The following is a 72,089-nucleotide window of genomic DNA, read 5'->3' on the forward strand; positions in this document are numbered from 1 at the left end:
GGAAATGTTACAGCCGGCCGTAGGTCTATGGTATTTTGGAACACAGATTCTACTGCCAATTTTTACCAGGGCAAACACGAATTTCCTGGTAAACTTATGAATATTTTCTTTTCTATTTTTCAGAAGATTTCGCTCGCAATTTCACCTAAAGTTCCTGAAAATTTCAAAGAAAAATATTCATAACTTTCCTCAAAAATGAACATTTTATCGAAGGAAATGTGGCAACTCTTGAATATTCATACGGCCTTCTTCCTTAGCACGGCAGAATTGGACCGCGCTTAGCAGAAAGGCGCCAAGCCACGTCAGGTATTTCCAAATTTAACCGGGCAATTAAACTTTTTACAAGAGAAAGTTTGCGCGGATTTCTTTGAAAATTTCAAGAATTTTGCTTCGGACTAAGCGGAAAATTGACTGAAATTTGCACAAAAATCCGTACAACCGTTTTCATGTTAAAAAATCAAACTGCCCAATGAAATTTGGCTATGGTTGATTTAGCTTGGTTCTTTTCTGCTAAACGCGGTCCAATTCAACCTGCTTTCAATGATAATTAGTGAGGACTAATGTTTTCAATGATCCTATTGAATTCATTTCTGCGCTAAGTGAAGAAACAGAACATTTACATCCTATTTAGTGTCCTTCCATTGACTTTAAAACTTTTTATCGACCATAATAATTCTTAAATCCAGGTTTTAGACACATATGTGTCGCTTTATAGCACTCCCTGGCGCTCTTCGACCCCTTACCGCCACTGGAGAAGTATCACGCGAAACTGAAGGCGTTTTCGACTGGTGACAGCTGGGTCGTTGCTCATGGCAACGTGTTTCGCGTAAACGGATCAAATAAACCCGCTCTGGTCATGTTTTCGAAAACTTAAGTCAGCATCTGACACAATATACAAAACCAAACATTTGCAAATGAAGTCAGAAGTTTCTATTAATATTATTCCGGCTGGCAAGATTCCAGTTGAGAGGTTATTAAAAGTCAATTGGCATCGGTTGAGATTTTTTTAAAAAAAAATTGATTTGATTAGATCGTGATCTTGTAAGATTTCTCAAATTATATCTCGTCACCATTGAATTATAATTAAATTATTTGGAAAAGGAAGAAATGAATGAATAGAACTGGAGTATGGTCGAGTTTGCCTTGAATGTTGGGTCGAACGTTAAATTGACTCGTTCTCATTATCGATATGGTATTACTGAGTATTCTAATTTTTATGTGTGCATTATTTTATGTCCACTCAGTAGTTTATGTGTGCATTATTTTAAGTGTATGATTTGTTTCCAATTTTTCCCCATCAATGAGGAACGAGTGGCCCATTTAACCCTGGTAAAAATTGGCTGCCGGAGCTGTGTTTCAAAATACTATACGAATTTTTGTAACCGGCTATAGAAAGCGATAGAAAATCATATGACTGGCTATAGAAAGTGAAGAAAATCATACAGCCGGGCTATGCAAAGCGATAAAAAAATATATAGCCGGGCTATACAGTTTATATATCGCCTGACCATACCTTTATCGCCACCGGTTACAGAAGGCTTTAAGAAATTCTTTAGCCGGCCATATGTAGAAGCCATAAGAAATCTTATGGTCGGCTATAGGTCTATGGTATTTTTGAACACAGATCCTATGGCCAATTTTTACCAGGGTCACCGAGTCATCGTCCACACATCATGACTAAATTTTGTCAAGCATTCGTCACTTTTTGCTCTTAATCCAATTGGATTAAGGTCTAAAGGATTAAGAATATTATAATCTTGATCCGTATCACTCCTAAAATTCTGAAAATTCGAGCAATGAATTCTACAATCCAGACGCAAACATCGTGCTTTCCGTAATCGCAGGACGTTTCATCCAAATGGGCTGTGGGAGGTATCCCCGCATCCATCGATGAGCGGGTCGGCTCCACGCAGGGTCGCAGGGCGCGAGGGGTGACAATCGACGCGGTTACATTAATAAATATAGAGGACATGAGACGCGAGACCACACCCAAAGGGCTCAGCTCGCTCCTCCCCTCACCCCGGTCGCCACCCAAAAACCCCGACGCTCCGAGGTGGGGCTTGCTATCGCACCCTTTGTCTCCCTTCGACAGGGACCTATGCGCACAACGGACCTCGCTCCGAAGAGAAATTAAGTACATGTCTACACTCTTGATTCCGATTAAATCGGTTTCTGGTATTGAAGTAAGTCCATGAAACCACATTTTTCACTGTTTGCAAGTTACACTGAAAAAAAAAAAAAAAAAAAAAAAAAAAAAAAAAAAAAAAAAAACACATCGGATCTAGAGTCCAGACTCTTAAAAACATTGAAAAGAAAAAACACTCTTGATTCAATCAGATTTAAGCTGAAATTAAGAACCAAGCCTCTTAATTTGAGCGGTTTTCCTTTCGATTTAAGCTTAAATCTGATTAATCAAGAGTCCTTTTTCTTGTCAATGTTTTCTAGAGTCTGGACTCTAGATCCAATGTGGTTTTTTTTTCAGTGAATGAAATATTTTTTCCGGTAGGAACATTTTTGATACCCATTTAGGCTAAAATATATTTTTGGAGCTGCACCTTTTTCATGAAAGTGATGGGAAATTAAGATCTTTTTTCATAGTTGTAAAATTGGGTAAACATGAGTTTTAAAGGTTTTATCTCGCTTTTTCGTTATTTAAGTTGAGCAAAGAGATACGATTCTTAGAAATAGACAACAATTTAGACGTTTCGATCTGCTACATGTTTATGTACCTTTCAGAAGGCCAGTAAAACGTCCTGATTGTCTAAAGAATGAGTTTAAACAGCTTAATATGATTTTGTGCCAATGGAAGTCACCCAGTCACTTCACCAACTGGCAAATCCATGCCTTCAACACGACGATTCCTTAAAACAGATTGTTTTACAAAATAATTTTCTGAGGGTGGATCTTTTAAATATGCAGTTAAAAAGCTTTCTAAATAAAACGAATCTAAAGCAGAGCTCTATAATTAGCATGACCATGGTAAATTTTGTGTGTAAAAGTCTTGATTTTATAAAGTCGGAGCCTCCTGCTTCCACTAAAATGAAGTAAATAAATAATGCAAACAACAAAGTTCGTATGCTCCATATAAATCAATGAATTTATTATTATTTTTCCTTTTTTCACCAACAGAGAGAATAGTGGCTTAATGTATTTATTTACGCAAGAATCTTTCTTGGATTAACAAGTGTTGACATCTTTGCCCAGTACAAACAATGGAAAAAATTCAGCTTAAAGCAGGAAACAAAATACACTTTTACAAATTATGTAACGTTACAAGAAAACTAAATACAGCGGTAAATTATCACTGAATTATTCACTATGCAAGACAACTTAATCGAAGAATTCGTTCTAATAATTGCACCTCCACGTAATTACAAGGTTACCTTATATTACACGGTATTTATTTATTTACACTTTTTTCTTAATTATATACTTACATTATTTTGTACATTTTAAATTGGCAAATGAAGAGTCAAACATTTATTCGAGATAAAAAATTTTCAATGTGCAAATTAATTTTGCAATATTCCAAAGATTTACCCATGAATCCTCACCATATTTTTTTGCGAACTGAAAAAAGTTCAAGTTTGATGAATCGTCACTCATATTGTATGTGCTTTACAAAGGCCTTAAAAAGGTTCCGCGCAACATCCTACAGGTTCGATGCACATAAAGGAAGGTAAACAACTACAGCATGATTGGAATTGATTGTAATAAACATTTTCATCGGTTTTATCTTTACCATAGATAATATGTAAGAGAGGATGGGAACGGTGATAATAGATTTAGGCAGTTTTCGGAGCAAATGAATCAACCAAATGCAACCCATTCAAATGAATGTTAAAATAGGCTAATTGTAAGTTCAGTAAAAAAAAATTTCTGGATTTAATAATTAGTGATCTCGTTAAAGGGTGAGGTTGAGGAAAAGTCCACTTTTTGGACTTTTCCGTCAAACAAGCACAAACACGTAAAAAACGAGAGTAAGAAAAACGATATTCTGAGTCAAATGACCGAATTATGAGTGGAATTAACATGGGCGTACCTAGGTCATTTTGCTAGGGGGGTATGGAATACCCCCCCCCCCCCGGCCCAGTGGGGCTCCGGGGAGAATGTTTTGAAATTTTTACTCCATTTGGACGCATTTTGAGGCTTCCGTGATGAAAATTTTATAGAAAATACTAACTGAATGAACACGGTGTATTCATTCTAAGACTCCACGATTCTACATAAAAAGAGATGATCATCCTCGACAAAGGTTTTTTTCCTGCAACGTCCAAAATTTGGAGGGGGGGGGGCAGCTGATACTATTTTCAATTCTAGAAGAGGGCAATCCCTCCCTGGACCCCCCTTCGCTCGCCCATGGGAATTTATGTTGTTAATACCGCATCGCGTGATATTAAATCAGTGACTGCTTCCAACTCTGGCAACGCTACTTGAAAAGGTGCTGGTGGGGTCAAAGGCTCACATTTACATGAGTTTTGTCTCGCGGTGATTGCATTAGGCAGCATTGCAACGGTTTCCTCTTCATCGTGGTGATTGGCTTTTTGCAATGCTGCCAAATACAATAAATAAAAAATCCCCTACAATCATATTTAGAAAGAACGTGGAATAATTAACCGCAAATTGATGTAAACCAGTTAGTTAAATTTGTACTTTTTGTGCTTACTACCACTGTTAATAAGTTATACGCGTTATTTTCCCTAGAAAATCTTCAATCGCAGATACCACAGGTCATCGGGTAAATCTCTGTAGTGATGACCTAAAATTTTGCAATGTTGCTCAGATCGTATAACTTGGTGTATCATTTGAGACTGAACAATTTGGAGGCCATATGAATTTTCATCTTCCAAAATGGCCTTTTTATGTCGCTTTTCTATAAAAACAATTTACGTTTATGTTCCTAAAAGTTGTCAAAATTATATTTGAACCTCCACAGTCTTAAAGTTACACCAAGCTTATGTAGCGTTTTTCGAAAGAATGGTTCAATTAGCATTTCTGACGCCGAAAACAGTACACCTATGCAAATTAACTTACGCGCACCATCAAGTTGAACATAATAAATGCCAACATAAAATAGCGGATTGAATTTAACATTAATAATAGTATTTATGTAAGTATAGAGCTTATCAAAATGAATGAGATACTATAAAAAGTTAATTGCGTATTTACAGTTTTACAGCAGTTATATCTACCTATGAGGCTCACTTTCTATATTTACAGTTTGGAGTAGGAAGAAGTGACTAGAATGATGAAAAAATACAAGTGTCAGCACAAGATGGGCGCCTATTTTTATGCTAGACGCCATAACAAATGAGTTTGGAGACTTTATTTAGAGAGGACACAAGCTCAAGAAATAAGTCGAGTCATAAATGCACATTTTTAGGTATTGCAACGAATGAAGCGGTTACACCCACGTTATACGATATTAGTGATCATTCCGCAGTTTGATCCGAATCATTCTTATTGAATTTGCGGTAAAATAGGGGAAAAGAAAAAGAAAAATTTGGTTCGAATAACGTCCTCCTAAAACAGATCTCCACCGGATGAACAAAGTTTCGAGTCGCTAAGTACCACCACAAAGGCAGGAGGTCGGATTGTGGATCATCGGCAAGTAAGGTGAGTAGCATCAAGCAAAAGGTATCAAGGTTTGGTAAATCGAGAAACTAGGAGTTCGTTCGTTAAAGACAATAGGCAGAATACATAGACTCTCAAAATTATTATCAGTCCAAAATTTGAATTTTACCGAATATTGCGGCACCAAACCTTTGAATCTATAGGAGGGATGGTTAATTATTAAATGGACTTCTTTCTGTCAAACGGAACTAAGCGCCAATCTGAGTTCCTTTTGAGGAATTTAGAGTGCTGGATAGCGCGTTCTGTCAAACGGAACTAAGCGCCATGGAAAAGCATTGGAGTATAGGACGGAACGAGCCCGACGCCCGATTCCGCCGCCAATCCAAGCCCCCAGCTACCTTCCTCCTCCGATGACGCTTAGTTCCGTTTCACAGAAATACGTTCAAATTGAGTTTCCACTAATTTTAAACATTCCATGACCCTTAAAGCCTATCAGATAGGTTTCCAAAATGCCATCATATGAAATTTTGCATCTCATGACCTATGCTACCAGAATGACCCAAAGAGAGACCTGACGAAGCCAAGCCTCGGGGCGATTAAACAAGACTGGGGAGTGGAGGTCGCGAGGCAACCGGGCTCATCGTGGATTGTATGGCGTGGAGAGTCGGGTGATGGTGGTGGAAGTAGAGGGACGAGTAGGTGGAGGTGGGCGGCGAGGTGCTGAGGTGGAGAGCGCCGGGACCGCTGGAGGTCGTGATGGGCTGCATGATGGAGTGCGCGCTGGAGGTGACCGGCTGTATGATGGAGTGGAGCTGCGTGGAGGCGGCGAGTCCGGTGCCGGGGCTGGTGGCGCTCGGCGCAGACTCGTGGTAGAGGATCGGGACGCGGACAAGTCGCTGGGCGGCGTGCGCCATGTTGGCCGCCTCCAGCTCCGCGGCCAGCTGCCGCTTCCACTTGTTCCGCCGGTTCTGGAACCAGATCTTCACCTGCGTCTCCGTCAGATGCAAGGAGGCGGCCAGCCCGGCTCTCTCCGAGCTCGACAGGTAGCGTTTCATGTCGAATGTCGACTCCAGCTGGAACACCTGCGGACAGAGCATTATGACTTAGTTTTGGTAGACAATCTCCAGTGAGCATGACTTTTAAGCAAAGTATGACGATATCGAGGTGGTCTTCGACATTGCCTGCTTAAGAAGACTGGTTTCACCATTTTAAAGGAGTTAAAGGGCAATATCTAGGGAGGATCTCTACCATGACAGATTCCTGTGGCGAGTGGGCGTCGCAGAGCGTCCTAGCGCGCCGTAAAAGCGGCTTATGGCCCTCGGCGCGGCGGTCGGCATGTAACACATATTAGCGCCTACAAGAATGCATGAATACTTCACGCATAGCGTCAAACACAGTAAGGTCAGCAGCGGTCGCCGCGTAACGCATAGCGCCTACAAGACTGCATGAATACCTCACGCATTGCGTCAAATACAGTGCGTTCGGCAGCGGTCGGCGTGAAAGGCATAGCGCCTACAAGATTGTAGGGATACTTCACGCATTGCGCCAAACAAAGTGCGATCAGCACGGCGCGGCGGTGGAAGTTAAAATTATTGAACCACATTTATGATTGTTCTTTCATAATTTTTTCGTTCATTTCTCATTAACAGGAGGCATTGTCCACACAGAGACAGGTTTACGGAACTTGACTTTCCCGCCAAGTTCCGTGAATTTTCGCTAGTAGTGTTGACAGGGCTTCCGTAAAAAATGTATCCAACACGAGTAAACGCGTCTCATGCATCCCTCTCCCTCCGGCACGTTCACTTGACGGTTTTTATTGATGTTTCAAAACGAATGAGATGGGGGCGGCAAAATACAGGCGTACAAGTAGGTAAATCTGGCCCTGTCACCCCCCCCCCCCCCTCTATACTAATTTTTAGATGAATGTGCCTACCTGACTCCGCGAGAAGACGGTTCGGGTTTTCTTCTTCCTCTTGCTGCTGTTGAGGTTGTTGTTTTTGCTATCATCACCCTCCTCCTCGTCGCAATCATCAGCATCTTCGTCGGCCATGCCGCTGTCTTCCAGTGCCCGCTTGCTGAAGACCATCCGCCTCTGCTGCGGACTGAACCCGCTTAAGCTCCGCGCTAGGAAGTTGCTCGAGTTCTGGCTGAGGTACGGCGTCCCGCCTCCTCCTCCGCCTCCGCCGCCTCCGCTCTCGGAGTGCTTGAGCGGGGAGCCCGGTCGGAAGAGGGCGGCTCCCGACGGGGACTTGGAGCCCTCGCGCGCCTCCTTCGTGTCGGTGCCCTTCTCGCTGGAGGCGTCTTTCGCGGCCGCCGCGTCGGCTGCGCTCAGACTCTGCGGCGAGCACGGCCTGCTCGCGTCCTCGTTCGTCGTTACCGAGCCACCTGCGAACAAACGACAGGAAGATATTTCAGAATACAGTTGGAGTGGAGTAGGTGTGGATAACAACCATGCAGGCCGATTATTGAAATTGACAGACAAAGCGATGGACAAAGAGGAGAAATAGAAACCAAAAACAAGGGGGGGGGGGGACGGGAAACAAGGATAAAATACACAGTTAAAAGAGCCAAGACGTTTCGAGTCAAAACTAAGTCATTTTCAGCCGGAAATGTTACGATAAAAGTTTTAAAAAAACGATGAAAAACCTGAGCCTTACATGGTGGTGGCCGGGATCTGAGAAAAATAATCATCAAAGAAGAGAAAAAGGATACGGTTGGATTCTATTGGGTAGACCAAAGATGCTATAAATTGTGTGTAGCATTCAAACCCTTACGTATTCAATCCAATATCGGGTAAAACATGAGCAAAAACTCTGACTCTAAATCTGAGAGAGCATAATTATTATTCAGGTCTGATTATATTGATCATCGACATTCGACATAAGCAAAAAGAGCTTCATGACAAAGACGGATCGTAATGAAATATTTCAGGATCAGACCGGGAGATTCCACTGAGCTTGTGTGACGGTAGAGGAGATGGGATTCTTACGCCTTCAATCAGGAGTGATACCAACCCACGTCATCAAGTAAAAAGGGTCGGATCATGTATCATCACGGGTGCGTACAACGCCCACTGCCAAGGCTGCCTAAGTTAGGATTTTCAAGATATTTTCAGGCATGCATGATAAACCAGTATCAACTTATAGATAACTTATAGCTCAATGGTTGAATGGTTGGATTATTGAAATTTATCAACAAAGCGATAGACAAAGAAGTCAAGTTGAAAATACAGCGATCCTATTGGTTGCTAAGGACAAAGGAGATAAGTAGGTAATAGACAAACTAACGGCAACCTCATGAGACCATATTTAGTCCATCATTTTCTCCCTTAGTCTATAGGAGCCACCTATTTCAACCAATCGAATCGCTTCATATACTCCTTCTTTGTCTAAAGCTTTGTCTATCAATTTCAATAATCAGCCCGCAGGTCTAATTTGACATTTTCGGGGCTGTCCAACGAAAAAATTTCCTTGAAACATTTTTCTACGCTCACAGTATCATCAATAACTCAATTTTGAGATCTAGTTAACTTCAGTCCTTTTTCTAAGCGCAGTCATGTACTTAAAGAAAGATGCTTCCTCGGTTGAATTGAGCATTGACGGTTTCCTTCCGCCGAGACGGTGTGGCGTCTTCAAAAGAAATCGTGTACAGGACCATTCTAAGCTCTATTCGAGGTGTGGAACCATCATGCGAAGTTGTGTCGACAGGGAAGCTCGCGGCTTCGAGGCTTCTGAACTCGACGTTTGGGGAGGGAAAGGCGGTTGGATTACGCGAGAGAGGCAAGTTAAGCGTTAACGATTTTATCGATTTGGCCCAACTTGAGGGAAGCGTTAAATCTTGCGCTCTAATCTCTGCCGTGCGTTGCCACGCGTTTATAGTGAAAAACTGTGGATGTTGACTTAGAAAATAGGAATAAACAATTTTCATCGTTGTCATTTAAAATGGAACGATGGAAGGAGAGACTTTCAGGACTATGTCAGAAATATCAACCCTCCCCCCTTTTCTAGCCATGTTTTTGGAGAACTTTCTGAAAATTGTATCAAAATTAGGCTATATTTAAAGCTTTTTGATACCTAATTCAAGTGTTTGGTAAAAGTTTCACTTCGGGTTAAAACATGCATATTTTGATAATATAGAAATGCAATTATTTGACTGTCCAGCGAGAACGTATGCCCAAATATGCGCTAAAAAGGACCCTACAACAAAACGGCCAAATCGGCCTAAACACGGAATCGTACGATTTTCTCAGGGATGATAGAGGGTCTTCCCAGACACTCAAAACTGGTCATATTTTTTGCCTAACCCCCAGGGAAAAGGGGGGAGAGGGGGTCAAAGTCAAAACCTTTAAATTAGCATAACTTCTCAACGGTTTGTCGTAGAAAGATGATCTTGGTGTCAAAATTTCCAGAAAAATGAGAGCTTTCAGAATATATGTATGAAATTAATTAAATTTTAAAATTTGACCCACTTTTGGGGCATTTTACAAGGTCCCCCTTTCGTAAATTTTCGTTTTTTGAGATTTTCGGTTGTTCGGTTCGCACGGATTAAGACAAAAACAATTTCAAATGAAAGTAGAGCGTTTAAGCTTTAAAACAAGCCCAAGATGATCTTGGGGAAACGATTAGAAGCGGAGTTATGAGTCTTCAAAGTTGACGCGGCGCGCGGGAACCTTGTATGTTCCGAGTCTCAAGGTCACCTGCGCGTCCCGGATTGCCTGCAGGTTGCAAGTTTTTGTGTTTTTATGCTTCTGTAGGTCATTTTTAATGTAAATCATTCAATGAAGATAGAATAATCGAAATTTTTTAATTTTACGGGAGGAGCGAGAGGGGGCTTAGAGTATCAACCATTATGTCCATCATACCTCATTAAACATTTGCTGACGATGACGATTCTGCTCTTATAATTTAGAGGAAACCATGGACCCTCAGTTCAAATGTACATATGCTCCATACAGAACTGAACCATTTAGAAATTATAACCCATTGATGCCAAATTTTGGGGTACCCCTAATTTTAAATTTTTTTAATTGAGCTAATAAGCTACAGCGCTTGACGGAACTCACATGGTAAAGCCACATAGTTTCTCGTAGAAGCAGACGAGCTTTGAGCTTCAAAACAAGTCTTAGTTATTCTTGAGGGGGCTACTTGAAACGCAGTTAAAATTTTTTGACGTTAATGAGGTGTACCTCGCCCGAGGCCCATTGTGTAAAATTAAAAAAATTCTGATTATTCTATCTTCATTGAATGATTTACATTAAAAATGACCTACAGAAGCATAAAAACACAAAAACTTGCAACCTGCAGGCAATCCGGGGCGCGCAGGTGACCTTGAGACTCGGAACATACAAGGTTCCCGCGCACCGCGTCAACTTTGAAGACTCATAACTCCGCTTCTAATCGTTTTCCCAAGATCATCTTGGGCTTGTTTTAAAGCTTAAACGCTCTACTTTCATTTGAAATTGTTTTTGTCTTAATCCGTGCGAACCGAACAACCGAAAATCTCAAAAAACGAAAATTTACGAAAGGGGGACCTTGTAAAATGCCCCAAAAGTGGGTCAAATTTTAAAATTTAATTAATTTCATACATATATTCTGAAAGCTCTCATTTTTCTGGAAATTTTGACACCAAGATCATCTTTCTACGACAAACCGTTGAGAAGTTATGCTAATTTAAAGGTTTTGACTTTGACCCCCTCTCCCCCCTTTTCCCTGGGGGTTAGGCAAAAAATATGACCAGTTTTGAGTGTCTGGGAAGACCCTCTATCATCCCTGAGAAAATCGTACGATTCCGTGTTTAGGCCGATTTGGCCGTTTTGTTGTAGGGTCCTTTAAAGCACTGCACAGCAGATTATCTTTCAAGTCGATGTAATAATCATGATAGAGGTTACTCTCATTATAATGTTTCAATTTAACCGCATCTAAATCAATGCTTCAAGGTCTTGTTAAATGAACAATTTTTTTGGAAGCTCTTGAAGGGAAGCTCTCACAATGTAAGGGATGAGGGGAGAAAATAATTCATGATTGCGCAATTAAATTGGGGGTGCTTCAAAAGTATTCAATGAGCTTACTGCATTGTATGTGTCAGCAATCGAAGCGTTGGGTGCAGAAAGGGAATTTCTCGGTTGTGGTGTTTCAGGATCTCTACTGTTAATCTATATTCCAGAGAGGAAAGTATTGGATGAGTTTTCTGAAATTTTTATTTTTCAGCATTGTAAAATCACAAAGAAAATCCAGTAAAAGTTTTAACGAATTCCATGCACTTGATTTATTTATAGTGGATGCAACGTTAACGGAGATCCTGAGACATACCGCGACCAAGAAATGTCCTTTCTGAACCCAGCACTTCAATTTCCTCTATTCTACATTATCAGAAGCATACATGCTTTATTCCACCGAGAAAAACAATTCCTATCATGAACATGAGGCCAAAATTAAGAAGCGATATTCCAGAGGAAAGTCCATAGAGCAAAGCCGTTTAGTTTCCCCTACAGTGAGGAGTGGTATGCAAAATCTCAGCAACACCTGATGGCGCTAACCAGGTTTCCGATGTCCACTCTTCGAATGCTGATTAATCTGTACAAACAGAGCAATGTGGCAACAGAGCACGCGAGATAGCTGTGGAGGTCTCAAATCGTTGTTTTGATGGATGTCGGGTTTTTGGTGAGTTGGCGAGTTGGGTGGTGAGCTTGGAGCCGGCAACAGTAAACGATATAAAATAAGGAAGCGGTTGCTTGGACTTTTGAAAGGCTTCGAAAGTTGCACCAATTCAAGCTACTTTGTCTACTTTATACGGCTGCACCCCTCCTCAGATGTCAGATTGCTAGCAATTAATGTACTCAGCCCTGTGTTTTGGTATCATGAATTCACCATTTTCCTCGCAACAGATAATTCTCAATAGAGCTAGAGTCCCTTTATACCCAGAGTTAAGACAACTCGATTATCAGCTGACTGGCAGCCGGCCTTTGCTGGCCATGGAGGCCGAAACGAGTGCACCCAAACGAACGATATTGAGGGATAAGGATCAGGAATCCTGCGAGGTCTGTCACACAAAAACAACAACATCAACAAATTGATCAATTAAAAAGAAAATGAGATTGGTTTGTGAATAATTTCTTAATCTATTTTCATTTTGGACCTATGGAAATAACAATTTACTCTTGATAAACCACAATTAGGTAATATTTTCATTATTCTTGTTCACATTCGAGGTACCGCCATCTTGGTGCACTCGTTTCGGCCTCCATGAGCGAGAACCAATCAGAATTGGATTTTTTTTTTTAGGCCACTTTCAGCCCAACCAAAAGTGAGTTGTCTTAACTCTGGGTATAAAGGGACTCTAAATAGAGCAAACTCGTGCGACTGTGGTTTCAAGAAACTGATAAACCAATGACGCAAATTTGAAATGCTCGTATAAAATTAGTGAAAAAAACCAGAAGACATACTACTTCTAGATATTCTATTAAGTGCAATCGAAGAATAAGCTATTAGGAACAGTTTGCGCCGTTCTGAAGAAACGGATTTTCAAGATATTTTCAGGCATGCATGATAAACCAGTATCAACTTATAGATAACTTATAGCTCAATGGTTGAATGGTTGGATTATTGAAATTTATCAATAAAGCGATAGACAAAGAAGTCAAGTTGAAAATACAGCGATCCTATTGGTTGCTAAGGACAAAGGAGATAAGTAGGTAATAGACAAACTAACGGCAACCTCATGAGACCATATTTAGTCCATCATTTTCTCCCTTAGTCTATAGGAGCCACCTATTTCAACCAATCGAATCGCTTCATATACTCCTTCTTTGTCTAAAGCTTTGTCTATCAATTTCAATAATCAGCCCGCAGGTCTAATTTGACATTTTCGGGGCTGTCCAACGAAAAAATTTCCTTGAAACATTTTTCTACGCTCACAGTATCATCAATAACTCAATTTTGAGATCTAGTTAACTTCAGTCCTTTTTCTAAGCGCAGTCATGTACTTAAAGAAAGATGCTTCCTCGGTTGAATTGAGCATTGACGGTTTCCTTCCGCCGAGACGGTGTGGCGTCTTCAAAAGAAATCGTGCACAGGACCATTCTAAGCTCTATTCGAGGTGTGGAACCATCATGCGAAGTTGTGTCGACAGGGAAGCTCGCGGCTTCGAGGCTTCTGAACTCGACGTTTGGGGAGGGAAAGGCGGTTGGATTACGCGAGAGAGGCAAGTTAAGCGTTAACGATTTTATCGATTTGGCCCAACTTGAGGGAAGCGTTAAATCTTGCGCTCTAATCTCTGCCGTGCGTTGCCACGCGTTTATAGTGAAAAACTGTGGATGTTGACTTAGAAAATAGGAATAAACAATTTTCATCGTTGTCATTTAAAATGGAACGATGGAAGGAGAGACTTTCAGGACTATGTCAGAAATATCAACCCTCCCCCCTTTTCTAGCCATGTTTTTGGAGAACTTTCTGAAAATTGTATCAAAATTAGGCTATATTTAAAGCTTTTTGATACCTAATTCAAGTGTTTGGTAAAAGTTTCACTTCGGGTTAAAACATGCATATTTTGATAATATAGAAATGCAATTATTTGACTGTCCAGCGAGAACGTATGCCCAAATATGCGCTAAAAAGGACCCTACAACAAAACGGCCAAATCGGCCTAAACACGGAATCGTACGATTTTCTCAGGGATGATAGAGGGTCTTCCCAGACACTCAAAACTGGTCATATTTTTTGCCTAACCCCCAGGGAAAAGGGGGGAGAGGGGGTCAAAGTCAAAACCTTTAAATTAGCATAACTTCTCAACGGTTTGTCGTAGAAAGATGATCTTGGTGTCAAAATTTCCAGAAAAATGAGAGCTTTCAGAATATATGTATGAAATTAATTAAATTTTAAAATTTGACCCACTTTTGGGGCATTTTACAAGGTCCCCCTTTCGTAAATTTTCGTTTTTTGAGATTTTCGGTTGTTCGGTTCGCACGGATTAAGACAAAAACAATTTCAAATGAAAGTAGAGCGTTTAAGCTTTAAAACAAGCCCAAGATGATCTTGGGGAAACGATTAGAAGCGGAGTTATGAGTCTTCAAAGTTGACGCGGCGCGCGGGAACCTTGTATGTTCCGAGTCTCAAGGTCACCTGCGCGTCCCGGATTGCCTGCAGGTTGCAAGTTTTTTGTGTTTTTATGCTTCTGTAGGTCATTTTTAATGTAAATCATTCAATGAAGATAGAATAATCGAAATTTTTTAATTTTATGGGAGGAGCGAGAGGGGGCTTAGAGTATCAACCATTATGTCCATCATACCTCATTAAACATTTGCTGACGATGACGATTCTGCTCTTATAATTTAGAGGAAACCATGGACCCTCAGTTCAAATGTACATATGCTCCATACAGAACTGAACCATTTAGAAATTATAACCCATTGATGCCAAATTTTGGGGTACCCCTAATTTTAAATTTTTTTAATTGAGCTAATAAGCTACAGCGCTTGACGGAACTCACATGGTAAAGCCACATAGTTTCTCGTAGAAGCAGACGAGCTTTGAGCTTCAAAACAAGTCTTAGTTATTCTTGAGGGGGCTACTTGAAACGCAGTTAAAATTTTTTGACGTTAATGAGGTGTACCTCGCCCGAGGCCCATTGTGTAAAATTAAAAAAATTCTGATTATTCTATCTTCATTGAATGATTTACATTAAAAATGACCTACAGAAGCATAAAAACACAAAAACTTGCAACCTGCAGGCAATCCGGGGCGCGCAGGTGACCTTGAGACTCGGAACATACAAGGTTCCCGCGCACCGCGTCAACTTTGAAGACTCATAACTCCGCTTCTAATCGTTTTCCTCAAGATCATCTTGGGCTTGTTTTAAAGCTTAAACGCTCTACTTTCATTTGAAATTGTTTTTGTCTTAATCCGTGCGAACCGAACAACCGAAAATCTCAAAAAACGAAAATTTACGAAAGGGGGACCTTGTAAAATGCCCCAAAAGTGGGTCAAATTTTAAAATTTAATTAATTTCATACATATATTCTGAAAGCTCTCATTTTTCTGGAAATTTTGACACCAAGATCATCTTTCTACGACAAACCGTTGAGAAGTTATGCTAATTTAAAGGTTTTGACTTTGACCCCCTCTCCCCCCTTTTCCCTGGGGGTTAGGCAAAAAATATGACCAGTTTTGAGTGTCTGGGAAGACCCTCTATCATCCCTGAGAAAATCGTACGATTCCGTGTTTAGGCCGATTTGGCCGTTTTGTTGTAGGGTCCTTTAAAGCACTGCACAGCAGATTATCTTTCAAGTCGATGTAATAATCATGATAGAGGTTACTCTCATTATAAGGTTTCAATTTAACCGCATCTAAATCAATGCTTCAAGGTCTTGTTAAATGAACAATTTTTTTGGAAGCTCTTGAAGGGAAGCTCTCACAATGTAAGGGATGAGGGGAGAAAATAATTCATGATTGCGCAATTAAATTGGGGGTGCTTCAAAAGTATTCAATGAGCTTACTGCATTGTATGTGTCAGCAATCGAAGCGTTGGGTGCAGAAAGGGAATTTCTCGGTTGTGGTGTTTCAGGATCTCTACTGTTAATCTATATTCCAGAGAGGAAAGTATTGGATGAGTTTTCTGAAATTTTTATTTTTCAGCATTGTAAAATCACAAAGAAAATCCAGTAAAAGTTTTAACGAATTCCATGCACTTGATTTATTTATAGTGGATGCAACGTTAACGGAGATCCTGAGACATACCGCGACCAAGAAATGTCCTTTCTGAACCCAGCACTTCAATTTCCTCTATTCTACATTATCAGAAGCATACATGCTTTATTCCACCGAGAAAAACAATTCCTATCATGAACATGAGGCCAAAATTAAGAAGCGATATTCCAGAGGAAAGTCCATAGAGCAAAGCCGTTTAGTTTCCCCTACAGTGAGGAGTGGTATGCAAAATCTCAGCAACACCTGATGGCGCTAACCAGGTTTCCGATGTCCACTCTTCGAATGCTGATTAATCTGTACAAACAGAGCAATGTGGCAACAGAGCACGCGAGATAGCTGTGGAGGTCTCAAATCGTTGTTTTGATGGATGTCGGGTTTTTGGTGAGTTGGCGAGTTGGGTGGTGAGCTTGGAGCCGGCAACAGTAAACGATATAAAATAAGGAAGCGGTTGCTTGGACTTTTGAAAGGCTTCGAAAGTTGCACCAATTCAAGCTACTTTGTCTACTTTATACGGCTGCACCCCTCCTCAGATGTCAGATTGCTAGCAATTAATGTACTCAGCCCTGTGTTTTGGTATCATGAATTCACCATTTTCCTCGCAACAGATAATTCTCAATAGAGCAAACTCGTGCGACTGTGGTTTCAAGAAACTGATAAACCAATGACGCAAATTTGAAATGCTCGTATAAAATTAGTGAAAAAAACCAGAAGACATACTACTTCTAGATATTCTATTAAGTGCAATCGAAGAATAAGCTATTAGGAACAGTTTGCGCCGTTCTGAAGAAACGCAGTCGAAGCAAACTGCATGTACCTCTTTCTTCCGGCAACTCTAATACCTTTTTGCATGATGAAAACCAACTATGATGGTTAGTTTCACCAAAAATTACACTTCACTGTTGTTATCATTTATTTGTCCCTGAAAAAACAAAACCCTTCAGGTCGGGTTTGTCGCGGAGTACATAGAGTCGTAATGTGAATGGGAGAACTGGCGCCATGTTCTGGTCGACGAGTTCCGAGCCTGGTGTGCGCCGAGCTTCGGTCACTTTTTCGCTACACTCCCGATCAAAAATGGCGATGTAGGATTCGTCGTAATTCCTATCCTCTTTGTTTACATCAGATAGCCGGGTCCTCGCGTATCGAAAACAATCGAATATGTATCGAAAAAATGACCCGACGTGACACAGGAGTCTCGGAATCCGGGACCTGGAAAATGCTTGAAAGTGGCGCCAGCTCTCCCATTTACATTACGACTCTACTCTACGTGGTTGGTTTAAACAGGTTGTCAGAAATAATAAGTTGACCCTCTTTTCAATTAATTTTTAATCAAATTGAGATGCAAAATTGGACTCTTAAAGATACTTCTAAGTATTAAAAGAGAAATACTTTGGGGTCCTGAAGTACAACCAACTCGGACTCAACTTGATCGAAAGTTAGCGAGAAAGTCAGGCACTTTCCAGACACCCTCACTGAAAAAAAGTTACGACCTATAATGAAGAACGCCGAAGCACGCACGGCGCGGCGCGCATAGTGGCGCCTCAGAAGGCCGCAGGATACTTCATGCGTTGCGCGTACCGCACGGTGCACGCAACGCATATGGTGGCGCCCTACAAGTCTGCAGGATATTTCATGCATTGCGCGTATACTACAGACTACACTACTACACGGAGAACAAAACTTCGTGCGTGGGACCCGAAGTTTAGGTCATATGGATCTCTGAAGTTTTCGGATTGAGCATCTGAACACTTTAGGTCCAGCTGCTGATGTTTGGATCACACATCTGAAACTTCAGTTCTTACATCTGAAATACTTCGGTTTTCACATCCGAAAAACTTCGGTTCTCACATCTGAAGTACTTCAAATGTAAGAACTGGAGTTTCAAATGTGTGATCCGAACCTCGACAGCTAGACCTAAAGTGTTCAGATGCTCAATCCGAAAACTTCAGAGATCCATATGACCTAAACTTCGGGTTCCATGCACGAAGTTTTTTTCTCCATGTATGTTTATAAAGCCCGTAAGTACGGCTTCCACGGTCGGAGTTTCTTTTTCAGTGCGGTATTGGGCCCCAAGAGCCCCATAATTATACCCAAATCCGAAGAGCCAATGAACCAATCAATGAGCGACACAGAAATGGCAATACTCTTCCTTATTAAGGCGCCTCTGGAGTGGAGAAGTCGAGTGGACGCACGGCATGGGTCGGCACGGCATGGCGGCGTAAATTGGATTAGGGAAGTGTGAAATCGTTTGAACATTTGATTTTTATAAACCGCCGTGGTCTTCCTCGTGCGGAGGATGGGCTCACCGCAGCGCATAGTTGCCAAATCGTTCCGAAAAATCAGTATTTCCCTTATACAACTGAATGTAAACATACGGAATATGGCGACGTGGACGGGTAGCATAGCGATTTGGGGAGCACTCGTAAGGATTCCACCCGCGTTGGCGATCCTGTTAACTTGGCTGAAATAATTAGCATCAGTTGTAACACGGTCCCGGGGCATCGTAATCTGCTCTCTGAGCATTAGGCGTTTCGTGTCAACGCTATCGGGCATTCGGAGCAGGATTTCGATTTCGACTGTCACGTAACGCTACCGTGCTAAGGAAGAACGCCGTATAAGCCTCCAGACATTGCCGAATTTCCTTCGATAACAACCGAACTTCCTGGGAAAATTGTGAATATTTTTCCCCGGAATGTTTAGACAATTTTGTACGCAATTTGATCTAAAATATCTGAGAATTTTAGGGGAAAATATGCATGAATTCCGTCAGAAATACATGTTTTATCAAGGGAAATTTGGCAACTCTCGAATGTTCATACACACTATGGTCTGGGGGCGCCGAATTGTGGCCAAAAATCCGATTTTTGAAAGTACGAAAATCTGGCAATCGAGCATATAATCCTTATCTACATCCTTTAGTAGGTGTGAAATGACCTATCAAATCTTATATAATTGTTTTTACGATCAGATATATGGTGGCGAACTTCACATCCTCCGAGGTAAGTAAAGAAACGTGAGAATTTAAAGTGCACGTCATCGTGTATTGCCTTGTGTCGCTTTGTGATAAGTTGGCGTAGATCCCCGATCAAATATGGAAAAAAAAGGTGAAAGTAAGTACTTTTTGATGGTTTAATCGTTTTTAGTATTAAGATTGATTTTATGGCCACCATGAGACTCCAAAGTTTTGTCCTGATTTAGGCAAAAAATTGCCTTCATCTTAAGTTTTAGTTATCACTAACACGAGCTAACACGTTCTTATCAGTGCAAGAATGTAGCTCATATGTTCCTCTAACAGGATATCATCGGGTTTTTTGCCGCTTTTTGCCGCTTTTTGCCTCTGGGGCCTTTTTTGGTCATTTTGGCGAAGGACTTATACGATTTTCTGCGCAATCTGATTTCATTGCAGAAGGAGATAAGAGAGATGAGACAAGGTCAACGTTTGATATAGGGTGATTCATATGTATTTTTGGCTGCTGAATCCGAAAATGATGTCAGTTTTTTTCCAGCACTTGTCAGATTTCCGGAAAATAAAGTTTTTCTGCAAAAAAAACTCATTTTTAAGCAAAATAATATTTTCTCCGGAAAAACGACAAATGGTGGATAAAACTTAGGTATTTTTTTTATTCTTCAGCCTGTATACATAATACAAATTTATCAACTCGGTCCGCTGTGGTGCGTAGTGGTTGGAGTGCTGGCTTTAAGATCAAGAGGTTCCGAGTTCAATTCCTGGCTAGGCAACCCGAGAATGGTAATCCGCAAGGTTTTAGGGTCTGATCTGGGTCTGGGTCTGAAGGCCCCAGAGGCAGAAAGGTGCAAAAAAATCTATGATATCCTGTTAGAGGAACATATGAGCTACATTCTTGCACTGATAAGAACGTGTTAGCTCGTGTTAGTGATAACTAAAACTTAAGGTGAAGGCAATTTTTTGCCTAAATTAGGACAAAACTTTGGAGTCTCATGGTGGTCATAAAATTAATCTTAATACTAAAAACGATTAAACCATCAAAAAGTACTTACTTTCACCTTTCTTGTCCATATTTGATCGGGGATTTACGCCAACTTATCACAAAACGACACAAGGCAATACACGATAACGTGCACTTTAAATTCTCACGTTTCTTTACTTACCTCGGAGGATGTGAAGTTCGTCACCATATATCTGATCGTAAAAACAATTACATAAGATTTGATAGGTCATTTCACACCTACTAAAGGATGTAGATAAGGATTATATGCTCGATTGCCAGATTTTCGTACTTTCAAAAATCGGATTTTTGGCCACGATTCATTAGGCCTAGAATCTTTATAATAATTCTAACCATGAAAATCAGCGCAGAATGGTTGACAGCCTCCAATGAGTATAAGAATGTCAAAGCTATTTAGGTCTAAGTAGTATTGAGTATATCTAGAAAATTTTGCTAGCAGGGTTTGATGATCAAAGAGAAAATTATTTTTAAAAAATCGCTAGAAATGAAAATTTTTAGGGACAATTTTTGGTTCGGGGAGGGGGCGCCCTAAAGGGCTAATGCCATATGTCTTGCTAACACGAATATCACCATATTGAATGTGCAATTTTTTTAACTTACGCTCCAGTCAGGATCAATAGACCGAAAAACATAGTACTGACTTGATTCAATTTCAATCATTTCTTCTCCTCTTATTTTTCTGGATTAAATACGTATTTTTGGGGCTTCTGCCCTGATAACCTCTTGATCATTGAAAAATAGATTTCATATTATAGTGAGACAACCTTCAAAACATTAAACTGACATTCAATTTGGTATTCTAATCATATTTTGGCTTTTCTTCTAATTTTTTGGTTTCAAGGGCCTGCCGCCATCTTGGATTTAAGAATTTTGTAAAACTAAGGTCAAATTTGAATTCAGCGACCCAAAAAACATAAGTACATCAAATTTCATGATATTCTGATCATTTCCTGATTTAGTTCCGTTCGGAACAAAACTACGTAGTGCGTACGATCCGAAGATTGCGAGATGTGAGTTTACGAATTCCTCTTATCGTACACTTAAAACACACACGAAAGCATATTCTTATCCATTTCTAACTTTTGCAAGTAAAAGCCGTCCGCTTGAATGCCTTGATCCAGCTCGGCTGGACTTCAGAAAGTGCGTATCATTTGTTGTTTTCTCTCAATTGTAGAATTCAAAGTGACAATTGTTTCTCAAGTGACTCATTAATCATACATTTAACTTCGAATATCGACTTAGAAATCAGCTCATAGCTTCTCTCAGTGCCGGAACTCAATTGTTTTTTCTCTTATCGACCTAACCTACAAAATCGTTTCGCTTATCCGCTTATAATCTAGGAAAGGAGCTAAGATCAAATTGTAGAAGACAGGTTTGAAGTTTAATTACTTTACGAGACTTAGGTATGCCAGAGGGAAAGTTCATTGCCCATTAGCATATTTCAAAATGTTTATCCTCAACTTTAAATTTCTGACCAGAGACGGTCATCTCTTCTCTCATCTCATGTACCTTACTTTTGTCCAAAAATGACTCGGTTTTCTCTGTATAGCTTAGTCCTAGTCACCCTCAAGTATGTGGAAAAGTTCACAAAGTTGAATTTGTGTTTCCAATTTACTGAAAGGTTATCATTGACCGTGATTTATTTTATTTTAACTTATTCTTTCGTCTCCTGCAAAACATCAAAGCCTGCATCGTTCATTATTATAGTTTCCAGCTCTTTACTGTAATTAAATTGCGAAACTATAATTTGATCATTAGCAGAATATCCTTCGATGTACACTTTCAACCCATAGAACTCGTAGCGCAGACTACGGAGCTACAGTGATTGGCACGGATGAGAAGTCTGTAAGTAAATTTATGCACTACCTTAACATGGCCCCATTATCAGTTGCAGTGTTAATATTATGTCTAGATTTCATGGAAACGGTTACAGCTTCATGTTTGTCTCCCTGCATGCTTTGTTTTGATTTGGCTATTATTAAGGAGTCAAGAGTAGAGAATTGGAAGTCTGCGGGAGAATTGATCCATTTATTTCCAACATTATCAGTACCTATAGCCAAGTTTTACATTTGTAGAGAATGATGCGGTGTAGGAAAGCTTGAGTCCTCCTTTCCTCTGATTTCTTTCAATTGTAGATATGATTTTAAATTTATTATGTTTGTGTAAGGGAGTGTACATATTTTATTTATTGGTGATAACAAATGGTTCCTTATGCTGGGCACTTTCAATTTAATTATATACTTGGTAGACCTTTCGTACCTAATATTATCTATTTGCTATCTACCTAACTTATGTTCTTGTTTGTACCTTGCTAAGTGCAGTGATTGTTATCATTTAAAAAAATGCCTTGAAATTGAGCATAAGATATTATCTGGTGTGAACTTTGGGAACTGATAACGGTATAATTTGCGTTTATAATTTGAGTATGTATTCTATCCTTGTTCCTTTCCTTGCTATCTGATCTGAGGTTTTTTTTTTTTTTTAATTTTCATCATTTTTTCATGTTCCATAGAGAGAGTAAAATGAATTAAAATAATAGAATAAAATAAAATAACGAACAAATCCATGTAAATTAGATATATCCTGGTTGTCCACAGTTCAATTCGAAGATTAATGCAAGTTTTTCACCCTTCCACCCAAGCGTCCGGCATAGCTCAGTAGGTAGGGTCTTCGATTAGTGTTAGGTAGGTTCTAGGTTCGATCCCCGATGTAGGCAAAAATTTCTACTCATCAAATCGTTGTTCAGGCGTTGTAATACCCTTCTATTTTTTTTATTTTTTTTTTTTAATTTATTTGTGGGGGGTTGGGTAAAAGGCCTCCTCCCCTGGCTAAGAGCAATAAGAGCCCCCCTGAATTTAATGCAACATTGATAAGATCCACTAGGCTTCGATTCATGCATCCAAGAATTTCGGTTAGGTGTACAGAAGCCTTCGGCACGATGAGCCGAAGTTCGGTTCCCCGGACCGAGAACTTCGTGCTGACAACCGAAAAATTTCGGCTCGTTCTACCGAAGAACTGGAGTTCAGTGAACTGCTATAATTGGTGTTCCATATGAACCAATCGTAGCGGCACAGGCAACCGAAGTTCGGTAGCTGACGCCGAACTTTTTTTCTCCGTGTACAGCGTTCTCCCTTAGCAAGGCAGAACGGGCGTGAGTTTTAAAGAGGGTTGACCGTGCCAACAAACGAAAATACGTCCTCGGAATAGTGCAGCTCCGCTGAATTGTTCTTTTGCAAAGACCTGACGTGTCGTCATCTTCCGGCAAAACTATCGCAAGCACCATGCGGCATTTCAAAATTTCCGCCGCCATTTTATTTTTTTACAGAGAAGTTTTTGGTTGAATCTGTAGGAAAGTTCCACTAAATTTTATCGGCAGCACCAAAAAAAAAAAAAAAAAAAAAAAAAAAAAAATTAAATTGTTGACAGCTTCGCTGAACAGTTTCTCTGCACTAAAAGAAAATGGCGGCGGAAATTTTGAAACGTCGCGTGGCGCTTTTAATACTTCGGCCGGAAAATGTGGTTCCCATGGTTTAAGAAAATTTTCTTGAAGGGCTCTCAGGAAAATAAGGCATCAATTTAAACATTTCCTCATCTAAGACAATATCTATCCACCGTGGAAATATCTGAGAGAGGGCACGTGCCAGGTCTCAAATTCCGAATTCATCCAAAGGACCTTTGCTACCGACATCACATTGAATGCATCCATTCATTCTCGACGGATCGCCTTGTTGCAGATGCAAAATCATGAAGGGGCTTTCTTTGCGCTCGACACTGAACGCATCGCGTTGAAGCGCTTGAGAGATATCATGCACTGCTCCAATACGCAGAACTTTATTTTAGAAACAGCATATTTGTGTATTACTTTCCTTTTGCAAATACGTGATTTTAATAATGAGCCAAAAAGGTGGTCCCCTGTCGCAAAATGTAGTTCAATTAGGCAGGTAAGGCACTAGAAGTCTAATTTTGACGCCAGCAGTGATAGTGATAATATGATGCCAGCAGTGTTCCAAATGGAAGTACGAGCGTATTTGAACATTTGCGCGGAAACATATGTTTCAGGTAGTTTTAACAACGGAATCATACGAGAGGCCCACACATTCATCACTGAAAAAAATGATGTTTTAGCATCTAGGATGTCAAAAATGTGTCTAGTGATCCCAAGATGCTGCCTTTACTGCCCCCGCAGTTAACTTTACATCATGTGAGTGCAAAGTAAACTGCGCGTGGGCAATCGAGGCCGCATCTTAGAATCACCAGACACATTTTTGACATCGTAGGTGCTAAAACAGTATACCATTTTCTTCAGTGAGGACTAATCACAGACGCAAAACTTGGTAAATAATTAAGGTAAAAATATTTCATACGTTTGTAAGAATTGGAAAATTACCTGTGGGACTAGAGGGTGGGGCGGAGTGAAGGCGGGACCAGGCGGTGTACCAATGTTTGTCTATCGAGGGTGGGTGACTGGGGTAAACGCTCAGGAAAGGACTCCGACCTGCAGCAGCGGCGGCCAGGGCACCCCAATGCGTCATAATTCCTAGCCTGAAAATCAAAGACAAAATTTCATGAAATAAATTCTCAATAAATGGGAATTAATGTAATAGAGCAAATGAATGATATCTGCATTGGATGTTTGGAATAAAAGACTTTAGAGCAATATAGCTTAAAATAAGTAGCATGGCATGGCAGAGAAAAAAGGCAGAGAGTCACTTTTTCAAAATTTCAGAGGATCTCAAAGATCTCATCACCTGCCGGTCAAAATATCACGAGCGCCATGCGAAGTTTCAAAATTTCCGTCGTCATTTTATTTTTTACAGAGATATGGTTGGTTGAATCTGTTTGAAAATTTCACTGAATTTTATCGGCAGCACGTAGACAATTCGGGGGCATTTTTGGACAAATTTGTTGAACAATGTCTCTAAACAAATAAAATGACGGCGGGAATCTTTAAACGTCACGTGGCACTTTAAATACTTTGGCCGGGAGGCGACGATATGATTTTTTATTGCGCGGGAAGTTTGAATCCATGCCTCGAAAAACAAATGAGTTACTTTGCGCACCTTTCATTGTACAGATCGTGTTCCACGTAAAATTTTGATGAGAACACATAAGTCCCAGTGCTTAAATTCACACCTTGCCTAGTGTTACATTTCCCTTCAATTTTGATTCGGAAAATGTGACAGGTCACAGGAACTAGGGTTACATCTCGCTAAGTCCCGTCCAGTTTTTGTCCACACATTAGTGACAATAACAATTTGCTCGATTCTCTTTTTGGAAAATATATAAAACGCTCCTTGCTTTTTCCCCGAAAAGATCGGTTAGACGGAGCAAAAAGGTAGGAACAAAACTGCCGTGCTAAGGAAGAACGCCGTATGAACATTCGAGGGTTGCCAAATTTCCTTCGATAAAATGTTTATTTTTTAGGAAAGTTATGAATATTTTTCCTTTAAATTTTCAGAATCTTTAGGTGGAATTGCGAACTAAATTATCTGAAAAGTTGGGCGGAAAATATTCATAAATCTCCCAGGAAATTCGCGTTTCATCAAAGGAAATTTGGCAACGCCTGAAGGTTTATACGGTGTTCTTCCTTAGCACGGCGGAAGAGGATGACGCGATCCGCAAAATTCCAAATGCACCCTGTGCGCCCGTTCACTCCATCACCTCGCACCCTTCTTCCCTCTCACTTCGACTTGTCCCCGCTTCGCGAACTTGGATTGTTTTAAACCTCGTAGCTTTTTCCGCGCCAGCCCCCAAGGGAAGGGGGGGAGGGAGGATGGGGTGTCAGAAAATGGATCTTCATTCTCGGCGAATGCTTCTTAGTGAATGGTTCACTTTATGTAGTCCCATCGGGCCTCCCCTTGAGGAAATTCTCGAGGAGGGGCGGCCTCCCCCTCTCCTCCCTCTCCCCCTCTTTGGGAGGAAAACACGATCTAAAGTCCCCGTCATCCGCTTTTTCCTCACTTCTGCGCTTAGTATCTTGTCGCCGGTTTATTCTATTTCGACATAACTCTCAACTTGTAGCTTTTTAACCTTGTCGTTTTTTCTCGCCCGGGGACCCCGCTTTCCCACTTTATTCTCGAGACTGTGGTTTGGATCCGCGTTGCCGTGTGCTCGGAGGAAGCTTGCGAACTTATCGTGCGTTATGTGGAAAAGTTTGAAAGCTTTCCATCGGTTGGCAAACCTGGGGATTTTTCATGGTTTTGTGGTCTCTCGGCGGAAGCGATGACGTTATATCGCGGAGCGCACAATAAACGAGGGAATGTAAGCCATTAGTGGATCGCAGCTCAATTTATATTATTTACACTTTGAACTCCATATTCAAAGTAAAGTTCGTTCAAGATTTTAACCACTCGGGAAATAAATTAGAATCTCAATTGGGCTGTTTTTTTATTTATTTTTTATTTCCGCGGAGATGTACAAGATTTTTTTTTTTTTTTTCCAAATCTGTGACGACCCAATTTGTATTTTATGTATGTGGCCCAACGCATTGCAACCGACGCACCTTATATGTATACAACTTACGTTAGTATAATATCTCTATTGCCGCAATCACACGCTGAATGTGGAAGTCATCGACGCGTGTCGCGCAAAATTCAGCAACGATTCCTAGCGACCATCGAAAAATGTCGGATTTTTCTGAACTATTCGAATAGATTTGATACACATCTGAATGAAAATAACTCGAATTTGCAAAATTTCAGCTGTTGAGCGATGACTGTTAACTTGCATATTCAGCTGCCGAATTCAGCATGTATGATTCCAGCATATGAAATAAGTCGAAATTTCGTATGAGGCTGGAAAATATATTTATTAGGTGGTAGAGATGTTTTTGAGCTCGGGAGTTGATTTCAGAGAAAACCAGTGGTACCATCGTGTTTCTCGCGAACTTTTACAAAAGAATCAACAGTCAAATCGCAAATTCCTCACACATGCAATATCTCCATTGTAAGTGCTCTCACCATCTATGTCGTATTGGTACAACGCTGGCCGATATTTTCCTCCAAAAGATCACCCCTATATATTGAGTTTGTTCTCCGGTTACAAAATGCCGCCCTTACCCTTTGCAAGCGCCGCATTGAAATTTAAAGTTTTGATTCGCTCAAATCATTGGCTGTATAAGTAAACGAAAATAATCAGCCTATTACACTTAAGTGCGTCAGGATCTGCCTCAGCCCTAACGCTCTCCAATTGCCGGATCTCAGGCGGAGCTCCAGGGCCAGGGCGAGGGGTTGGGGCGAATTAGGGGAGGGTTGAAAAGGGGATTAAGATTAACGGTGTCGCTACGAGGTCGGGTTGGGAAACGAAAGAGGGGGACGGGCTCCGTCTTAAATTCGAGCAAACTAAGATGCTCCTTAAAAGCCCCGGGAAACCTCATCAAGGATTCACGAGCTGCACTTGAGCTACTAAACTAGTCTTCGTTAAATGCATTAAGTTCAAGTGATATTTTATTCCTTGCGGAGGGCGAGGTTGGCACGTGGTACGATGCCTTCATCGCCATAGAATTTGAAGAAAAATGTTATACAGCGACAAAAAAAAACAAGTAACCGACATTTTGTGTTAATTACATGGAAAGAACACAAAGTAACTTGGGTGTGTGAAGAGTGTTTTTGGTTAACTTTTTTTTAAGGGACATTGACCAAATTTTTGGGTCGAAAATTTCCAACCTCATTAAAAATTAGGATCGGAACTGGATCGCGTTATCAATGATCCAATGCATTAGTCGTTCCTTAGTCGGAACCTCTCCGTGACAAGGAGGAAAACAAGAGTATAGCAGTTCAACAGGAGAGACTTTCTTCATTCCGAAATGTATCAGAGTAACCTACGGTTTCAGTCAATTCAACCAAAAATGTGTGCAAAAATTTGGTTGATCAACCCAGCCCGGTGGCTTATACATCTAAATCAAGTATCTCGCTTCATCGCACCACAAGAACATTAACACCCTGCGCCTGTCAAATTATCATAGATTTGTGGATACCACTATTCGTGGTCGACGATTACCCGTATTGCATGCCAAAACATTGAAGGCGTGCTGGTTTCAATCGTAGTTGCCTGCGCGTTTGCGCCGCCCAGCGCCGTGCCAAATACAATAATTTGTGGATACCACTATATTTGTGCTTAAGGATTGCTCGTGTTGCATAGCAAAAAATTGAAGGCGCACTGATCTCGATCGTACTAGCCCGCATGAGCGACATGACGCGTTTGAGCCGCCCAGCGCCGTGCCGCAAATAACCATAGATTTTTTGATACCACTATTCGTGCTTGAGGATTGCCTGTGTTGCATGGCAAAATATTGAGGGCGCACTGGTTTCAATCGTAATTGCCCCAGCGTGCGACATTACACGTTGGTGCCGGCCAGCATCGTTCCAAATTACCATAGGGTTTTGGATACCACTATTCTTACTCATGTCTGGGTTGCGTATACAAGAAAACGAAGACACACGGCACTGAGTTCCTTTTTGTGCCATGAAATTATGATTTCCTCACAGGTATAGTTAGGGACGACCACCACTCTTATCGCGAGTGTGATTGCGTATGAACTTCCACTCACACATATCGACGGTAAAAAAACCAGACCACGCATCTCCTTTGCTTTGTTTAAAAATATCCTCTCCCATTTAATTTTTTTGAAGGAGAACAAATCAATATCATATCTTGAAATTTTCACATAATTTTCTTCAGAAGAGAGAGAAGAAAAAACATGCACGGACATTTTCAAGAATTGACATCGAGTAGTTCTCCATTTAAAAAGTAGTGTATTATAAGAAGTTTAGAACGTTGCAAACCCAGATACGTGGTCTGTATGTTCACCATCGATATTCAGCTTTATATGTGTCGAACTCAAAATCAATCTCTGTATGAACACGTCCAGAGTTAATAAACTATCCCTGCTCGACGGGTTGCATATACGAAAAAGTGAAGGCGCTTGGGCTTGGTGCGGAGTTCATCCGGCGTGGACTTCAACGAGCGCACCCCATGTTTGCCAAGACACATGCTACCTTTTCTTTTAAACTCGATCCAAACTTCAATTTCCTTCACAAGTATCAACACCAGTGTTCGAAACTCACCTTTAAGTTTCAGGAGCCATGTGGCGCATCAAGCTAGATTTTTAGGGGCAATTGAAGATTTTTCAGGGGCCAAAATTATAAACTTTTTGCCTATACTCCACGACACACTGAGTGAAAAGTTAGACGCAAGATGTTTTAGTTACAGAACTAGTTACTGCAACTCGGGGGAAATTTCGAAAAATCACCAAACAGAAAAATTAGGATTTTTTTTGTAGGAAGGGGGGGGGGGGCAATTTTTAGGGGTCACGTTGGCGCAGAGCCTTCATTTCCTTGGCGCCATGACCGATTTCTTAGGCGCATTTGGCGCGTTGGCGCATGTTAGAGTCCCTTTATACTGAGAGTCAAGACAACACCCCCTCATGGAGTCACAAACGGGAATAAAGATTACAGAAATTGAACGTTTTTCGTAATCTTTGATCGGCCCATTCTCAAATGCCTTTCTCCGTTCCTTCTCTCATTCCGTTTGTTCCTTGCCGAACCCGTAATTCCCTGGTCCATTCCAGATTATAATCTTTGCAATCGGCGAAAATCTAATCTTTATTCCCGTTTGTGACATTGTGAAGGCCTAAAATACGGGAACCAATCAGAAATGGATTCACATTGTCTTGACTCTCAGTATAAAGGGACTCTAGGCGCCATGACCGATTTCTTAGGCGCATTTGGCGCGTTGGCGCATGTGAGTTTCGAACACTGATCATCACCACCATCAATCAAGAATAATGATGCGTATGAACATACACTCACACACTCATGCTTCATACGCATCGAGCTGAGGGTCAATCCTTGTGAGAGAACGTCTCGAAGTTTCAGAAATCGAGAATCCCGCAAATTCGCGTCACAACTTGGCGCGTAGCGGAGAGGGAGCTGAGCGAGCGTTAACGAGCGGCGTTGTTTTCGCGCTAGCACTTTCAGCAATTCTCTCTTCTTCCTCCCCGCCGCTCCCCCCGCCGCCCATTTCCGAGCGGTTACGGGCCGCGGCGGGGCGGGGGGAATGCAAGTTTCTGAAAGCTTACACCAATTTGTGTGAGCGTCGCTAATAAGTTTGCGACGATAAATAGCAGCGTTTTGTGAACTGCGCCCGGGAGAACGCCTCGTCTACCTAGACGTTGCCCGTCCCCTCCCCTAATCTCCGTCTCCCGCCGTATTTATAAGCTTCAGCTTAAAACTTTAAACTGTAATTATCGGTAGCTGCGGCATTGTCACTCATTATGGGAATTCCGCTCATTATTCGCCTCGCCAGAGCTCTGACGCTTCGAAGAGTCATCTGCACCGCGCTAAGCAGAAAGGGACCAAGCCACATTAGTTAAGGCCAAATTTAACTGGGCGATTTAATTTTTTACGTGAAAACGGTTGTGCGGATTTTTGTGCACATTTTAATCGATTTTTTGCATAGTGCGAAACCAATTCCTTGGCATTTCCAAATGAATCCGCCCAAACGTTATTTTGAAAAGAATGGGATCGCCCAGTTAAATTTTGCAATAGCTGATGTGGTTTGGTTTCTTTTCTGCTGAACGTGGTCCATTTCAAGATAAAGAAATCAGAGGCCGCATGATTCGTCAATTTTCTAATTTTGTTTTTTTCAAATCATGTGACGTATCGAAAAAAAAATGGCTTTTGTTGGGGAATACTCGAACATTTTTGCGGAGAAGGTACCTATGCTCTAAATTCCGCGAGAAAGGGTCATCATAGGTACGCTAAGAAAGAAAGTTCGATCATATGAGGCGTAAGTGCAATCAATGTTCTATATTCGTCGTATCATTCTGTCCATGTATGTCCGTATTCTCATAAACCGTGGCTGCGGTTTCTAGAGCTAAAAGGACGGTTACATGGGCAGAATGATACGGCCAACATGGAACAATATGCCAATAAGATTATCAAAGTCATGAGTCATAGAAATGGAACTTAGGTTCAGATGACCGAAATCTATGCTGGAAGTAAGAGAGTTTTGAATGAGATTCAGTAAAACAACCAAACACTTTGATTAGTTAGACGAAACGGTTTCTGAACTAAAATGTTCTGTTTTATGAGCCATAAAGCTCATCGCCAGATATGAATAGCGAAGTTCGTGTAGGTAATGGTGCGCAACACTAACATTCCGAAATAATTCGACGGTGTAAGTCCAGAACCACGTATCTCGGTTCGCGACGTGCCAGACTTCCTGTCATACTTCATTTTTCAAGTGGGAAACTACTCAACGGCATATCTTGAAAACGCCGCGATTTTTCTTCCTTGAACACAGAAAATTCTGCGAAAATTTCAAGGAATGAGGTAGCTTTGTTCTCCTTTAAAAAAATAAAACAAGAGCGGAGATTTTCAAGCGCCACAAACGAAATACGTGGTTGCACCGTCAGATTGTCTCCTCACATACCGCCAGGAGGAAACAGCGCTAATTCTTTTAAGTAACCTTCACACAATGACGAGCCATCAATGAGGGGACCTCGAAACATCTCGTCACATTCAGAGGTCCATTCGGCAATTCTGGCGGGACGCAAGATGGGCGCAGGCCATGGCGGCCGTGAATGCGCACACACTTTAAAACGGGCCTCCGATAATCGATTATCCCCTTTCAACTCGGTTTGTATCAAACACCACGGTTACTTGTTTCGGGCCGCGGTGATCCGCCAAGTGTTTGGTCGCCGACACTTGGACTGCTGTCGCTTTGTCGCGGCGGCGTGGCGGTTGGTGTCCAGTTTCAAAGAAGGAGCCCAAGAAGACGAGAGGGGACGTCGAAAAAGATCACCGGGAAGCTAAGCTGGGTTTGGGGACAGAGTGTCCCGAGGAGTCCGAGGACTCGACGGCCGACCCTAAGGAGCGAGCGTGCCACACTTTTATTCCGTTAAGTGTTATCTTAACGCAGAAGTGGCTCCGAACAATCAAGGATGAGCGATGGCTCGATCGGTCAACTCAGCAAACTATATCGTCACCTTCCGGCCAAAGTATCACGAACGCCATGCGACGTTCCAAATTTCCGCCGCCATTTTATTTTGTTGTAGAGATGTCGCATGCGAATAGTGAAATCAGGCATTTTGTCAAATGCCTAGGCGGATAGCCAAATTTTGACGGTCTACAAAATGTTGTGAATTTATAGCGATGAGCTCACGATTTTTCACTATTTTTGGAAAAATAACTCATCAAACCTCAGGGCCGGCGGATTAAGGGGGTGGCCACATGGGCCGCTGCCCATGGCGGCAAATCTATAGGGGGCGGCAAATTTTGCAATTTTTTTAAATGTAGATATAAAAAATATTGGATTTAGAAAAAAAATTACAAACGAAAGAAGGTGACAAAATCTCTCATTTCCTGAGAGTATAATAATTTCCAATTTTGTCGTCTTTCAGAGATACAAGAGACAACACCTTTAATTATTCAAGTTAAGAGAGAAACCAAATAGTTAAAACACGCAATTTGGCCCGGAACGGCGCGACTTAGGGAGAAATGATGACGAGGACTTGAGATGAAAAGGAGAAGCCCTCGGCGCGGCGATCGGCATGTAACACATATTAGTGCCTACAAGACTGCACGAACACTTCACGCATTGCATCAAACAGAGTGCGGTCATTGCGGTCAGCGTAAAACGGATAGCGCCTGCAAGACTGCGTGAATACTTCACGCATTGCGTCAAACACAGTGCGTTCAGTAGCGGTCGGCGTGAAACTCACAGCGCCTACAAAACTGTCGGAATACTTCACGCATTGCGCCGAACACGGTGCGGCCAGCGCGGCGCGGCGGCGGAAGTTAAAATCACGTTTGTTCTTTCATAATTTTTTCGTTCAATTCTTATGAATGGAAGGCCTTGTCCACACAGAGATAGGTTTACGAAACTTAACTCTCGCACCAAGTTCCGTGAACTTTTGCTAATAGTGTTGACAGCAGGTTGACAGGGCTTTCGCAAAAAATGTGTCCAACATGAGTAAACGCGTCTTATGCACCCCTGCCCCGCTGGTGCGTTCATTTGATGGTTTTTATCGATGCTTCAAAACTAATGAGAAGGGGGCGGCAAAATACAGGCGGCCCATGGGCGGCACGTAGGTAAATCCGGCCCTGTCAAACCTACGAACTCTTTTCGTCTCTTTCAATTGCTTCTCATGTTTTTAAACATTGAAATTCCAAAAATTCTGTATTTTTACGACATGCTGAAAATTTCAAGATCAGTGTCTGTTCAGGAGCTAAAAATTGTTTTAAATACTATTGTGTGTGCAAATTTTTACTGAGAATTTTTTTTGCATCGATCAATGAATTATTTTGGCATATAATAGGAAAAGAATCCGAATTTCAATCTAAGTTAGAATATTTGACTATTTGCGTAGGCATTTGACAAAATGCCTGATTTTACTATTTGCCTGCGACAGAGACATTGTTGGTTAATCTGTTTGAAAATTTCACTGAATATTATCGACAGCACAAAGAAAATTCAGGGACATTTTCGGACAAATTCGTCGGACAATTTCTCCGTACACAAATAAAATGACAGCGGAAATTTTGAAACGTCGCATGACGCTTGTGATACTTTGGCCGGAAGGTGACGGTAGTAGGCAAATCGAAGTTTTCTGAGCAGCGTTGTTTTCAGGTATAAAGAACCATAAAACTAATACTGAATTGATCCCATTTCGACTTCAGAAAAAGTAATGGAAGTAACCAACACCAAAACTTGTATTAGTCTATATAAATAAAATCGTTGGGGGTTTCACTGTAACGCTTATTTCTGGAGTTCTACCGGACCGATTTCGACGATGCTTGACTCTGGTGAAAGTCCTTGACGTCCCGATGTCCGCAAAACTTTCAGACTTCCAAATTTTTCAGCCTCTTTCGCTTGAGACGCTCTTGAAGCCAAATCCACCCCCCTCCAACCTTAAGTTTCCAAGAGTTGCGGTATGTTTCCGTTGTAACGCCTAATTTGAGAGATCTACCGGGGCGATTTTTACGATTTTTGGGTCGACTGCAAGCTTCTAGCTTCCAGATGCTCGCAAAACTGTCAGACTTCCAAATTTTTCAGACTCCTCTTCCTGAGACGCTCTTAAAGCCAAATCTACCCCCCCTCGGGCCTTAAGTTCCCGGGAATTGGTGTATGTTCCTGTTGTAACGCCTATTTTGAGAGATCTACCGGGGCGATTTTTACGATTTTTATGCCAGACGCGAGGCGAGCGAAGCGAGCCACAGCGGCTAGTATCCGATAAATATCTTGTTTGTGGAGGAAGAAATTCATAACGCTACGAGATCTGCCGTCTACAGCAAAAACGCCGTATCTCCAATCAATATTTTCATTTGTTTTTCAAGCATACTGTTCTATTTCAATAAATTACATTGGCATTATGTTGCTTTTGACAGTTTGAGCTCTCAGAGGTATATCGTAATTATTCTAAAAGTATGAGGAGTAAGTCCCTCGTGATTTTTCTGTAATACAATATTTTGTAGAGGGAAAATTAAAAAGAATGGACAATTGAGCGTAGCCCCCCCAAATTTTAGCGTACCTCAAAATCGTTGGACGTGCATAAGGAGACCATAGATATGGTGTCCTGTGCCAATTTTGAATGAAATCGAACAGATAGATTCTGAGATATCGCTGTACACAGATTTGGGGGACGCCACACGGACGGACACACATTTTTTCAAGTATGGTTATTTTTACTCCTGGGACCTTAAAACGTCTAGAAATGATGAAATTTCAACTTTTTTTTTTTTTTTTTTTTTTTGGAGGATGACAATACTTCCTCTCTACCCTATGGGAGCGAGAAAGTAAAAACCGTAGAATGGAGTTACGGCATTTTTGCTGTGGACGGCAGATATGCCTAATACTCTGCCGTGCTAAGGAAGAACGCCGTATGAACAATCGAGAGTTGCCAAATTTCCTTCAATAAATTTTTTATTTTTGAGGAAAGATATGAATAATTTTCCTTGAAATTTTCTGGGAGTATGGATGAAATTGCGAGCAAAACTATCTGAAAAATTGGAAGGAAAATATTCATACGTTTACTAGGAAATTCGTGTTTTATCGAAGGAAATTTGACAACGCCTGAAGGTTCATACGGCGTTTTTTCCTTAGCACGGCAGTACTGACTGCAAGATTTCTTGGGAATCTTACATAATTAGGAAACTAGCAACCGCTGACATTCATTTTGATACCTGTATTTTAGCCGGAGGTACACTGGAAAAAAAACACATTGGATCTAGAGTCCAGACTCTTGAAAACATTGACAAGAAAAGATACTCTTGATTCAATCAGATTTAAGTTTAAATCAAAAGGAAATCCGCTTAAATTAAGAGGCTTGGGTTATTGATCCAAGCAAAAATACGATTGAATCGAGAGTATTTTTTCTTGTCGATGTTTGTAAGAGTCAGGACTCTAGATTCAATGTGTTTTTTTTCCAGTGTAGCGATTCAAATCAACGGCTACTCCGAATGACTGGTTGCACAAAGCATATGTAAGTGCTCACTGGTGTTTGTTTATGGAATAAATTAGGCGCATAGTTGATTAACGAAATTATTAAAGCTCTCTTATCAAGATGGTTCCGGGCCGACCACCCCGCCCGCTAAACGCATGTCGAGCCCTACTCCCTGCAGCGCGCACTTCCGAGCGTGGCCCTGTCTCCGTGGACCAACAAATTAAATATATCCTGACACGCGATATCATTTTAATTATCTGTTGAATGCCCGACGCACCGCCACTTTTACCGTAAAAATACCCCCGAATAGTTTCAATTCCATGTCTGTTGGTGGCTGGGAACGAACTGACGTCATAATTTGCGTGATCGTGAAGCACTCGAGGGAATACGATTATACTCTGCCGTGCTAAGGAAAAACGCCGTATGAACCTTCAGACGTTGCCAAATTTCCTTTAATAAAACGGGAATTTCTTGGTAAACTTATGAATATTTTTCTCCCAATTTTTCAGATAATTTTGATCTCAATTTCACCTTAAGTTTCAGAAAATTTCAAAGGAAAATGTTCATAATTTTCCTCGAAAATAAGCATTTTATCGAAGGAAATTTGGCAACTTACGAATGTTCATACGGCGTTCTTCTTTAGCACGGCAGTATACTCTGCCGTGCTAAGGAAGGACGCCGTATACATTCGAGAATTTTTTTCCAGTGTACCCTACCTCCTGATCATTTACACAACACTTAAACGTAATATTTCGATAACGTCTGAAATCATGCAGCGCCGCGTTGCGTCGCGTTTGGAAGTTGAAGGCCTGACCGAAGAGGATAGATGAGGTAAATTGATGCAAGAAAATAGAAGTTTCGAAGTAGCTGCTTACCTTAAGTGCTTTAAGCGGTGAACTGTTAATTATTTAGCTAAGCTCTCTTTACTTTTTGACGTGATCATCCCCAATTTTCCTTCCCTTTTCATGCAACATTAATTTTCAAAATCTCTGTAAGTTTCACAGTCGTGACGACGTCGAGGGGTCGGGAAAATGGCATTTCAATACTTTACTTCTCATAAAATGCCCGAACACGGAATCGCCTTCATTTAACTGAATAGGCAAAACTCGCTCCTACGAGGTGAAATAGTGGTATCCGTGGCAACTTTTCGAAACTTACTCATGAACAAATATCGATATACACTTCTCAGCAATTTAAACTGAAAATAATGATTCGTCACCTTATTTTAAGAGAGAGCAGCCTCGGCTTCAGTGGCTACACTCATTGGTATCAACGTGATTCTAGAGACAAGAAAGGTTTTTTTAAATGAGGCTGTTCTTAACATGTATTGCGGTATTCAACGAGCGTATAGTGTGAAGCGGGGACTTTGCCTACCTCACTGTCGGTTTGCCTTCAGTTTTCAGTGTAGGCAACCCGAGCGCCCACGTGGTCGAATAGTGGTATCACTCTCAGATGTCACGATTGATGATTGCTGACTGGGCAATCGGACCGCGGTAAACAGAAAGGAACGAAGACACATCAGCTATTGCCAACTTTAATTTGGCAATCCATTTCTTACATGAAAACGGTTGTGCGGATCTTCGTGCACATTTCCGTGAATTTTCTCCATAGTACGAGGCTAATTCCTTAAAAGTTTCAAAGGAATCCGCACAGGCGTTCTCTCGTAAAAAATTACATTGCCCAGTTAAATTTGACAGTAGCTGATGTGGCTTGGTTCATTTCTGCTGAACGCGGTCCAATTATTCCTGCCTTCCTCAAGGTTGGAATAATCCTCTCTAGATTAAAAAACGTAAATCCAAAACATTTCAAACCAGGGCGGTTCGTGGTTTTTGGTTAATAGAAACAAATTATTGCGATGAAATTTGTCAAAAGTAATGACATTACGTTGATTTTGGGTACAGCAGTGGCAATTCTTAAAAGTTGACAACACTTTTTTCCTCCATTGAAATCCATCAAAAATATCAATTTTGGCAACACTGTTTTTCCTCCATTTAAATCCATCAAAAATATCGATTTTAGGTTATTCAAGCTCCTTCACCAGTGATCGATTGTTTTGCATACATTTAAACGGAAGAAAAACAGCGTTGCCAACTTTCAAGAGTCACCACTACATCCAACAAGTTATTATTATCGATCGTATTCTGGTCAATTAATATGTAACTCAGAAGAGGAAGAATGATTTCCAACGATCGAGAAGGGCCACGAGGGTAGGAAAAGGGGTAAAACCGCTGGGAGTTTTTAAGCTTTCGTCATGAAGCTCTAGAAAATTAGATTAAGACGCGAAATCGTTCGTGCACGTGTGACGTGTGAACTGTGAAGTGGCCCCGGTATTGAATATCGTATTGAATGACCAGAGCGGGGCTGAAACCGCCACTGCCGCCCGCCCGCCCGCCGCGCAGCAGGGTTAAAGAACGCAAATGAAACGAGGGTGCTAGGCGGACGCGAGTCAAAGTTGCATTCAGATGAGGACGGGCTAGACCCCGTTGACGCCAAATTTATTACTGCTACAGCTGTTGTCGCAAGCTATGTGAACTTAATTCTGCAGCAAGAAACTAAACCGTTGCTAACTAAGCCTTTAAGGCACCTACCCTATTCATTCGAATGGGGTAAAACTACAGGCGCATGTGTTGTGCCTGACTGTGAGATGAACCAGGCGCAGTTGAGTCCATTTCAGTTTATTCTCGTATTTCTTCGAGATGGACTTGAGTTAAAAAGGTTAAGGAGTAAAAATGATTCGATAACAATAGCCTCCTCCTATGACTTAGAGCAATAAAATTGAGGCGACTAAGGGACAACACTGGAAAAAAAGTCGCTTGGGTCTAGAGTCCAAATCTTAAAAACATTGACAAGAAAAAGTACTCTTGATTCAATCGGAGTTTCGCTTGAATCAGATGGAAATCCTCTTAAATCAAGAGGCTTGGCTCCTCGATTCAAGGAAAAATCCGATTGAATTAAGAGTATTTTTTCTTGTCGATGTTATTGAAAGTCTGGACTCTAGATCCAAGCGACTTTTTTTTCCAGTGAGGCGCATGAGTGCAGTTTTTGAAAAAATTAAGATATTATTGATTGCAAGTAAAACTGTTCTCCATGCATATTTTGTGAAAAATTCGACCCCAAGTTCCAACATTTAAGCATTAAAGAGTCAGTTTGAACTTTCTCTCCGCCATAAGGATCCATGTAATTTCGGAGCTTCAAACATGTATCTCTCGAATTATCAAGAACTGCACTTGTGCGCCTTGTCCTCCAAGCTCCTCAATTGAAGTTACTGCAAAACTTCTTTGATATATACGCCCCCCCCCCTCCTTTTTTTCTTTCTCTCTGTAAGGGCCGTCCCTAAATTATAAGTAACGCTCTACGGGAAAGGGAGAGGTCGAGGAGAGCGTTACTCCATTTTGTTTTTACGTGGGAGAATATCTTTTCCGCACAAAGCACATTTGTGGTAATTCCACCGATTATCGTTACCGCACAAAATCATTTTCGCACAAATAATTATCTGAAAAATGAGTGAATAAAGATTGAAAGAATTATTCCTTAACTTACTCAGTAGTCCAACAGGGATATCCAGATTTTCGTCCGTGAATTTTCCATTTTCATCTGCGTGCTTATACTTCAACTCCTTCTTAATGCATAAATATTTTTTTCAATCTTTGTTCACTCATTTTTCTTAAAATGCCTCTTATTTCTCTCGAGGTTGCCACATACTACGGAAAATTATTAGTGCGAAAATGATCTGGTGCGGCAACGATAATCGGAAAAATTACCACAAATGTACTTTGTGCGGAAAAAATAGTCAGCCTTTTACGTGTTAAAGCACAGAGACCTACGTCACGAGAGCGTTACAAGAGGGGTCATTGCACAATATATCTTTGAGGAGAGCCAATCTGATGATCAGCCTCCCTAAAATTTCATATAAATTATCAAAATAGACTATTAAGTCCAAACAAATCTAGATCAATCCGCTTTAAGCCCGCAAACGCCGATTTTTCCATGCTCCACTGTTATCTCAAAAGAACAAGCCCTCCTTTTCCTCATTTTTAAATCGGTTACGTGTCTCCCCTGAGACGTATTTGCTCTCGGCCATTTTCAAACTTGTTGCTTAATGTTTTGTGACGGTGCCAATTACATTTTTCAAAGCAAGTCGATTCACCAGGATACGAATATCTTCTTACTCTGGTTCAGGCCCCATGAAAGACGAAGCTCGGTGCTTCGGGGCAAAACACGGAGGAGAGAAGACTATGCAGCAAAAAATCATGTTCGTTTGTTTTCCCGCCTTGACGCAGAGCGCAATGTAGGGTGTAATTTGCGAAGCTGCTTTTCAGCTTTCCAGCGTTTTTTAAAGCGTTCTGGCCACAGCTTCAAAAGAAACGTCCGAGCCGAAAGACTACAAAAGCCCATGCTCGGGTGCCAAACAAGCAATGAAATCTACTATTTTTTATCGGAATGGGTAATGAATAGAAAAAGCATTGAAAGAAATTGAGAATAATTTAAAAAAAATCATTTAAAAACGCAACGAATGGCAGTTTGAAAGGACTGATTTTAACGTGAACAAGCATATATAAAAGCTCCGAGACCTCCAAAATTTTCGTATTTGGTAACGCTTAGTTCCAGCGTTCTCCCGGACCGATTTTCATAATTTTTGCGGCTATCGACAGGCAATTGTCTCTAAATGATCCCGCTTTACTTAGATTTTGAAAATATGACCCAGGTTTTTTTATATTACGTGGTAAAGTTGCAAATTCTCCCATTTAAACAATGTAATTTTTTATTTTTTGTCATAGTTCGTTTGAGCGTTCTACTGGGCCGATTTCCATAATTTTTGCGTTTATCGACAGGTGATAGTCCTTAGATGAGCCCGCTGTAATCAGAATTTGAAAATAGGACCCAGGTTTTTTTTATATAAGAGGAGACCAGAAAGCTTAGAAAGGGGGGCAAAATTTGAAATTTCCGCCAATGGAAATGGCGGGAATTTCAAATTTATCGGAAAATTGAAGTAAGCGGGAAATGTTAAATCTTGGTCTGTTAGTAGGGTAAGTGAATCGGAGGTATACTCCTCTGCTACAGACTATTCAAAAGCAACAAAACGCTCCGTGTTCCTCTTCGTGTAAGTCTTGGCGTGAATTTAAAATAAATGCCGATTTTTTCATTCGATTCTTATTGGTCCAATTGCCCCCGGCCAGAGGGAGATTGGATAAATGAGAGTCGGGTATGCAAATCTTTTCATTTTTTTCGGTCGTTCTTTTGTCCACGCAGGCCTAAGAGAACGCGAAGCGTCCTCTGGGGGCTTGGCCGCGTAGCGGCTAGGGGCCCCCAGTAACGACTATCTCTTAATTATTTGGGTTGATTTTTGAAATTTTTAATGTCCGTATTCAACATACCCTTGCCTAAAATTTTGACGAAAAACCATGATTTTGGGTATTGTTATTTGCGAGCTGTCCGCGGACAGTTAGTAGAGCTCATCGTTAAGATTCACAATGCTGGTTTTGATGACATTTTATTCGCATTTTTGGGATTAAATAAAGCGCATTCAGCGATGTGATAATGAACATTTCACAATAAGACAGTTCACGGGACTGTTGGTTGTCACAGTTGGTTCAAAAGATCTACCGAGCCGAATTTCATGATATTTGTGGCAATTGATATGAGATAGTCGATAGATGGGTCTGTTTTATTTCGATTAACTGAAGCGGGCCTTAGAGTGCACTGAGTGGTTCTTGAGGCATTGTAGTAGGGTACCCATTGAAAGTACCCTCTAGTATAGTCTCTAAGTAAAGGCATGTAAAATAATGGCAGAGTTTTTGGTGGATGCGGCAATGTGGACTATCCGCGGGCGAAATTTTCAATCAACGGTTAGCTGCTCAGAATGGCGAGGGCTCCAGGGCGGGGGACATTGTGCCGGCAAATTGGGGCTCTTTGTGCCGGAGAAAAGCCCCTGTTTGGAGCTCGAGCGCTGCGTTCCGGACGCTTGTTCCTCCTCCCCGAGACAATTACTCGTAAATGCTCCCAAATCGCAGTAATTGCACTTGTTTATCTGGACACAGTCAATCTGAAAATCTGAAAATTGTCGGGGCTGTTCCCTTCAAATTGTACTACCGTCCCGTCCATATATGCATGGTGCGATTAAGTTAGTAACCGACACTCAGAAAAAAAAGGAATTCCTGATTTAACAATTTTGTAGTTAAAAAAGTGTTAGACATGTTTCAATGTAGAATTTACAGTTGAAAAATGCTAATTAAATCACCCATGTGGTTAAATACATTACATGGTAGCACGATACATTTTACACCAAACGGGTCTCATTAGCGATCAGCAATCGGGAATCAGCAGGAAACCCTATCGAAACAGATGTTCATCGGACTTAAAGGCCAAACTTTCTCATTTCCCACGATCACCATTGAGGAAATGTTATGTTGATATTCAATTTTTTAAAACGATTTGGTCATACATATATCTAAACTTCCGCCTGTTCGCATCACAATTTAAATGTCATGTTTCCACGTATAGACACGTAGCTCTTAGGTAAAAAAAAAGAATCAAATGAATAATAACACGCAAAATTCGATACTCCAATTACCTAATTACAAAAAAAAAAAAAAAAAAAAAAAAAAAAAAAAAAAAAACACTCCTCCGTGACAGGAAATGATGAGGATCGTAACACCTCGAATAGAAAAAAATTGCTTCTCTATCATTTCCTGTTTAATAGCGTTGAGATTGTGGATTTTATCGGAATAAGCGCCTGCAGCCTATCGAGGCAGAAAACACCGGGACTCTCGGTTAGAGTGGGTTGCATAACATGCCGGGGCTGTAAAATTTGATCGAGCTTTCCACCGACCGATACGGGCGGGCGGGGGCGGCATGAACCAGGCAGGCTCATTAAGCACTCCATCGTATCCATTGAAGCACTTATCTGGTCAGAGGTCTTTAAACGCGGGCATAGGCAGGGCTTCGCTCATAAATGCACTAATTGCATTTCGGTTTGCCGGCAACATGCATACGAGCGTAATTAGTTCAAGTTGCTTGTAATCCGCTTTCAGGGCGTTTGCTTTTTGGTCCCCCAGGTCGGATCGCCGTGATAGGCGCTGCGATGGATTCATCCGTCACTCGATAGCGCCCGTCTTAGTCGTCGGTCAATTGTAATTGTGATCGATTTAGGAATCGTATCGCATTGACTCAAGTTGCTGGGTCTGCAACAACGCAATGGATTTGCCGCAAACTCCAGCTAGAGTAACGGGAGTTCTTCATGCAGGAAAATGGCTCAGAAAATTGAGTTAAGCGCACATTGCGAATGATAGTAAGATTACCTTTGCTCTATTGCATTGTCTAATAATTCGTCACCTTTTGGCCAAAGTATATATCACAAGCGCCATGTGACGTTCAAAAATTTCCGCCGCAAGTTCACTTTTTTACAGAGAAGTTGTTGCGGCTGAATCTGTTTGAAAATTTCGCCAAATTATATTGGCAGCACAAAGAAAATTCCGTGAAATTTTCGAACAGCTTCGTGGAACAATTTCTCTGTCAAATATAAAATGATAGCGCAAATTTTGAAACGTCGCATAGCGCTTGTGATACTTTTGCCGGAGGGTGACCAATTGTGGTGGATTACAGGAAAAATTCGCGGTAAAAATGTTCAGACACCCATGTGCGAACATGAATATTGGGGAAGAATTAGACCCTCTGAATGTGTACATGTGAAGCACAGAATTTGTGGCTTAGTGCATCCTCTCCTCTCTCCGTGAAAGGCAAAATCTTAAAGATCGTATTAGGAGTCACTTTTTGTTCAGCTCGTCTCCTAAAAGACCCATCACTGACAATGCAATCACCGAAGCACCAATCTCAACTTTGGTTTTTTTCTTGAATCACAGAATATTTTCAACACATAAAAGAAAAATCGCGGTGTACTCGAAGAAATGAAGTTGAATACTTTCCCACCGAAAAACTGAGGTAAGTATAACGAGGGGTCTGTGGTACTACAAATTAAGATATGTGGTTGATAATTTGAATCCATATTCATTCATGACGGGTGAGAGAATATAAAAAATAAAGGAGCACGGGTTTTCAGCAAATCGAATGAAGGCATGGTGATCAAGGCTTTAGTAAAATATAAGTCTCGGACGTTGCCCCTGCAACCTCCGTGTTAAAAGGGAAATTGAAAATAATGAAATAAAACTCACAAAAACCAGAACCTGAGTCTCCTATATCTAATGATAGATACTTCATATTAGATAGAAATTTTGATGACAAACACCCTATTAATAGACTAAAGATTCGAGTTTTGGCCACTGTTGATCTAATTTTATTATTTAAAGATTTCGGGTCAGAAAAGAAAGGAGAGGTTCTATAAACATTTTGGATGAGAGAACGCTCAAAACTGTAACCGTTGGATCCAACATCAATTTCAAACTGGTTTTAGTGAGAGAAATTAAGAATAAGGCTGAACTAGATACTTAGGAATACATTTCCATCTTTCGCCGAAATACGTTTGACACAGACTTGACGGGCACATCTAATATTTTATTTAAGGTGATTCGATGGACGCCATATTTTGTGTCAGAGCGGCATGTGATATGTCGCATTAATTGGTTCCATTTTTTCAGCTACTCGTCATTTTTCTCCAATTTTGAGATTCGCGATTCTGTTGTCAGAGGAGACTAAAGCACTCACTTACCAATTTTAACAAATAAATTCAACGTAATAAAGGCGTGGTTTTTTCAGAGAGAAAACATCGCATTCGATACTGATATCGAAACTTCACTATAAGATATTTTCCCTCTAAAAAAACCACGCCTTGATTACGTTGAATTTCTTTGTTAAAATTGGTAAGTGAGTGCTTTAGTCTCCTGACAACAGAACTGCGATCTCAAAATTGGAGGTAAATGACGAGTAGCTGAAAAAATGGAACCAATTGATGCGATATATCGCATGCCACTCTGACACAAAATATGGCGTCCATCGAATCACTTTAAACTAATTAAATCAGGCAGCATAGGGAATCGATCAGCTGATCATATAACAACACCTTCTCCTCCAATCAAGTCAGCCGCGGGTTAACGCTGAAAATGAGGGCAGAGTCCTCTACGCGTTCTTTAATAAAATAAAAGTACAACTGAGCTCTTCACATATCGACGGTGCAAGTCGGAAATCACATAACTCGTTTGCGGTGTCTAAAAATCTCCGCGACTATGTTATTTTTTTAAAGGAGAACAAATGGACATCATTCCTTGAAATTTTTGCAGAATTTTCCTCGCACATAGAAGAAAAATCACGGAAGTTTTAAAGAATTACCGTTGAGTAGTTTTCCGTTTAAAAAATAAAGTATGACAGGAAGTCTGCGACGTCGCAAACCGAGTTATGTGATTGCCGACTTTCACCGTCGATATGTATGTTTTACATATTAAACTTGTGCTTACTATATTTAGGTGTCACTACTATAGTCTATTTTTTTGCTCCGGGTTACGCACCTCTGCAGTTTCACCATCGGAGTGACGTTTTCTTCTTCCTCAGATCTTATCTAGAGGCCCATTCGTGCATTTGTAATCAGAAACGCTCAACATTTTCCTGATATGGGTACAATAAATTTGCGAGTGGTAAAAAGCGTTGAAATGCAGTTACGTTCATTACATGAGCGTGGCGAGGAGGAGGGTGGTGTCACGGGGGACTTGCCCGGTTCTCTCAGAAATCTAGTAGCCCCTCGGAAAAATCGTGATGTATTCAGTCGCTCGATTGCAGTAGGAATAAGGAAGCAAGTTGGCCCTTTCCCGCCCCCGCAAGACATTTTCCTAGCTACAATTGGATTACATTTTGTGATAAAGGCACCATTAATCCTGGCCCATTTTAGAAACAACATACATGCCGTTGTTTCCCTGTGCAGATATGTGCTTTTAGGGGAGAACCAGAAATAGAGGTCCCTTATTACAAAATGCAATCCAATGGCGGAGATGTTACATGTGTGAAGAATTTGCGATTTGACTATGGATTCTTAAGTTAAAGTTCGCGAGAAACACGATGGTGCCACTGGTTTTCCCTGAAATCAACTCCTAAGCACAAAAAAAGCTCTCAAAGTTGAGGCAAAATGGAGGGGATATCCAACGCTATCCTGAGAGTCCACCTCTACATCAAGACAAACTCTTAATGCGAAGATAGGGAGCAAATATATTAGCAGGGTTGCCACTTTATTTGGGGAATTTAAAACTGAAAACACGGCAACCCTGCTAATGTATTTTCTCCCTATCTTTGCATGGAGAGTTTGTTTTGATGTAGAGGTAGACTCTCAGGATAGAGTGGGATATCCCCTCCATTTTGCCTCAACTTTGAGAGCTTTTTTTGAGCTTGGGAGTTGATTTCAGAGAAAACCAGTGGCACCATCGTGTTTCTCGCAAACTTTTACACTAGAATCAAAAGTCAAATCTCAAATTCCTCACATATGCAACATCTCCATTGGATTACATTTTGTGATAAAGCACCATTAATCCTGGCCCATTTTAGAAACAACATACATGCCGTTGTTTCCCTATGCAGATATGTGCTTTTGGGGGAGAACCAGAAATAGCGGTCCCTTATTACAAAATGCAATCCAATTTCGGTTCTTTCGTCTGGAATTTGACGATTTGAGGGGGGTTTTTGATGAAATATTGAGCTTCGTACCTGGACAGCATGCCAGGGTCCGTGGCGCAGGGGTGGAGGGATCCGACGGCGAGGTGATGGACATCGAGGGGGTGGACGAGCTCCCGCTCTGCCTCCCCCTCCTCGTCGTCGGGGTCCCGATCGCCCTTATCCTTGGCGTCGAGATCGGCGGCGTGTCGCTTCTCCTTGGCGCTGCTCAGGATGCTCGAGATGGAGAAGGAGGTGTAGGAGTTGCCCCCCGAGCGAGGGGTCGCCGTCGTCGAGGTCGGCGACTGGGACTTCTTGATGTGCGGGAAGCATCTCTCGGGCGCCGCGAGCTGCGGGAAGTATTTCTCCTGGACCAGGCGCTCCGAGGCCTGGCTCTCCTCGTCCGAGCACTTCCGACTCGGGCCCTTCGAGTCCTCTTCCTCCTCCTCTTCGGCCGAGGAGAGCATCACGTCGATTTTCGGCGATCCCATCGGAACTTTACTCTCGAGACGTGACGATTTTCAACGAGAGGAGAAGTTGAACGAAGTTGAAGAAGTTGAAGTTGACCGTGAATCCATGTTCTAGAAACTCATATTTCGTTAAAAGACTCGGGTCATTCTCGGCTGGACACGAATGAATCTGGAGTCAGTCTAATTTGAGCACGGTTCTCAAAACCCAATTTTTATTTATTTTTATTTGAAACCGCATCTACCCAAGATACTTAGGACGATTTCTGACGTTTTCAATCAAGGTATCCGTCGATTTTGATGAAAATGCACTTAAATTTGGATTAAACGATGATGATTATTGTATTTTGGAATGATTTAGGGAAAAAATGTGTGTACAACAGTTAAAAACGACTGGGTGACCCCTCTTTCTCCGACGATCATAGAAGTCCTGCGTTTTAGATTCAAAATTGTTGACGAAAATCACAAAACGATACTTCAGACGTAATATCCGGTCGCTGTTGTATGTAAATAATGGAATAAAGTAAAGATCTCAAACTTCGGGCTTTTCGTCAAAGCTAACGTTTTCCTGTATTGAGGTTAGATCTAAATCAAATTGCACTTTCAAGGATAAAGACGAATTTATTTTTGCTTTTGTAGGCAATTAAGAAACGTTTGTATCCACACAATCAGAAATTATTGGCTTTGCTGAACTGGAGGATTACGCAGATTCATTTGAAATAATGAAGCTTTTATTCGCCGAGTGTTTATGACACATTTTGGTAACTTCGATGGGAGTTGCAGAGGGATATCCCGTGCTTGAAAATCCTTGCGATGGCACAGTAAACTTTCTCCGGGGGTTTAGTTTAACATAGAAGTGCAGTTTTTCGTGGATTTTTGCAACTGCTTCACATTTTGTAGCGATCAACCGTGAATTGGTGCCAACAAATCTTGCGTCTTCTTAAATTCTTCAATAAGAGAGAATTCTCTTTCTCGTTCAGCAGGATTTTTTTAAAATGACTAAATATTTTTTTAACTTTCCGGGAAAAATCTCGATAATCTTTTTGCACTGCGCGACTTGAGCTAACAGCCGATTATTTCTGTTATCCGCACTTTTAAACGTAGACACTGACGAGTTGCAAATTCTCTCCGCGGTTGATGTAGATTAAGCACGACAGTCAACGACAAACTTTCAATCCTGCTCACTGTCCGAGTGCACCACCATGATCGTCGGTCACCAATGAGATAATTCTCCGAAATATTTCACTTCTCAAAACCGCACTTGTACTTTCATTCAAGGCGGGAACGAACTAAGCATCGAGTGTAAAAAAAAAACCAACAAGAAAACTTGCGATCCGAAACGAAGAACCACGTGGAAACTTAAGAGGAACCCGGCGTAAAAAGCCCGAACGTCCAACGCGCGAGAATTGGGTTAGGTTCGCATCGAATCCGGCGGGCGACCAACCCTCCTGCTCGACCTGAAGCACTTTGCAAGGGTTGAAATGGAGCTATCCACCGTGGTTTCGACCCTCCAACTCCGCCGACGAAGACCCGAAGCCCCTCCCAGGAGCAGGAGCGGAGGGGTGCAGGCTCCACCCTGCGCTCGCAAGCACAACCACCCGGAGTCCCCCCATGCCTTCATCCCTTCGCGGGAGGGGTTTCTTTTTCAACCCCCTCCCCCGGATTTATTTTATTTAGCGTCTTGCTCGTCTTAATTTAGTAAATAGGTCCCGCAATTCAAGCGCCTTCTTTGCTCGGGCCGAGAGTTAGGCGGGGCGGCGGCGGCAGCGAGGGGCGGGGAGCGGGGGGGGGGGGCTCTCGTTTAGCTGTTTTTATTCGTCGCGTCATTATCCCTCCAATAAAGTAATAGAATGAATTTTTCATGAGCGCTGTTAAATGTCACGGAATGAGGGCTTATTTTTGCGTTTCTTCTCTCGGTTTTTTTTCCCTCCTCCCTTTTTTTAAATGTTTACTTGGTCCTGTTTGCCTCGCGTTTTTGATCCGTTTTGCTTCTATTGCATTTTCGAATGCTACCGTGATGAGGCTCCTTTCGTTAATGGTCGGTTAGTTTGAGGAAGGAAATATTGTTTTTTATATATATATTTTTCGCTTTACTGTTTTTTTTTCCCTCTCGCTCTTTCTTTTTTCGAGCGGTTCCGGGCTATGAAAATAGGAGGGCCTGAGTGTGACGACAATGAGACTTTGTATTGTCTAGAACGTTAATTCACGTTGAGAGTGGTATTTTACCCCGTGCGACAAAATTATTAAACAAAATGATGCGGAAGTACCATTCAACCAATGCATTCTTTCATAGATTTAAGATATTGAAGCTTAAATTTTGAATTTAAAGTTATATAGTGATTTTCAATTGCTGTTTTTAGTTGAAACTATAAATTAAACCATAAGGTACTTCACTTTTTGCAGTAATGTCTCCAGCAGAATTTACTTTGTGCGATGGATGCCCAAATTGAGATGTCTATTGACTTTAAGAGTAAAGTTACATTTTTAAGAAAAAGTGGTCGCAGTAATCGTGAGTCTTTGAGCTACGACTAAAAGAAAGATGAGCTAGTGGAAAACGACGATTAAGGGGAAACAGAGAAGAAAAATGATAATTACATAGAAAGGAGGAGCAGAGGAAGTTGAAAACGAAGGCAATATGGAAATAGCATGCACCTTATAACTCATCGAAATACTTTACATTTCCATTAAAAAATATGGGGGAAAGTAGTGCCTATGTCAAAATTAACAAACTCGTTAGTTCAGTTACAATGACGTAGATATAAGAATTTTCGTAATTTTTTATCTCATACCATCGTCTTTTTTCCCACTTCCTTCTCTTCAATATATGGCCATTCATGATGAAAGGAGCCTCAGCATCAAGCAACTCAAATTTCAGCCATTTCTAATTCTGCCAAAGAAGAACATTAGATGAATAGTGTTGCACAAAAACACACACATTATGCCAAACCGAACTGAAATCATGATGAACTCGGAATATTGAATGGCCATGGGAAAAGTATACGAATAAATGAGTAAGGCTCGGAAATTTTACCGACGTGCGATGGTTCTTTTTTTTCCCCGAGAAAAATGTCCCAGTTTCTAGTTCTTAGTTCCTAGTCCGCTAGTTTTAGACGGCTTCATTCAAACAATCCATTTAAGAATTAAATTAAAAGCACTGAAAAATATGTTTCATAGGATATTATTCAGATATTAAACGTCGATTCTTGTCGACAAAATTTGGTTTTCTACACTGGAAAAAAGTAGCTTGGATCTAGAGTCCAGACTCTTAAAAACATTGACAAGAAAAAATACTCTTGATTCAATCAGACTTTTTGCTTGAATCAAAAGGAAATCCGCCTAGATCAAGAAACTTGGATCTTCAATTCAAGAATAAGTTGGATTGAATCAAGAGTGTTTTTTCTTGTCAATGTTATTACGAGTCTGAACTCTAGATTCAAGCGACTTTTTTCCAGTGTATAGTTAAATCCGTGTGGATTTAAAAATGCAGTATTTTTTTTTTTTTTTTTTAGTTAAAGAAACGTTGTTTTGCTATCGTTTTTTTAATTTAGCTTAAGTATGAAGTAACAACGTTTTTACAACTCAAAAAACCAAATTTTGTCGACAAGAAAGGGCGATTTAAGTCAAAATAATTACTTGAGACAATTTTTTTTCAGCGAAGCTGGACATTCTGATGATGTTACTTGTAATATATTAATGGAATGCGCAATGTGCCACAAATAAAACGCATGAGAATGAACAGCAACTTGTTCATAATAATGTTCAAGCAAAGCGTAGGAGCTCATCGACTGCATGTGAAAGTATTCATTTACTTTTTCATTTAATTCCATAAGTCGGCAATATCTGGGTACTTACAACATTGCTTGTGACTGGACCAGGTAAACTGTCGGTTAATAAAACATTGATCAAAAAAACTACTAGACAAACTTCATAAATAGAGCTCAAAAATTTTGGACCAAATGGGTAAGGTGTTGAGCTAGTCTCACTCTTTGAAATTCGTGTAAATTTGCGAAATTTAAATCTTTCCTGCTACGTTAATTATAAACACCACGATGACAAAACCACCGAAAAAGGAGAATCACCACATTTTAACTCCACCCAAAATTGAAAATGGCCGTCACCATGTGTTGCAGTTTTATATTAAAATTAAACATCATAACAAATGTCATTTCCGCAATTGGAAACTACCGTTTCCTCTCTCACCCAAAAATCATCATCCTGCAAAGGGAAAATAATGGAACATACGTCACTTCTGCGCTGAGTTAAAAATAGGAGTTTCCTTTCGCAAAATGTAGTCCAACTGATCCCTTTCGCTTTGGCAAAAGTTTGCAAATCAAACTTCTCTAAAATCTGCCATGAAGAACTCAATTGCAAAACTTCTCGCTGTAGCAAAAGTTTACAGCCAACTCATTGCGGCCATTTTTCATAGAATCATTACTGTGAGCTCTCTGACCCCGTAAATTTTCCATTCTTGACACAATAACTCGTTCTACCGTTCTAATCGGCCGATTTCCATGATTTTTACGGCTATCGACAAAGGATATCTTTAGAAGATACCGCTCTAATCAGATTATGGAAACAGGATCTAAGATTTTGCATATAATACGTGACAAGTTGTAAATTCTTCCAATCAAACAAAGTAAATGTTCCTTTTTTCGTCGCAGTCCGTTCTAAAAATATGAGGTCGATGTTTTTCCTTTTTGCGATTATCGATCATCGGTATAGCCTTTTAGTCTATTTTATTGGGCGCGAAGCGCCCTCAAGAGTTGGGCTGCGTAGCGGTCAAGAAGCATACCCTCTTGTATCTCTCCATGATTTGATATAAACACAAATTTTTACAAAGCAGCCCAAGACCATGGTAACAGGAGAAAAATAAGGGGAAAATACGGGAAATAAGACTATGAATACAACATTAAAACCCCCGAGTTGTTTCGACTCAAAACTGAGTCATTTTCAGTCGGAAAATAAATTAAAAATTAAAAAATATCGATGGAAAAACCTGAGACCTACATATTGGTGGCAGAGATCCGAGAAAAATAAACGAGTCAAATTTTTAATTTATTATCCGACTGAAAATGACTGTTTTGAGTCGCAACATCTCGGGTTTTTTACTGTTGTAAATCAGCCTTGTTTCTCGTATTTCCCCTTGTTTTTCTCCTGATCTGGTATAAATTACGCCAATTTGAGTCTTGTAGACTAAATTATTTTTTCCTGTGAACAGCTACATGTAGAGTACCTTTAAAGGGAGAGTATGGACAACTCGATTTATGTAGCTCTTAGGGCCCAAAAGGAAAGGGCGACAACGTGAAAAACGAAAATCACTAGAAAAATGCCGCTGCCAACCTGTGTATTTGGAAGCGATTTCTCAATATGGCCGCCAGCGCATTACGAACAAGCGTCTTTCAGGATTAAAACTTTGAAACTGAGAAAATGTAAGCAAAATCAAAGTTGTATGCGTGCTTTTATAATTTGTGATCAGTATAAATAGTCGAAATGTGAAAATTTGTATGGATACTTCGAGTTCATTAGTTGGTTGCCCTTTCGGGCCTTAATCGCTACATGACCTGTTCAAACCGAACCTCTAAATTTTCGAGTTGTCCATACTCTCCCTATAAAGGTACTCCAGTATTATGATGACGCGATGACGGGATAAGACACCCTTTCTAGTTTCCGAGGTAAGTAAGTTTGCCGCAAAGTAAGGAAATCCGACAACTGGCCACTCACACCTCACCAGGCTGGTAAACGGAGCTAATGATCAATTAATTAATTAGTCAGAGAGACGATACCGCTACGCCGCGGTGTGGCGGAAGCGCGGAGGGCAGGCGAAGCGGCAAGAATGGCGCGCTGAGGCTCAGAAGCTGACGATGTTCGCACTTCGCGCCTCGCCGGGGAAATCGATTAGCTCCCCCTTTTCTGGCTCACATAGCCCTCCCCCCTCCTCAAAAACACCCCCCTACTTCCCGTCTAATCCTGCGCTGGCCAATCGCAGCGCTCACCCCCTCCACGCCCCCCATCTGCATGCGCCCTGCGAGAGGGTGATTTTTGACAATCTTCCTACAAATCGCACCAACTCCCAGTTGCTTCGGAACGGCCTCGTAAGTGTATCATCTCTCCCCTTGGCGATGTTGATGAGAGTCTATTCTTTCTCCAAAGTAAAAACCCTGTACATTAATGCAATTCGTTTAGCTTTAGTTTTAAACCATGTAGATAGATACAAGGAAATACTTGCAGTAGTTACGTTATATATGTAAATATAATTCTTTCAAAAAAAATAAATAAAAAAAATATAAACGCCGTATCTCCATTCAACAATTTTCAATTTTTTTCTGACAAAATGTTGTTTTACAAAAGCCTAACAAATATTCATCTTATTTTTGGTATACTTCTCCGTCATACAATTCAGAACTAAATATGGAAAAATGAAGCCTTTCGGCAATTGAATTTGATCGTAATAGAAACAGCTCATGCTGCACTGGAAAAAAAAACACATTGGATCCAGAGTCCAGACTCTTCAAAACATTGACAAGAAAAAGGACTCTTGATTCAAGCAGATTTAAGCTTAAATCAAAATGAAATCCGCTCAAATTAAGAGGCTTGGTTCTTGATTTGAGCTTAAATCTGATTGAATCAAGAGTATTTTTTCTTGTCGATGTTTTTAAGAGTCTGGACTCTAGATCCAATGTGTTTTTTTCCAGTTTAACAAATATTTATACTTCATTTTTTTGATACCTCTCCGCCATACCATTCGGAACTAAATATGGAAAAATGAAGCCTGGAGAATTTGCAAGGGTCTGAAATTTGATGAATTTCCTGTTTAAATGGAATCCTCTGAGTGAACTGAACACGAAGATACCGTTGATTCATAAATTGAGCAATTATTAGAGGAGATATGACAAAATAACCGATTCTGCTAAAATACATGTGTTTAAATGGGAAATGCCGCCAGATGACGTCACAAGGCGGCACATTTTCTCACTTTTAAATCAATTTCTCTCCAATTTCCCATGTCAGAAAAAAATTATGAAAAATATTGCGAACTCAGCTCATTAGGCACTTTCAGATGAAGCAATAAAAAAATTGCGTGCAAATTCTCCGTAATAGAACAGCACGCGCTGGCAAGAAAATACGAAGTTTTGAGTGGAGTTATACGGCGTTTTTGCGTGGGTGGCAGTATTTTGTCATGGTTTTCTTTAAGTGGAGCTTTCATTGTTCACTTCAAAACCGGTGCGGTTGTACAGGCTTCTTGGAATGATGATTGTGGGCGAAGGATAATTCCTCGAAATAAACTTGATATTGAATAAAAACGGAAGGAAAGAATTCGTGAGAGGAAATTGGCGACGTATAATGCGGTTGGGCTGATTTTAGTTAACCCTAGTCTGCCAAACATGGGTCAAATTGACCCGGCAGGCTCTAAAAACATGCATAACTTTCTTAATTTTCGGCCCACGGACCCGTGCTTCAGATATAGGTCCACAAAAACCCTCATTTATGCAAAACTATCATGATTTTGTGAAAAAAAAAAATTTCCGACCCGTGATGAATTTTTATTCAAGACTATCCCTCAAACGGCAATTGAGGGGTCTATTTGACCCATATGCAATTCTATAGGGAATTTTTGTTTTTCAGTGCATTTGATGTTGGCATCACTGTGTGTTTTGATTCGCACGTTATAGGTTATGTAACCATCAACAAATATTGCATCAGAAAAGTTATCTGTGATAAATATAGTCTGATTTTTATGTAATGGTCAGCTAAAATCAGGTAAGATTTGATAACCTTTACTTTCTATGATTGTGGATTGCTGGTATGTAATTATACCCAGGTTTTCAGGTTTTTATTCTACTTTCCTGCAAGGTTCTAGAGATATCATGTGTTGGATCTCACATTCATGTGTTTTTGGAACATTCCCAAACTTGCAGCATGATATTTGTGTATAAACTGAATGATGGAAGTACAAACCGAAGTTGACTTCCGAATTACACAACCTCGAAATGTTGTGAAATTCATGATTATTTGTAGCCTTGAAGCCTTCAAAGTAATATATTATATCTGTTTCTTTCCAAAAATGTGTATGAGTGAGTATTCCAGTCGGTCCTACCCAAAATGCGAAGAAAATCCCCAAAAAACCTAAAAATTATCCTTGATTATCGGGCTGTACAAATAATGCTAGATCAAAAACAGTGCAAATTGCATAACCTGAACAGTGCAGGATGTTTTAGGAAAATAAAAAATTCAAAATGTAGGCCCTAACTATCATTAGAATATATAGTTACCAAAAAAAAAGTGTAAAGAAAAGAAGTAAAATACAGCAAACACATGTATTTCAAATACGGGTCAAAATGACCCGTAATTGGCAGACTTGTACCAAAAATCCGTTTGGCAGACTAGGGTTAATCCGTACATTTACTCTCGTAAATATTTTATTTCCTTTCGAAAGGAATTTTCGATTTTTCTAAGAAACTTACCTATCTCCAAGAATCAATCATCTCCAAAATCTATGCTCAGAATATTCTGCGACTTCTCAAAATAATTGAAGATTGCAGTTAAGATTTATAAATATCAGCACGTGTAAGAAAATAATCCATCTATGAGAGCAGATGAGTGGAGCTAAATGGAAGTACTCTAGCCGCATCTCAGATTACCAAAGTTCCTCCTAACATGGGTTTTTTATTTGATTGCGTCAAAGCTAAATAATATGACGGTTACAAACTTTCCGTGAATTTCTCCTTTATGAAACGTACCAGAAAAATGTCGGTTAGCTTTCTCGCAAAATAATACATATTCGAAGAAATGAGGCAACGCGTAATGTAGATAGGCTAATTCTAGTTAATGTCATTCGGGTGATGATATAGATTTGACCAAATTGCTGATTTTACCATCAGCAGGAAATATACTAGAACTGGCCAGGGCCAGTTTTATAATGGAGTTGAATTTAAACTCTAAATGCCGTGAATTTTCATTCTGCGTTGCAAAAAAACAAAAATATCTAAGAGAATATTTTTACCGAAAACATCTTTATATTTAAACATTATAACTCCATATTCCATATTGCTGATGAAAAAAATAAATTATTATCTACTCTTCATGACGTTTTAAGCCATCTTAATTTCGGTTACGTAATTTGAAATTTGGATTTTTATGGGGATAAATCACTTAATCTCACCATGAAAAATTTAAATTGCTGTCTTGAAAATCCTGAGGCAAGGATGAGAATTGATTAAGGAGCAAGGTTTAATATTTAATTTTTAGCTAACAAACCTCAAGGGAACTTGAGTCAAAAGCGCAGAAATATGTTCAAATTTCATAATTTACTGCTAAAGGATTTTCATGCCTTGTTTATTCACATACGTAATATGTATGTATAGTACATCATATGTACATAGATTATATAATATATCGTACTTAAAAGTAATGACAATCTTGTAAGGTGATCGTCGCACCATCGACCGTAAACATCAATTATACCTATTCTTCAGGCGTTTGAATGGGCGGAACCGAATTTCGTCAACTCGGAAAAATGCTACCTAGCTTCCAATGAGCATAGCCAACTAGATTCCCCTTCATTTGAAAGAATAGGCAAATTAAGCTCCCTAGAGCTGGTATTGTGGTATCATAATAAGACCACAAAACTGGCGTTATTGCAACCACGAAATTGGTGTTAAAACTTATCTCCGAGTTTCCTTAATCCCAAAACGAGTCCTTTCGTCACTTTTAAGGATGGGTCAACTATTTAAAAGCATTATCGACTCAAAAAATTTAAGATTGGAAAAATGGACGTTGGCGGTTTTTGCTTGTCTCGATTCAATTGTAAAAACGTCCAATTCTTGTGAAACATTGGATGGTCAGTAGAGTAGATTTTCCAACCTCGGAAAAGAGTTACGTTGCTTCGTCTAGGAAGAGACGAGTTTCTCTGCGCTAAAAAGGATTGGCACGGCAATACTCTCTCTTTACAGTCACTCGGTGCTCTTAACAGTTGAAGCTCAAGGAAGTGAGGCTACCAAACGGAGAGGCGATTGAGTCGATTGAAAGTAATGAACATCTTTCAATCTACGACAGCTCCTAGGCAGTGAGCACTATCTGTCGCGTCAAAGAAACCCTGGTGTGTAAGCGGCACTTCAGTGTGATTAAAGTTCCAAATTAAACCGGGTGGAAAAGGGTAGCAGCAAGGGCGGGTAGGCGGGAGGGCGGCATAGGATATGCCTCCACGGTGTCGACAGCGGGGAGGGGATCTATTAGTTACAAATACTAATTAGTGCGTATGTCTTTTGAGCGGATGAAAAAAAGGAAAATGCTCGACTCTTGCACGGAGGGGGCGGCCTTTGCAAAGGCGGGCGACGACAGCGCGTTTTTCTGGAAGGGCATCAGACTATAAAGTTACACAATCAGTATGTGGGCTCGGGTCTTCATGAAAAGACTTTTCATAATACCCCGAAGCCTCCTATTATGTTGATTCACAAAGTCCTCATGTGTGCTGTTAACCCCCTCCCCCCGTAATAATTTTTCCCCTCCCTCGCCGACCTCCCTCCCTCCCCCGGTGGAGATGCTGCGTCTCGCTTCTTCCCGCGGGCGCAAACGCCGCGCTCTCGGAAACAAAGCCCCCGTTTTGATTCCCGTTGTCCTATAATAGGCGTGCGCTTTTTGCCGTACGCGAAATTTAGCGCTTGATGAATCGCTTTTCCGGTTCCGACCGCCGCGACGCCTCGAGTGCCTGACGTCACTGAAAGATCCAGCGCTAAACCCCCCCCCCCTCTCCCACAATTCACCTGACACATGTGACCGTCCACGGAAACAGGAACGTACGTCCACAAAATCTCAATATTACAATTGACTGATTTATTGAGTACGTCATAGTTCAAATGCATGTAGACACATAACGTTGTTTCTGACTTGCGCCCTTTCCCCGATGTTGCTAAAATGCGTCCAAGTGTTCCTCATAATCAAAATTTCTCGTCTTTATTAGTCCTTGTTGATTTGTGACCAGTCAATGGCTAAATTGTAATAAATTAACACAGTTAAGTCACGAAGAATTCGTACAACATGAGGTTATGTTAGTTTGTTTTGGTCGGAACCAAGAGTTCGATATTATATCGAATGACGCACACTGGAAAAAAACACATTGGATCTAGAGTTCAGACTCTTGAAAACATTGACAAGAAAAAATACACTTGAATCAATCGGATTTTAGCTCAAATCAAGAACCAAGCCTCTTATAATTTGAGCGAATTTCCTTTTAATTTAAGCAAAAATCTGATCGAATCAAGAGCATTTTTTCTTGTCGATGTTTTTAAGAGTCTGGACTCTAGATCCAATGTGTCTTTTTCCAGTGCTAGATACCTCGGCCGCAAGTTGTTAACTCATTCACCACACTTTACTAGAGAGATATTTGCTTACCACGGCACAACTTTCATGGGACATTCACTCTCCATTTTCAGAATACATGCGAGGGACTGTTGCGTCAATGACTGGACATTTTTGGGTCAACAACCGGTAACATATAGAGACTTAGCAGAATCAAATCTACAGATAAGTGAGAATTAATGAATTTCATTCATGAATCAAAAGTATTGTGACAAGCTCGGGGATTTTCAAATCGGAAACATGTTGCAGAAACGACCTCATCGCGATGAAGCCCGCTGAAAAGTCCAGGTGTTTAAATAAGAGAGACCGCACGTTGACGTCGACCTAGTGCGCAATATTGTCTTTCTTTCAAACTGTTGTTCACCAAATTCTTTCGATGAAAAAAATAAAAAATAAAAACTGAGTTATTACTGTGAAATCAGTTCTCTAATTTTCTCGTCGGAAAATATGTACTAAGGCGCTCAGCAGGATGCGAGCTTACGTCATTCATCTCTCACTGGAAAAAAAAAAACATACATTGGATCTACAGTCCCAGACTCTTGAAAACATTGACAAGGAAAAATACTCTTTGATTCAATCGGATGTTTGCTTGAATCTAAACGAAATCCGCTTTAATTAAGAGGATTGGTTCTTGATTTAAGCTATAGATTCTGATTGAATTTAGAGTACTTTTTCTTGTCGATGTTTTTAAGAGCCTGGACTCTAGATCCAATGTGTTTTTTTTTCCCAGTGTTTGTTTTCAAATGGAAAAATCACGCAAAAAGTGATTCGATTACGAAAGGAAATGCTCAATTATCAACTTTTAATAGTGCAAAAATACACGTAACACCACCTGCATAATTTGCGTCTATTTAATCAGTGGTAAGTATACACGTTGATGTTTTGGTCAGGAATATATTTTCTAGCTTCCCGTTTCGTGAAGCGCGTGCGTTTTTAGTGTATTGTCTGAAACAAATCTCCCAAACTTTATGTACCCTTCTCCTGACACCTCAACATTTTCTGCTCTCATTCACTTCAGGTGCCTTTTAGCCATTAGATGCATTTACTTTTTTATGGCTCTTTTATTCACTCCCGATCATGGTCGTTTTCAGCGGGATTTGTATTAACGTGAAATTGTGATGAATGTTCACTGGAAAAAAAGACACGTTGGATCTAGAGTCCAGACTCTTGAAAACATTGACAAGAAAAAATACTCTTGACTCGATCAGATTTAAGCTTAAATCAAAAGGAAATCCGGTCAAAGTAAGAGGCTTGGTTCTTGATTTAAGCAAAAATCCGATTGAATCAAGAATATTTTTTCTTGTCGATGTTTTTAAGAGTCTGGACTCTAGATCCAATGTGTTTTTTTTTTTGTTTTTTTTTGTTTTTTTTTTTCAGTGAAGAACAAACATGAATGTAGTTTAATGAGTTTTACTTCCGCCGCCGTGCCGCGCAGACCGCACCGTGCTTGGCGCAATGCGTGAAGTATTCACGCAGTCTTGTAGGCGCCATGCGTTTCACGCTGACCGCACCGTGTTTGGCGCAATGCGTGAAGTATTCATGCATGCTTGTAGGCACTAGTGTCGCTTTTTCCAGTGTTCCAACAATTCTCTACAGCCTCGTCATTTCCACACATCCACACACACCACCACACACACAAAAAAGTCTTGGCCCAATGGAAATTTTGCATTCTAATCATTGCACATCCACGCTGATAAGCGCTAGGAATCCTCACGTATGATCCGTGATATTTCAGCCGGCCGCACCGTGAATAAGGAGCGTAGGGCTGAAAATCTGCGTATAATGAGTTTCTAATTGATCCGACTCTCGTGGAGTCTCATCTCGGCTCGGGGCGTAAAAAGGAACAAATCAAAGAGGCACGGATAAGCTTTGAAGAGTGGTTTGAGGGTGGAGCCATCTTAGATAGGGAAAGATTACCCGAAAGAAAATCAGTTGTGAGCCGAAGCAGTGGTGAGATCAGGATGAATGAGCCTCTTCCGCGCTGCCGTCTTGAGAAAGAACCACGTAACTTCAAAATTCCTCGATTCATCGAATAACGTTGATCGATAAATATCATTGATAAGATAGGCCTTTTTCGATTCGATCTCGATTCAACAATCGAAACTTTGTACAGATGTGCTGTTCCTGATAAGCACGAAAGAGCGGAGAGGCGCAGCGATATTTCGATATGTGCGATAGCTCGAGTTCGTTGCCAATTCGGTGTTTCACGACAAAATAACGTAACTTTACGTAATGATGAGCCTTAAGGTCCATTCCGTGTCATGTTCTATGGGGCTAAAGTGGGGACGGAGTTATGCTCTTTTACGAGAGGTCGAAATTTGGCCGAGCGCGAGGTGGGTTTGACAACGACGCTCCGGAGTTCCTTTTAAACGCGGGGTCGCTCCGTATTAAAAACGGGGGAAAGGCAGAAGATTTTGCGCGCCAAGTTGCCGGGATATTTATCTCTCGCAATTCAAAAGGAAAAAGACCTCCTTTAAAGTTTAAGAAATCACGAATGAGGGAAATCAACGGACCAAAGTTTGACGGATACAGCGATGTCGCTCGATGGGGCACATTTGCAGGTTTTAGGACAATAATGCATTTCATTCATTGGGCAGCCAGCAGTGAAGAGATGCGAAGTGTTTTGTGAGAACCAAGGGGTCCGGCAACTAGTTGGTTATGACACAACTGGAAAGTTCTTGATGGTTCTTCAAAGTGTGAAAATTTATCGCGAATATATGTGTGCATTTGTTTTCTGTCAAACCCGGATTTGTAGATTGTAGCCTAAGTCCCTAGAAAAGTACCTACTAAGATCACTAGCGCTAAAATCTGCATGATATAGATCATGTAGGTAAATGAAGTTAAGCTTGGTCAGTTTCCGTAAATGAAATTCTTCTTGTAAACGATCACAAAAAATTGCTTGATTCCTTGGATCCTTTGTGTACTTTCATTTAACTCATTTCTTAATTAAGAGAAAAAATAAACAAGTTACAATAAAACGTGCAGAATAAAAAAAAATTTACCATTTTTACAATATTTTGCTACAAATTACGGAAAAAATATATCTTCTAAATTATTGGTATGAAAATGTGCCCACTTAATTTATTTTTCACGAGAGATACGTAGGAATCTGAAATTCATTTTGTAGGAGCAGACCTCTTCTCTTCCAAAAAATCTAGTTCCTTTATGATGAGTACCGCTCAGTTGTAATTTTTTATTTTTCCTGTATCTGCAGAGGAAATAATACCTTTGGCATCGTATCCAAGATTTCAGGAAAATCTTTGTGAACGAAGTTACAAAAATATATGCGCCTTCATTTGATGAGATAGGCTAAGAGCCTTCTTTTGAGTCAAAATAGTTGCAGGCTTGTCAGCGAGGCAAACTTAGCACTCGAACAACGGAACTCCAGTAAGTGTACGTTTCAGATAGACACAGTCTCGTTGATTGAAAATAATTCATGCTTAGATTTTGTGCCACGCTGGAAAAATGTACAATTGGCATCACTAGTACAATTTATTTCAAAATGAGTGATAAAACCAGGTAACATACATTCGCTCTAAACCAAACTTTCTGGCCAGAGCGTTATCGATGGTGAAACTACCAGACCACGTCTCTCGTTTGCGGTGTCTAAAAATCTCCGCCCCCATTTTATTTTTTTGAAGGACACCAAATCAATATTATTTCTTGAAGTTTTCACAGATTTCCCTTCGCACGGTGTGTAGGAAAATCACGGGAGTTCTCAAGAATTGACTTCACGCAATTTTCCATTTAAAAAATAAAATATAAAAGGAAGTCTGCAACGTCGCAAACCGAGCTACGTGTTTGGGAGTTTCATCGTCGTTATTCTTTTTCAATTTTGTGAACTTGTTTGTGGAGGCTTAGAAAGTAATATCCACTTCTCCGATGGGTTAAAAATTGAAACTATTTGTGAGGATTTCGGATTTTGGTCGGAAAATTCGACACGGCTCCGACTGCGCGGCGGGATATGCCGAGACCCGAGTCCGCCGGAGAAATCTCTCGAAGATTATGAGCTTTTTGCGCGCGCCTTCAACCGGGAAGACGCAACACGCCGCGATTCCGTGTAAGCGAGTGCGGATACAAATCCAAGGGCGCGGCGCGGCCGCCGGGGGAAAATCTAAAAGTAAAGTTTCCGCCTTTTCGTGTAAGATGTTGGAAGACGAGACAAGTTTCATATTAAAAGCTTTGCCTTGTCTCCTCGAGTCCTCGCCTCGCCTTTCCTCGATCGCAGAAACAGCGTAAGTCCAATCGGAATACCGGGCGGATCCGATGTTTTTATTTAGCTCGTGCCTCGCTCTCTCTTTCTTATTTCCAGCGTTGCGTTCGTCTTCAAAGGAGATGGTGACTCCTTCTTTCTGTCTTTTGCTGGTCGGTCTCCTCGTCCTCAAAGCCCGCGCCAACTCGAATGCAAAACCTTTGAAATCCTTTCGAATGCTTTCAATTTTATAATTTCCGGGCCTAATTCGTCTCGGACGTGGACTGCCTCTGAAAAAGCGCGCAGACCGGAAAATTGTCGTCCGACCGGTCCCAAAGTGGGAGGGGTAATTAACCGCTCGCTCGGTGGAGTATGCTGATCCGAAAGTTCTTCGGACGTTCCTTATACGAATCAAGAGAGCTCTCGGATTATTTTTTCTTCATTTTTTCTTTTAATTTTTAGTACTTGGCAATTCTGATCACATTTTACCTCCAATCTGTCGATGGTGTCCTGTACTACCGTTTGATCATTCGAGAGTTGCCAAATATCCTCCATAAAATGTTTATTGTAGGAAAGTTATATGAGTACTTTTTTCTTGAAATTTTCAGCCAATCTAGATCCTACTGCATGCGAATGAAATTCTTTGAAAAATTAAAGGAAAAATATTTCCCTGTGAATTTGTATTTTGTTAGAGGGATTAGTCAACGTTTAACAGCTCTTACGGAAGTTACGGTGCTCAACCTCAGCACGACAGTATAAAGCTGTAGTAAGTTAATCGTGCAACAGCTCATTACTCGAACTCGATGGAGAACGAATTCACCTGCTGGGAGAAGACTGGCCCATCATTAAACTTTTTTCCATGCTTTTTATGATAAACCGCTGAGAGTATATATGTTTCCCCAGAAGTTAGAAAATGACGAGACTTTCAATAGATCAACGGAATATCATTGAAAGGATTTTCCTTTTTTTCCACATTTATTGGTTCTTCAGAGATCAGCTGGAAATCGTGATTTGCTGTAATATACCCGATTTCTTCTCTTACTTTTCTTATTATTTTTCAATGTGCAATTCAACCAAAAAGACTTCTTACGTCACTTAGGGCAGAAATTGAAACATTTTTATTAGGAATAATGAGCGCGCGGAGGGCCCCAGAGCGCTTTCAATTGTGCACTCTATGGCAAAAAAAGCTCTGAGCAGTTCAAAACGAACTTTCAGATGCCATGAAAGCAAATTGCGGTTTTCCTTTTTTCGCTGATAGGCCATTCATATTCTTCAAAAGAGACTTTTTCGGAGTCTTAGTGAAAGTCACTCAAAACCAATTCGAGAAGCGAAAATGTGGATGAGCCTCTGGTAAACGCCGGTCGTAGGGCTAGCGCGTCACCGCGTGATGTGATCAAATCGGAGACGGTGACCCGCGGGAGGGGAGAGGAAATGGGCCGATGGAAGGTAATCAAAGCTGAAGCTTTCAGTATAGGCTGATGTTCTTATTCACCAGAGAAAAGGGTGGCTCATTCAATTTGAGCCAATCCGATTGGTGTTTTCTTCTTGGCGATTCCTTGTTTTTCTTACGTCCTAGATCGCAGAGCAAGAGGCTTGCCCAATCGAGTGAGCCATGCGACCCCGGGGTTGCCAACGAGGTCATCGGTACGGAAATTGCACCGGAAAAAAAAAACACATTGGATCTAGAGTCCAGACTCTTAAAAACATCGACAAGAAAAAATACTCTTGATTCAATCAGATTTAAGCTTAAATCAAGAACCAAGCCTCTTAATTTGAGCGGAGTTCCTTTTGATTTAAGCTTAAATCTGATTGAATCAAGAGTCCTTTTTCTTGTCAATGTTTTCAAGAGTCTGGACTCTAGATTCAATGTGTGTTTTTTTTTTCCAGTGTGTGTAATCCGCCGAACTCCCCCAAACGACAAGGGTTTACTTTTCTATCATAGAAGAATCGATTAATACCGTGGCGTTAGTTGCGAACACCCTGATAGACGATAAATTTCTATTGATTTAAATGGGAGATCAATCCATGCATCGTAAATCACTATGACACGCCACCATGTACTACGAAAAATAATTTTCTTACTTGCAAGTTGCTATTAGACTTTTTCACAGTGCAACGTATCTTGCATTAAATTTTGAAGACGAATCGTAGTGCTTAATAAAATAAATTGTATTGGTACATACAGGCACTATTACAGACTCTGGAACATGTTGGATTTACATGTTATTAATATATTCATATAATTTAATGTGTACATAATTAACAAGATAGTTTACTAGGGGTCGGATTGAAATTTAATTACAATAAGGGTCGCCCTGTTTCCTTGTTTTACCTTGATTTCTTTTATTTAAAAAAAAAATATGTCTATGGAGCCCTCTTTAAAAACCCTTTTCTAATTCCCTTGTGCAGTGAGTTACTTCGACTCTTATCCTACCTGCTGGTGCTCTAATAACGATTCCAGGATATTTTCCTCCTGATTTCTTAGATTCATTTTGATTCATGAGCCAGAAACTCATGCATGCCAATGCTCCCCCAATTTTTGGCATCAGCCGCCGGATCGTTGCATACTTCCTTGCGAAGAAAGAGCATAGTATGAACATTCAAGCGTTGCCAAATTTTCTTTCATTATTCAAGAATTTGGAAGGAAACATTGCAATGTTTATTCTTCAATTTTCCAGAAGACTTTTCCGGCATTTCGATTCAAATTTTCTAAGAATTGCAACAAAAAAAATTGTATAGTTTTACTAAATTTTAATGAATATTTTAGGAGACGAAATTCGACAATGTTGGGATGTTCATGCGGTGTTTTTCCACGGCACGGGAGTATAGTCAGGAATCCAATTTTCCGTTCTATGAGGCCTCAATTTAAGGGCGCCCGATATCTAGAATCACAGAGAAGATCGCGGGAACACAATTGGGCTCGCGCAAACCCGATCGTCTCCCCCCTGCCCCCCGCCCTCTCGCTCTTCTTGCGGGAAAATTGGAGTCCAATAATTGAACATCCTTCCTCCATTCACCGTCCAGGGGGGACGAGGGAGCCACTATTGGGCCGATGTTGAGATTCCCCGCACTGTAATAAGTTCAACAGCTTTCTTCGAGTGTGCTCGATTAGCTCTTCAACGGAGACTTTACGGATCTTCCAGCTCGTATGTTTAAGCTCGAGTCAGAAAACGTGAAAGCGCGTTCGATTATACTCGTACGTTATGATACGTCACACTGTAGATACTGAAAAGGCTGACGTGTGGCTACATAAAAGCAAAACGACTAAAAGTTCAAAACTGAGTTTGCTTTGAAATTCGACTAACCTAGTTTAAATGAACTTAATGACTCCACTAAAACAACGAAATTCAACTCATTTTGTAAAAAGTGAGTTATAAGTGAACGTTAAGTTCGCAAAATCCTGCGAGAGAGCAGTATCCCCCACTATCTCGTATAAAAAGACATTTTCTGCCAATAATTACTGACCAAAAAATCTGTTTCCTATTCATCTAAAATAATGAAACACTGGGAAAAAAAACCACATTGGATCTAGAGTCTAGACTCTTGAAAACATTGACAAGAAAGAGACTTTTGATTCAATCAGATTTAAGCTTAAATCAAAAGGAAATCCGCTCAAATTAACAGGCTTGGTTCTTGATTTTAGCTTAAATCTGATTGAATCAAGAGTATTTCATCTTGTCGATGTTTTTAAGAGTCTGGACCTAGATCCAATGTGTTTTTTTTTTCCAGTGAAAAACAAACATGAATGTGGTTTAATGATTCCGCCGCGCCGCGCAGACCGCACCGTGTTTGGCGCAATGCGTGAAGTATTCACGCAGTCTTGTAGGCGCTATCCGTTTCACGCCGTCCGCCTCCGCAATGACCGCACCGTGTTTGATGCAATGCGTGAATTTTTCGTGCAATCTTGTAGGCGCTAATATGTGTTACATGCCGATCGCCGCGCCGAAGGCTTCTCCTTTTCATCTCAAGTTCTCGTCATCATTGCTCTCTGCGCCGCGCCGTTCCAGGCCAAATTGAAGTGCAAAATGAAGTGCCAATTTGAAGTGCAGTTAAGACCTCATGGAGTCTAGGTACTGCTGTTCATTCAATAAAAGAGTTACATTGCTTTCCATCTCACATTCGAACTAAGCTAATTTGTGTTGTGCTCTTAAACATGACATTAAAATCAGCTAATTTTAGTATTAAACGCGTCTGCTGGTCGTGCTTTTCTGAGTCGATTTCAGGAGATTTTACACTTTTATCGTGCTTTGCTTGGAATTTTGATAAGGAGACGTATCGACGGCGAAACTACCAGACCACATATCTCGGTATGGGGCGTTGTAGTCTTCCTGTAATACTTTATTTTTTAAATAAAAACTAGTAAACGCCAATGCTTCAAAATGTCCGTGTTTTTTCTTCTCTGTATAGGAAACTCTGTGAAAATTTCAAGAGATGATATTGATTTATTCTCCTTCCAAAAAATGAAATAAGATGGGAGTGGATATTTTCAAATATCACAAACAAGATACGTGGTCTGATATATTCACCGTCGATATGTCGAGTACTTTAACTCTTACGCTGAAAAAAAAATCTCGGTGTTTTTACAAAGAAAAGGGTAAAATTACTAAGAATTCGGGTTCTATTTGATCCCAGTTTTTTCTTGGTTAAATTACAATTTATGGAATTGGTTATTTTATCGAGAAATCTCGGTAAACCTATTGACTTTCTCGGTAATTTTACTGGACCCCGGTAAAAACACCAATATTTTCTATCGACTGTGGTAGAATTACCGAGATAAAATGGCAAAGTTACCGGGAATTGATTACCAATAAAAGTGGTATTCTTACCTGAAAAACAGTAAAAATACCGGTTTTTAGGTAAGCTTGCCAGTCTGTCTTGGTAAGATTACCAATAATTGGTAAAAAAGTTAGATGGTAAAGGCACCATTGGACCTTGGTAAAAACGCTGAGAATTTTTTTTCACTGTACCTTGTCCCGAGGTCTATTGGGAAGCCCATTTATTGACCGCACGCTCACTTTGAGGCTTTATTCCTTTATTTTCTCATAGATCCTCTGTCTCCTTTCTACAGACTTAGGCAATGTTTCACCGGGAGGTTAGGCAACCCGCCGACGTCCACCAAAGCGCGGATAATCCATATTTCACGTCGGCGTATCCGCATCTTCACATGCTCGCATTTGGCTCTATTTATCTCTGTATATCCCATTTGTTCGGCCACCATCAAACGGTCCCTTTGAGCGTCGTCCGTATAAAAGCTTTCCGCTGAAATATTCATTTTCGATGCATCAATATTTCAGCCCTCGCCCCGCCCCCTCGCCGCCGGCGTCCACACCCTCGGCCCCGCTGAGATTTCGAGCCGGCAAAGGAAAAACTGCCCGCACTGATTCGTGAAAGGCCAAATCAAATAAGGGCTAAGTTGCTCGGGTTTATTAGCGTAAAAGCTTATTGGGCAGCGCGGAAGCAATCTCTCGCTCTTCGATCGCCCGAGTTTAGATACCTCCCCGCGAAACATGGAGGGGCCATCCAAGGCGCTTTCCGAGCTCGCCTCCCAATAAGCGGATTCTAATGTATCGCCGACAGAACTCGCTCAAGGATTTCGTTGGTCCAACATTCGTGTTTGAAACTTTCAACGCTAAGCTCCAAAAATAAAATACGTCTGATCTTATGGGAGATTTTGACAATATTTGTAACCGTCTACGAGACAAGAGAGTGCACTGTACAAAAATGTAATGGAGCGTATTCGATAGTGGCTCGATGTATCGTTTGGTTCAATACAATAGAACATAGCCTCAAACAAAAATTTCAGGGTTTAAGTAGGAAAAGCTGAAAATTAGGAAGTTCTTAACAATTCCGCACTTTTCTTACCATTTTACTCGTATACTCATAAGAATCAAAAACCTATCACAAGAAACCCGTTCCCTTAGATTATATTTAATTGACTTTTGAGGCTATGTTTACATGTTGAACTAATAGATGTCAATACAATATTACCTGTTTGATATATCGAATACGATCCATAGAGAGATTTCTGCCGAATTGGGTTGAAAAATTAGAATTTATTAGAGTAGTTTTGAAAACAAAACAATTACACAACAATTTCAAATCTCTGGTGCTATGTAGAGTACGGTACGAGCGATTTAGTTCACTCCACTCCAAAAGAGAGAAAAAATAAGGCAAACTTGTTCGCTTTAAACCCTTCACAAATAGGAACGGCGTTTGCTAAATTGCACTGTTGCGTCGCGTCGTTGCGCCTTACATATAAATGATCGGAATGGAAAAAACGTAAGCGCCTTCAATCCTTGACTATGCAACATGGATATCCATCAAGTACGAATAGTTGTATCAATGAGTTTGGACCAACGGCGCGGCGCAGCGGTGCATATCTGCGTTCTCAGACTTCGGTACCATCCATCTAGAATCTGGTTTGAATTCCGTTTCTGAAAGCTAGACACTTGAGATAGGTGGGTCAACATTTTCGGCCATAACTTTTATAATCTAAGAAGTTACTTGCATTTACATTAATCATTTCTGGGATGAAAATTTATCTGCGCTTTTCTCAAAATCGCGATTTATCATTCTTTAATTTTCAAATGCTTTCAAAGAGTCAATGTTACGGAATTTTCAGGTACCTCAGATGCTAAATTTAGCCTATTATATAGTTAGATCTCATTTTTATTCCGCCTTAATAATTGATTTACCAGACTTCATAAAGTTTTATTCTATTGCATTAGCCCTAAACCGAAAAAGAAACAACATCACTTACGGGACGTCATCTCGTAGTCTGATGTCGTCTTAATATTAAAAACAGCGAAACTTGATCTTTGAAGTGTCCTCGTCCCAAAATCAGACGAATTTTCATCCATTCAATACAATAGAAAATTGACCCTCCGACTCGCCGTCTTCGTACATTTCGGCACCCTTCCGCTACACATTCTCCGCATCAAAATAACGCGTCAACTGAAACGAAAAAAAAGAAAAGGAAAGAGGAAAGATTTATTTTGATATCCGTCTTCACGCTAGCTGTTTCCACGTGAAGAAATTTGGGTGGAAAAAAACTGGAGGTATAAAATTAATTTCACATTGTGCGTAGGAGACAGACCGCGGACTTGAGATTCTCGATTGAAATATACCCGCACAAAAGAACTTTTTTTAATCATCATCAAGTCGTCAATGCCCCACTTTGCCTCCCTCTTCCATCCACAGAGTGCACTGGGTAGGCCTGAATTGCGATTTAATTTCGTGTTTTGGTTCGGTTTGGTGGTCCCAAAAGGCGGCGCGTGCTACGCAGATTCTGCACCTGAGCCTATTTCATTTAGGAAGGAATTTGTATTCGAAGGGGATCTCTGAGGGAGAAGAGACTGCTTGCAATCTTTCTTTCAGGCAAGCGCTGCTGTTTTCAAATACAAATATATTTCCCCTTAAACTCACAATATTAAACATCAAAACGGACAATAAAAAAGGTCCATATTTTATCGCACCGCACTCCAAATGTGTAGAATTTTTTCAGGAAGTGAATCTACGAGTGCTATAGAAAAACTTTCATACTTCCGACTTTTGCGAACACCACTGTTTGAATTTTCAATAAAAAACACTCAAATCATATTAAATATTTTGATTCGCTGTTTTCCACATTCTCAAAAATTTTAAGACAGCAGAAATACTTGTTTTCAAAAATATATTCTCTTTTAGGAAAACTTCCATTCTACATGTATCGTAATTCAGCTTTTCGTGAGCCACATTATGGTTTAATGGTTAAAATTTAAAAAGATGAGGACAAATAATAAATATTTTGTTCGGATGACGAGTTACTTCGTTCATTATTAACGGTGTTTTAGATCTTCAAGTAACATGGACACCGTTGCCGAGAATATTGCATTGCAAATAATGGTAGACTAAAGCTTTAAATTGGCGCCAGCATAGAACGAAAATGAAATGGATTCATAAAATTCCCCTCAATGCTGATTTTCTCTCAGAAAAACAGAGGACAAAGCAACGCGATGTGACGAATAATTGAGTTTCAAGTTACGAAAAATCGAATTTGACATTCACCTGATGACTCAATATTACGTGGAAGTATCGAAGTACATGAAAAATCTGACAGCCATCTGATTGTTGTGGAAAAACGGCTTTTTTGCATGTATCATTTACAATTCGCTTGGGAAATACACGTTTATAAACCGTAATATGATACGCAATCACAATTCCACGACTGCAAGCCCTAATTCGATGTTAGCGATTCAAAGCTGTGTGGCGTCACTCAACTAGTTGTTACAGTACTTCAACTAGACTTTACAGGGTGATTCAAAAGACCCGCACTAACCTTCCCTGAATTTGTAGCCCTTTTTTAGGGTGGCCCCTTCAAAATTTAAGGTGCTTCCAAAAGTTATCTCCTTCGACCTTGAATCACTCACAACATTACAAGTCTTTATTTCAATTTTTTTCAAAGTTATAGGGGTGACGCTTGATTCCGGTGGTGTATGACTTTTCGATCGCCCTGTATGCTCAAAACCGCAGTTGTACATGTAGGTATATTACAAACTTTTACCAGAAGGAAATTAGGAGTTGTTTCTTGTGAAAATGGTTTAAAAATCCCGATAAGCCAATCAGGAAAGTCAAAAATTCACACCTAACCGCACGAGCTGTTAAAAATTAGCGATTTCTTAAAATTCTCTCTTCAAAGATTATGCTATTGCAATAAAGACATGATTGTTTCTTTTGACAGTAAAACCTTTTACAAGTACCGGGGAGTCAGCCCGATGACTCAACCCCCGACCTGGAGGACCAGGGTTTGATTTCGGAGTTGCCTTTCCTAGACAGGTTGCTCTCACTTCAGCTCAGAGCCCTGCCTGCCCTTTTAACGGGTGGTTCATACGCCCAGAGGCCGGTGACCATCTCCACTACCCCCTTAAAGGCAGGGGCTACCAGCTGGGGTCCGCAGGATTCCTAACCCTGTGACAACAGTCCCCCATACGGAACAAAATATTCATAACCTTTTTCAGTAATAAACATTTTATTGAAATAAATTTGGTAACTCTCGAATGCTCATACGGCTTCTTCCTTAGCACGGCAGTACTAGTGTATCATTTTCCCTCGATTTTTTGGCAACCCTGCGAGGAGCGGCTAATTGGGCTCGGAATGTTTATCGCGGCTTAATCACAACAATCGCTTGGATCTCTGATGCGTACAAATGGCACTCGAAAGGTTGAGAGCCACTCAGGTGGTGCGAAAAGCGAAAAGGAGCGCGCGCTTATTAGCAGGTTCCCGGCCTCCCCGCGCACCCCTCCACACCCCGCCGAAAATCCGATTTTTGGATAATCCGTCGCCTCGGTGAATGCCAACAAACGGCCCGCGACGCGCCGCACCACGCTCAACGCTCACCGATGAATGGTGGATCTTGAACGGACCCAGAATTGCCTCATCCAGATCGCCGCACCGGTGACCGTCTCACCGCAGAGATCTTAACTCCGAGTAGACATGGCCCTTGAGTGGACAACACTAAAAATGCGAAACTATGTGTTAAAGGGACATTGGAACCGATTATTTTTCAAATCGCGTATTTTATTTAATCTCTATTTTAGTGGTAGAGGGTCAGGGTGGCATGAAACGTAAGAAAAAAATGAAAGATTGGAAATTTCCGTGAAATATTTCATGAAATTTCACGAGGCTGTGAAATATACCATATTTTTCAGGGGCTGGAGTATGCAACCCGAACTCAAACATCCAAAAATAGATGAAAATCACAATTTTTACATTTGGCGAAACACAAAGAGGAACCGGTATTTTTCAATATCT

At 40.7% G+C, this 72,089-nt stretch overlaps 1 protein-coding gene across 1 annotated transcript; it reads right to left on the minus strand.

Moving 5' to 3' along the window:
• Positions 1-3,078: 3,078 nt before the first annotated feature.
• On the minus strand, positions 3,079-48,274 carry Hmx (H6 family homeobox). Its single transcript, XM_019046019.2, has 4 exons — positions 46,341-48,274; positions 24,645-24,799; positions 7,508-7,959; positions 3,079-6,656 (listed from the first exon to the last, which is right to left on the minus strand). Exons 1-4 carry the CDS (start codon positions 46,775-46,777, stop codon positions 6,171-6,173), a joined length of 1,530 nt encoding a protein of 509 aa, XP_018901564.2. The 5' UTR covers positions 46,778-48,274; the 3' UTR covers positions 3,079-6,170.
• Positions 48,275-72,089: the final 23,815 nt, after the last annotated feature.

Source organism: Bemisia tabaci, chromosome 4 (genome assembly GCF_918797505.1).
Source record: "Bemisia tabaci chromosome 4, PGI_BMITA_v3".
NCBI lineage: Eukaryota > Metazoa > Arthropoda > Insecta > Hemiptera > Aleyrodidae > Bemisia > Bemisia tabaci.

Coding starts and splice junctions, on each gene's coding strand:
- Hmx (XM_019046019.2), bottom strand. CDS start 46,777: ATGGGATCGCCGAAAATCGACGTGATGCTCTCCTCGGCCGAAGAGGAG. Junction 7,960..24,644: donor CCCACCCTCTAGTCCCACAG/GTAATTTTCCAA, acceptor GTTTGTTCGCAG/GTGGCTCGGTAACGACGAAC. Junction 6,657..7,507: donor CCGTCTTCTCGCGGAGTCAG/GTAGGCACATTC, acceptor CTCTGTCCGCAG/GTGTTCCAGCTGGAGTCGAC.